This window comes from Erinaceus europaeus, chromosome 8 (genome assembly GCF_950295315.1).
Source record: "Erinaceus europaeus chromosome 8, mEriEur2.1, whole genome shotgun sequence".
Lineage (NCBI taxonomy): Eukaryota > Metazoa > Chordata > Mammalia > Eulipotyphla > Erinaceidae > Erinaceus > Erinaceus europaeus.
In genome coordinates, this window is record NC_080169.1 from 55,292,681 (window position 1) to 55,364,769 (window position 72,089).

The window sequence follows — 72,089 nt, forward strand, 5'->3', positions numbered from 1 at the left end:
AGAAGTAAGGATAAAGAAAGGATCCTAAAGGCTGCAAGAGAGAAACAAAAAGTCACATACAAGGGAAAATCCATAAGATTATCTGCAGACTTCTCCACTCAAACTCTAAAAGCCAGAAGAGAATGGCAATATATCTCTGGAGCACTGAATAAAAAAGGGTTTCAACCAAGGATAATATATCCTGCTAGACATTCATTCAAACTAGATGGAGGGATCAATACCTTCTTAGACAAAAAACAATTAAAGGAGGCAACCATCACAAAGCCGGCACTGAAAGAGGTTCTAAAAGACCTCTTATAAACAAGAACATCACTGTAAAACTTGCAATATATCAGAGCAAACAAAAAAATTTTTTTGAACAATGGCACTACAATACATTAAATCCATAATATCAATAAACATCAATGGCTTAAACTCACCCATCAAAAGGCACAAGGTGGGGGGATGGATCAGAAAACATAACCCAACCATATGCTGCTTGCAAGAATCCCATCTGTCACAACAAGATAAACACAGACTTAAAGTGAAAGGATGGAAAACTATCATACACGCTAACAGACCACAAAAAAGGGCAGGAACAGCCATTCTCATCTCAGACACAATAGATTTTAAATTCAATAAAGTAATAAAAGATAGGCAAGGACATTACATAATTATTAGAAGATCAATCAGCCAAGAAGACTTAACAATTATTAACATCTATGCACCCAATGAGGGACCATCTAAATACATTAAGCACCTACTGAAAGAATTTCAAAAATATATCAGTAGTAATACAATATAGTGGGAGACTTCAATACCCCACTCTCTCACTTAGACAGATCAACAAAGCAGAAAACCAATAAAGATACAAGAGATTTGAATGAAGAGATTGACAGACTAGACCTCTTGGACATTTTCAGACTCCTTCACCCCAAAAAACTGGAATACACCTTCTTTTCAAATCCACATACACATACTCACGGATAGACCACATGTTAGGCCACAAAGACAGCATCAATAAATTCAAGAGCATTGAAATCCTCCCAAGTGTCTTCTCAGACCACAGTGGAGTAAAACTAACATTTAACAACAAACAGAAAATTATTAAAAGTCACAGAATTTGAAAACTAAACAACATAATCCTTAAGAACCACTGAGTCAGAGTCACTCAAGCAGGAAATTCAAATGTTCCTGGAAACAAATGAAAATGAAGACACAACCTATCAAAATATTTGGGACACAGCGAAAGCAGTACTGAGAGGGAAACTTATAGCCATACAATCACATATTAAACACCAAGAAGAAGCTCAAATGAACGACCTTACTGCACACCTCAAGGACTTAGAGGAAGAGGAACAAAGGAACCCTAAAGCAAGCAGAAGGACAGTAATCACTAAAGTTAGAGCAGAAATAAACAACATCGAAAATAAGAGAACCATACAAAAGATCAATGAAGCAAATGTTGGTTCCTTGAAAGATTAAACAAAATTGACAAACCCCTAGCCAGACTCATCAAACAAAAAAGAGAGAGGACACAAATTAATAGAATTGTAAACGATGGAGGAGATATCACAACTGACACCACAGAAATCCAGAGAATCCTGCGAAACTTCTATGAAGAGCTATACGCCACCAAGCTAGAGAATCTGGAAGAAATGGAACAATTCCTAGAAGCATATGCCCTTCCAAAACTGAACCAAGAAGAACTACAAAATCCAAATGCACCAATCACAGCCAAAGAAATTGAAACCGTTATTAAGAATCTCACCAACAACAAAAGTCCTGGACCAGATGGCTTCACAAACGAATTCTACAAAACTTTCAGGAAACAGTTAGTATCCAAACTTCTTAAGCTATTCCATAAGATTGAAGAAACAGGAATACTCCCTTCCACCTTCTATGAAGCTAACATCACCCTGATACCAAAAGCTGATAGGGACAGAACAAAAAAGGAAAACTACAGACCAGTATCTCTGATGAACGTAGATGCCAAAATATTAAACAAGATCTTGGCCAACCGGATACAGCAACATATCAAAAAGATTGTTCATCACGACCAAGTGGGATTCATCCCAGGAATGCAAGGCTGGTTCAACATCTGTAAGTCAATCAATGTCATTCACCACACCAATAAAAGCAAAGCCAAAAACCACATGATTATCTCAATAGATGCAGAGAAAGCCTTTGACAAGATCCAACACCCATACATGCTCAAAACTCTACAAAAAATGGGACTAGATGGGAAATTCTTCAAGATAGTGGAGTCTATATATACCAAACCTACAGCCAACATGATACTCAATGGACAGAAGCTGAAAGCATTCCCCCTCAGATCGGGGACTAGACAGGGCTGTCCACTGTCACCGTTACTCTTCAACATAGTATTGGAAGTTCTTGCCATAGCAATCAGGCAAGAGAAAGAAATCAAAGGAATACAGATTGGAAGGGAAGAAGTCAAGCTCTCACTATTTGCAGATGATATGATAGTATACATAGAAAGACCGAAAGAATCCAGCAGAAAATTACTGGAAGTTATTAGGCAATATAGCAAGGGGTCAGGCTACAAAATCAATGTACAACAATCAGTGGCATTTCTTTATGAAAACACTAAATCTGAAGAAGAAGACATCCAGAAATCACTCCCATTTACTGTTTCAGCAAAATCAATTAAATACCTAGGAATAAAGTTGACCAAAGAAGTGAAAGACTTGTATGCTGAAAACTATGAGTCGCTACTCAAGGAAATAGAAACTGATACCAAGAAATGAAAAGATATCCCATGCCCATGGATTGGAAGGATAAATATCATCAAAATGAATATTCTCCCCAGGACCATATACACATTTATTGCAATACCCATCAAAGTTCCACCAAGCTTCTTTAAGAGAATAGAACAAACATTACAATCATTTATCTGGAAGCTGAAAATACCTAGAATTTCCAAAACCATCTTGATGAAAAGAAACAGAAATGGATTCATCACACTCACCGACCTTAAAATATATCATAAAGCCATCATCATCCAAACAGCATGGTACTAGAACAAAAATAGGCACACAGACCAGTGGAACAGAATTGAAAGCCCAGAAATAAATCCCCACACCTATGGACATCTAATCTTTGATAAGGGGGCCCAAAGCATTAAATGCAAGAAGGAGGCTCTCTTCAATAAATGGTGCTGGGAAAACTGGATTGTAACATGCAGAAGAATGAAAATGAACCACTTTATCTCACCAGAAACAAAAATCAACTCCAAATGGATCAAAGACCTAGATGTCAGACCAGAAACAATCAAATACTTAGAGGAAAACATTGGTAAAACACTTTCCCACTTACACCTCAAGGACATCTTTGATGAATCAACCCCAGTTGCAAGGAAGACTAAAGCAGAAACAAACCAATGGGACTACATCAAATTGAAAAGCTTCTGCACATCCAGAGAATCTATTAAAGAAACAGAGACCCCTCACAGAATGGGAGAAGATTTTCACAAGCCATACATCAGACAAGAAACTAATCACCAAATATATAAAGAGCTCAGCAAACTTAGCACCAAAAAAGCAAATGACCCCATCCAAAAATGGGCAGAGGATATGAACAAAACATTCACTACAGAGGAGATCCAAAAGACTAACAAACATATGAAAAACTGCTGTAGGTCACTGATTGTCAGAGAAATGCAAATTAAGACAACACTAAGATACCACCTCACTCCTGTAAGAATGGCATACATCAAAAAGGACAGCAGCAACAAATGCTGGAGAGGATGTGGGGACAGAGGAACCCTTTTACATTGCTGGTGGGAATGTAAATTGGTCCAGCCTCTGTGGAGAGCAGTCTGGAAAACTCTCAGAAGGCTAGACATGGACCTTCCATATGATCCAGTAATTCCTCTCCTTGGGTTATACCCCAAGGACTGCATAACACCCAACCAAAATGAGGTGTGTACTCCTATGTTCATAGCAGCACAATTCATAATAGTAAAATGTGAAAGCAACCCAGGTGCCCAACAACGGATGAGCGGCTGAGAAAGCTGTGGTATATATACACAATGGAATACTATACAGGTATCAAGAACTATGTAACCACCTTCTCTGACCCATCTTGGACAGAGCTAGAAGGAATTATGTTAAGTGAGCTATGTCAGAAAGATAAAGATGAGTATGGGATGATCCCACTCATCAACGGAAGTTGACTAAGAAGATCTGAATGGGAAACTAAAAGCAGGACCTGATCAAATTGTAAGTAGGGCACCAAAGTAAAAGCCCTGTGGTGAGGGGTAGACATGCAGCTTCCTGGGCCACTGGGGGGTGGGAGTGAGTGGCAGGAATGGGTCACGGTCTTTTGGTGGTGGGAATGGTGTTTATGTACACTCCTAGCAAAATGTTGACATATAAATCAGTAGTTGATTAATATGAGAGGGGCAAAATCAATTGTATGTCTCAAAATTTTTCAAAACACAAACTGAATCTTTTTAATATATAGGCTGTGTATTTGATATGCAGACTCTCAAAAGCCTAGACCAAGTAGAATAGAAGCATCCAATATCACAGTTATATAGAAGTTACTGGGTACTGTAAGCAAACCATAACAAAGGGACTTTTCAAAGTTAACCCAATTACCAAATAATGTGATGAAAACTTTAACTATCGATTGTCTTTTTGAACCCTAAGACAGCAGGAACCTCACATCTCCACTATAGAGCCCCTACTTCTCCCAGTCCTGGAACCCTTGGACAGGGCCCACTTTCCCGTATGCATCTCCCAATCCATATCAAATAATATTGCATCCGCCGATCACAACCTAACCAACGCAATGATTGCCACCTCAACATGCTTCACCTCAGACTGTGTCCAGAGACTTCACGTGTGGAATGACAACCCTTCAGCTTCATTACTCGGGTGAGACCTTTCCTTTTATAGTACACTCTAATTTCATCTCAGGTGGTTCACTTTCTAACAAAGTCCCAAAACCTAGATATACACCAGTTTCTGTGAGAGAGAGCTTATGTTCACATGTATCCATAAACTACTGCAAAATATATACCTGAAAGCAGAAGTACACTAGAGTTTGCAGTGAGTACCTCCCTAACACTCCTCTCCACGATTCCAAGCTTTGGGTCCATGATTGCTCAACAATTTGTTTGGCTTTGTATGTTAACTCTCTTTTCAGTCACCAGGTTCCAGATGCCATCAGGATGCTAGCCAGGCTTCCCTGGATTGAAGACCCCACCAATGTGTCCTGGAGCTCTGCTTCCCCAGAGACACCCTACTAGGGAAAGAGAGAGGCAGACTGGGAGCATGGACCGACCAGTCAATGCCCATGTTCAGCGGGGAAGCAATTACAGAAGCCAGACCTTCTACCTTCTGCAACCCTCAATGACCCTGGCTCCATGCTCCCAGAGGGATAGAGAATGGGAAAGCTATCGGGGGAGGGGGTGGGATATGGAGATTGGGTGGTGGGAATTGTGTGGAGTTGTACCCCTCCTACCCTATGGTTTTGTTAATTAATCCTTTCTTAAATAAAAAAAATTAAAGAAAAAATGCCAATAATATTTTACTATTTTTAATACTATTATAAGTGAATATTCTTAATTTCTTTTTCATATATGTTATTATTAATGTGTGAAAACGCATCTGATTCTTCTTCTTAATTCAGCATCCCATAGTCTTACTGAATGTATTTATTAATTTGAATAAATTTTTGGTAGAGTCTTTCTAGTTTTCTATATATAATATTTTAAAATCTGCAAACAGATATACTTTTACCTCTTCAATTTGAATGTCTTTTAGTTACTTGTCTTTCCATGTTTATGTTGTTTTACAGAAGCCTTGTAATATGGTATTGAAGAAAAGTGGCAAAAGTTACTGACCTTATGGGAACAGCTATTACCTTTTCATCATTGAATATGATTTTAACTGTTGGCTTGTCATAGATACACTTTATTAGGTTGAAATACATTCATTCTGCATTTCATTTGTTGAAAATTTTTTATCGTGAAAAGAAAGTTTTGTCAAATACTTTTTTTTCATCTACTGAACCAATGTTTTCTGTGGTGTGTCACTTTTATTGATTTGTCTATCTTGAACTAATCATCCCTTCCCAGAGATTAACCCCACTTGATCATGCTACATGACTATATTAATGTGCTCTTGAATTTTGTTTGGTAATGTTTCACTGGGGATTTTTATATTTATTTTCATCAAGGCTTATAGTTTATTGTAATGTCCTTAGACAGCTTCAGTCTTGGGTAATGCTGAATTTATAGAATAAGTTTGGAAGTGTTTCTTTTCTTCTTCTACTCCTCCTCCTCCTCCTCCTCCTCCTCCTCCTCCTCCTCCTCCTTCTTCTTTTTGCAGGAGTTTGAGAATGACTTGTATTAATTCTTTTTGTGTTGGTTGAGTTGCAAATGAGGCCATCTTGTCCTATGCTTTCGTTTATTGGAATACTTTCACTTTGATTTAATATCCTTGCTCACTGTTAATCTATTCAGACTTTTAGGACTTCATGATTCAGTCTTAAGAAAACATATGCAGGGAGTTGGGCAGTAGTGCAGCAGGTTAAGCGCAAGTGGCGCAAAGCTCAAGGACTGGAGTAAGGATCCCCGTTAGAGTCACCAGCTCCCCACCTGCGGGGGAATCACTTCACAAGCAGTGAAACAGGTCTTTACTTGTCTATCTTTCTCTCTCCCTCTTTGTCTTCCCCTCCTCTTGCCATTTCTCTCTGTCCTATTCAATAACGACTACAACAATAAAAAAACAATGGCTACAAAAGGGAATAAATAAATATTAAAAAAAGAAGATATATTCTTCTAGGAATTTGTCTGTTCTAAGTTATATAATTTGTTAACATAATTAATGACAGTAATTTTTTATAATCCTGTGTATTTCTGAAGTATCAGTTGTACTAGCTCCTCTTTTGTTTGTAATTTCATTAATCTGATTTTCTTTTTTCATCACTTAGTTAAGGTTTGTCAATTTTATGTTTTTTATTTATTTGGTTGTTTTGTTTTATTATTGCTGAGACTTCACTGCTCCAGGTTGACTTTTTTTCAGGACGAAAGACAAAAACAGACAGAGATCATAGACAGGGTAGGCTATAAGAATGCCGATGAAATCACTTAACTGTCACACCAGCAATAAAAAGAAACTAGTTGGGGGTTGGAGCACCACAACTTTCTTGAGGGTTCAGGTAAGCTAGGTAACTAGGCAAATCTTTGCTCTTTTATACTTTCCTACCATTTCTTTCCTCCATGTTCACTGCTAAGTTTGCTTTTTATCTTTTATTGTTGGCAGGGCTTCACTATTCTAGGCCAACTTTTTCAGATAGAGAGATTAGGAGGGGGAAAACAATATGATAGCACTAAAGCTTCCTCTAATCTGCTGTGGGGTGGGGGCTTGAACCTGGGTCATATACATGACACACCAGGAAACTTCCCAGGTCTTGCTCACCCTCAAGTTTGTTTCTTTATTACTTTTTTTGGTCTTTTGTTTTTCTCCTGTTCTTGCATTCTAATTTTTCAGATAATATTTTTCTTGGGCTACTATCTGCCCAACAAGAAAGCCCTTTCTCCTCCCTGTTCTCATCTCCCCTTTGATCAACTCTGTCTTAGGTACTTTTTTTTTTTTCCTTTCATCTCCCATGGCATCTGAAGTGAGGAGTTTTTTTCTCACTAGTAGGTAATGGAATACCTGCAGTTCTGGGGTCTCCTTTGTGTTGCCTTCCTTTCTCCCCAAATCTTCTTTAAACTTTCACTTGGCATCTTCAGCCTCAATCTTGACCTTATGGTCATTATTAACTTTTAGAATTGGATAATAACTGTAGTATAACAATTTTGATCTATATATATGGAGAGTTTCTATAACTGGTTTCTAGAACTCTCACTAGGTAGGCCATCTTGCTATTCCCCATTTACAGTAATGGTAACTAGAAATAATACCAACTTGATTAAGCCCAAAGTAGTGGTTCGCTAACAGATGAGATTTTCCTTCACAGAATATTTGTCAATATCTGCACATATTTTTCATTATTACACTTAGGATAGGGGAGTGGTGTTCTTTTCTAATGGGTAGAGAGCTGGGACTCTATGAAACTTCTTACAGTATAGAATTAATATCTACCCCTTCCCCACTTCTCCTAAGAAATATATAACCCTAGATGACAAGATTACTACTGAGAAGCTTTGAGATTGAGATGCTTACCTTGGAGTTTGCAACCAGGGTGAATACGTAAAAGAATTAATTAAAATTAAATTTAAATGCAACCAACTAGGAAAAACCATGGGAGTATCTGGAGATAGGTAGGTCAGCTTTCATCACAACAAAAACTTTCTTTATGCTCTATCTACTGATTTCTCCTTATAAAAATCATATTAATTATCTCTATCCACCCGTTCTACCAATCCTGTGAGTTTGGTATTAGAGATATTTTGAATATAAAGAAACTGAGACATAAAGAACAGGATGACTCTTTTATGGATCCCAGCCAAACACAGATCTAGGGATTTTTATTGAAGGCAAAACACAGGACTGCTCATAGCTTAACTGGAACTATAATGGCAGAAAATAAGGGCAGAAACCAAAGCTGCTGTCACAAAGAAAGGACTCTCCGAGTTCTCTATTTGGTATTTAAAAATAGGAGAGAAAACGGCATAGCTTGAATCTGAGATAATGCCTGCCGCTTTGTGAATGCTTTTACAGTGCATCGCCTTCGAAACAAATTGGCCCTCGTCTACAAAGGTTTCTTTTTTGTACTCTTGCAAACTCATTTTTAATGGCTTGTGTGGCATCAGTTGTGCCCCTGAGCGGTAATGAAGCTCTCTGCAAGTCACCACATGCAAGTCAGAAATGAATCTCACTGAGAGAAAAACCGCTGGAACGTTAATAGGTTTTAATCCAAGGTAAGCAAACCTATTGAGCCACTACTATGTGCTTTTTAAAATCTAAATGTCATGAAATTTTCAGCAGTTTTCTCTGTCTGCAAATCAGTTTTGGTCCAGAGACAACTAAGTAAGGATCAGAAAGGAGAAAATCTCAAATGTGCATAACTGCCCAGCAGCACACCTTGAGGAATTCATAAGCACTATCCAGGCAAAACAAAGAAATAATTGATGGAACTCAAGGGAGACTGGCAGCAGCTTCGAAGGGCAGGCAGGCGTCTGAAAAGCCTGTAAGTGCAACAGACGTCTTGCAATATATTTGATCATATCTTCATATCTTGGGTGGAGAAGAGGTGTTAAAATCTGAGAGTCTGTGTTTTATGGTTTTTTCCCCTTAGGGTTTTTTTTTTTTTAATTGGCCAAACAGTGTTTGTATACCGCAGGATTTCCCTAATATTAGCCAACTGATTGAATGAAATTTGATTGTAAAACATCCAGTTTTAAACTCCATTTTTGCAAGGTACTTGACAGTTTTTGATAGAAGCTTAACCATTCAGAATACCACAATGTCAGAATTTTACAAGAAAAAAAAAAAAAACTGGTGTATGTGAGAGTCTGGAAGCAATTTTTAATTATTTTCCCTTCTAGCTGGTGGGTAAAACAGAAATAGAGAGAAAGTTAGGGTATCACTCACTATCAGGACCTTTGGAGGCAATGACTACTGGCCCCATGGTCATCATTCTGTTTCTTCTCTTTTTCCTCCTCCTCCTCCTCCTCCTCCTCCTCCTCCTCCTCCTCCTCCTCCTCCTTCTCTTTCTCTCTCTCTCCCTCCCTCCCTCTATTTTTTTTTTTTTTTTTACCTCCAGGGTTATGGCTGGGGCTCAGTACCAGCACTATAAATTCACTGCTCCATTTTTTCGATTTTCCTAGATAGGACAAAGAGAAATTGAAAGAGAATTGGGAAATAGGGAGAGAGAAAGATAGACACTTGCAGACCTGCTTCACCACTTAAGAAGTGTCATCCTTACAGGCAGGCAGCAGGGGCTCCAACCCAGATTCTTGTGCTTAGTACTATGTATGCTTAACCAGGTGAGCCATTGCCGGGCCCCCTCATCATGAATCTCCATGCTTGGGGTGCTGATTGCTATAATATTTATAGGGATGTGTCTGACATTTGAGATAAAATCTCTCCTTTCGAATAAGGTGGAAAATGTGTACTTAGTCATTGTGTAGCAGACTCAAGCTAAATTATAGAAAAGTTGAGTATCGGCAAAAGAAAGTTAAAAAAAAAGTTAGTTATGTTTTGAAGTTTATGCTTAGATATCTTCCCAGAGCTTACTATGTGCAAGGCTTGGTTCCAAGGATATCATCATCATTATCATCATCATCATCATCATCATCATCATCATCATCATCACCCCCCCATTATAATTATTTTATTCAGTGCCAAGGATCAAACACAGGCCTCATGCATGCAGAATATAACTGACTCACATGCAGGACCTTATATTTATATAATATCTGTAATAAATACATATATTTTTTAAGAGAGATAGAGACACCGAAGTACTATTTCTTTCTTTGACTTTTTCAGTTGGTGCTGGGGATGGGATCCAGGGCTTTATTCATGGAAGGCATACAAGCCTAGCAGCTGAGTCACCTCTCAGACTCCAAGGGATTATTTCATTTAACTTTCATAAGACCTTAAATAATATTGTTATCAGAACTATTTTAAATGAGGAAATTGAGTCATAGAGAAGTTAAGTAATGTATTCTAGGTCACACAACTCTTAGGAGGCATAAGTAGAATTTAAATTTAAATTTTCTCTGGAGTCTTTGTGTGTGTCTAACAATTCTATTACACTTCTTCTGAGAGCAAGTAGCATGAATATTCCCCAATTTAAGGGGATTTCAGTGATTTTTAGTGGTCCTCTTTTCCACTTTATTATTATTACTAAAGGCTATTACTAATTTGCAGCGATTTGCAGTAAAAGCCCAATAGGTCAGAAAAACTTTGATCATTGTAGTCCATATCTCCCTAAGGAGATTTTCTAGATTTAGAAATGTGTAATGAAAATGTTTTTCCTACAAAATTTTCATAATTTTTTAAAGATTTATTTTATTTATTTATTATTGGCTAGAGACAGAGAGAAATTGAGAGGGGATGGGGAGATATAGAGGAAGAGAGACAAAGAGACACTTGCAGCTCTACTTTACCACTTGTGAAGCTTTCTCCCTGCAGGTGGGGATAAGGGGCTTGAACCCAGGTCCTTGAACACTGTAGTCTGTTCACTTAACCAGATGTGCTACTGCCTGGTCCCAACTTTTCATAAATCTAAAAGCTACAGATGAGGCTTAGACCATAACTAGTAGTTCTACTGTCCTGGAAAATAGCTGGGAGAGTTAGAATAGAGAATAAGGCAAAATTCAATGTGTCAAGATTATAATCATGATAGTCACTAGTAAAAAAACAAAATAAAATAAACTAGTATAGCCACAGGCCCTTTGGAATATAACTAAAATATGCCTACTAGCTATCTACAGAACAGAGACTCCCCCCCCCCCAACTCATCATCTGCACTACTCCAACATTTATGTTTGCAATTAGTCAACAACTTGTTTGGCTTTATATGTAAACTCTCTTTTCAGCCACAAGGCTCCAGATGCCAGCATGATGCCAACCAGACTCCCTTGGACAGACAACCCCACCAATATGTACTGGAGCACTGATTTCCCAGAGCCCTTTCTCACTAGGGAAAGAGAGAGACAGGCTGGGAGTATGGATCAACCTGTCAATGCCCATGTTCAGAGGGGAAGCAATTACTGAAGCCAGACCTTCCACCTTCAGCATCTCACAATGACCTTCAGTCCATACTCCCAGAAGGATAAAGAATAGGAAAGCTACCAGGGGAGGGGATGAGGTACAGAGAGCTGGTGGTGGGAACTGTGTGGAGTTTACCCCTCTTATCCTATGGTTTAGTGAATGTTTCCTTTTTATATATAAAAAATTTAAAAAAGAGGTAAACTTAAAAATATTAACAGTTTGAGAGTTTGAGAAAAATCCATTATGATCGAACAGCCCCAAATCAGAAATAAGTGGTTAGGACCTTCACCTATCAGAGTTTCAGTATATATATATGTGTATATGTATAATTTGTCATGTTTTACTTCCTAAAGATACACAGATACAATGGAATGGAAGGAGAGGACAAGATCCCACAGCACTGAAGCATTTCTTGAATGGTATACCTGTAATGTGGTAGCAGGCTTGAACCCAGACCATAAGCCTAACAAGGCATGTGAATTATCTCTTAACCCCTCGGGGGAAGGCTTTTTATAGGAAAAAAAAAAAGACAGACAAAACTAAAGCAGAAAATTATTGATTAACTATAGCTTAAGGCTTAGTTGGTTGTTTGTAAATCTTAGCATTTTGTTATTCTAACATTGAATAGGCTTATACTTCTGGTTTACTTATACAGTTACCTACACACAGCACCAGATCCTCTGTCCAATGATCTCTTTGTTTAGTTAACTTAACATTGTCAAGTTTTATAAAAACTCAAGTTATGGGGGCTTGTGGTGGCATACTAAATTAAGCTCACATATCACTATGCTTAAGGTCTGGGGTTCAAGTCCCCTCTTCCCACTTGAAGGGAGTAAACTTCATGAGCAGTGAAGCACTACTGCAGGTGTCTATTTGTCTCTCTCCCTTCTGTATCTCCCCTTCTCTCTTAATTTATCTTTTTCCTGTAAAATAAAAATAGAAAGAAAAAAAACTGTCTGGAGCAGAGGATTCGTAGTGCTGACACTGAGCCCTAGCGATAATCCTGGAGGCAAAAACGAAAACACAACCAAAAAAAAAAAAAACCCTCAAATTATAAACTTATGGGAGTCAGGTGGTAGAGCAGCAGGTTAAGCACAGGTGGCACAAAGCACAAGGACTGGCATAAGGATCTTGGTTTGAGCCCCCAGTTCTTTACCTGCAGGGGAGTCACTTCACAGGTGGTGAAGCAGGTCTGCAGGTGTCTATCTTTCTCTCCCCCCCTCTGTCTTCCCCTCCTCTTTCCATTTCTCTCTGTCCTATCCAACAATGATGACATCAATAACAACATTAATAACTAAAACAATAAAAACAAGGGCAACAAAAGGAAATAAATAAATATTAAAAATTATAAACTTATAATTACAGTGATAATAGTGAATTGAAATTTAATTCTATAATATCATCTCACATTTTACTAAACAAGAAGTGATTTAACAGATGTATGATTACTTAGCTAGTAATGTATTCTGTGTAGTTAGAATATTAGAATTTTGCTTTTGTTAGATCCAGCTGTTAAGATTTTATTTTATTTTTCTGTCATACTAAATTTTCATTGTTTTCAGCAGATATCTTCATAGAAAGAGTCACAGGGGCCAGGTGGTGTCACACCAGGTTGAGCACACATGTTATAATGTTCAAGAACTGGGATTCCAGCACCCTGACCCCATCTGCAGGGAAAAAGCTTTGTAAGTGATGAAACAGTGTTGCAGGTGTCTCTCTGTCTCTGTCCCTCTCTCTCACCCACTTCCCTCTTGATTTCTGGCTGTCTCTATCAAATAAAGGTAATAAAAATAATTTTTTAAAATAATATATTTTTAAAATATAAAAATAAATAAAATAAATAGTCATAAGCAAAGAGATGAAGGAGAGAGGGAAAGGATCACACAGCACTACTTTCCTCCAGTTCAAACATGGGTTGTGTGCATGACAAAGCATCATGATTCATTTGTCATAGATTGTAAGATTTTAGATGTTAATTTATATTGATCTTAGAATTTGTAACAAACCATCATAGATTTATAATTTGTAGCATTTAAAATCAATATTTACAATCACAAATGCTTATGTGAAATTATGTTAGAGCTTTAAAGCTGAAATTTTAACTTTTTTTTTTCCCAGAGTACTGTTTTGGTTTATGGTAGTGTGGTGGACCTATGACATTGGACCTCAGGCCTGAGAGACTCTTTGTATAACTATTATGTTATGTACTCTGTCCTGATGTTTTAAACTATTTTTAATTTAATTATTAATTGAAATTAAAAGATTTTATAAATCATCTTTCATTTAAAAAGGATTTATTCAACTCAAGTTGTTTTTCCTCTAGGATTTGGGTATTACACAAATACCTGAACATTCAGAATTTAGAAGAATAACAGAAATGTTTGTTTCACCCCAAGTCCTGGTTCACTTACAAATGTGCTGTTGTGCACAGTCCAGTCTGTAAATGGGTACCACCATTAGAGAGGCCATTAACTAGAAGCATCAGAGACCTTGCATTTAACACTGACTCTTTTTGTATGATTGTCCAGACCCCTTGTGGGGGCTGAGGGTGGGGTAGAATACATGTTTAATCTCCCAAAGCATGAATTTTGTGACAGAAATTGTAGGACAGTTTTGGGTAGTGCGACCAACCCTGTATTGATGATGTTGGTATCAGGGGACACGGTACAGTGGGGACTAAGAACACATCTCAGGGAGATGGAGAAATGGCAGGAGGTGGGGCTATGACTAGACTTCAAACCCTCTAAGCATGTAATGGCATAGTGAACTTTACCTAGAAAACATGAAAGAGTTAAATCATAACATTCTCAATCCAATGATCATAAAACATTAAACTCAAAGTGCAGGACCTTTCTAGGCCTGAGGTTTTGTGCAACGGAACTGGTCAAATGCAGTTGAAGTGGTTCCTGATTCTGGAAATTGCCTGGTGTTTTGTGTTTGTGGATTTATTCAGATTTGCTTGCACTAGGTCTTTCTTAAAGACTAAATACTATTTATATACATCTGATAGTCTAATCCAGTGGTTCCTCAAGCATGGGGCTGGTCTAGCACATTTGCGTTATCTGAGAATATATTAGATATTCTCAGCCACCATGCTCACATCTTCCCCATTCTAAACTGCCATTTTTAGAAGCCTTGAGGTGATTCTTTTATTATTTTATTTTATTTTTTAAATGTATTGATTTAATAATGATTGACAGGATAAGAGGGGTAGAATTCTACACAATTCCCACTGCCAGAGTTCCCTAGCCCATCACTTGAGGCGATTCTGATGCAAATAGAAGCTTAGGAACCACTGATCCAACGCTTCTGAAGCTATCTGATGAGGAAGAATCATTTTAGTATGATGTAGTTTCATACTAAGTCTTCAACATCCCATGTTTTTTTTTTTTATCCTTTAAAATATTTATTTATTTATTATTTATTTTTTTTTTTAAATTTTTTATTTAAGAAAGGATTAGTGAACAAAAGCATAAGGTAGGAGGGGTACAACTCCACACAATTCCAACCACCCAATACCCATAACCCACCCTCTCCCATGATAGCCTTCCCATTCTCTAGCCCTCTGGGAGCATGGACCCAGGGTCGTTGAGGGTTGCAGAAGGTAGAGGGTCTGGCTTCTGTAATTGCTTCCCCGCTGAACATGGGCGTTGACTGGTCGGTCCATACTCCCAGTCTGCCTCTCTCTTTCCCTAGTAAGGTGTGTCTCTGGGGAAGCTGAGCTCCAGGACACATTGGTGGGGTCTTCAATCCAGGGAAGCCTAGCCAGCATCCTGGTGGCATCTGGAACCTGGTGATTGAAAAGAGAGTTAACATACAAAGCCAAACAATTTGTTGAGCAATCATGGATCCCAAGTTTGGAATAGTGGAGAGGAAGTGTTAGGGAGGTACTCACTTTAAACTCTAGTGTAATCCTGTTTTCAGGTATATATTTTGCAGTAGTTTATGGATACGTGTGCACATACGCTCTCTCTCACAGAAACTGGTGTATGTCTAGGTTATGGGACTTTGTTAGAAAGTGAACTACCTGAGATGAAATTAGAGTGTACTATAAAAGGAAAGGTCTCACCCGAGTAATGAAGCTGAAGGGTTGTCATTCCACACGTGAAGTCTCTGGATACACTCTGAGGTGAAGCATGTTGAGATGGCAATCGTTGCTTTGGTTAGGTTGTGATCGGCGGATGCAATATTATTTGGTATGGATTGGGAGATGCATACGGGAAAGTGAGCCCTATCCAAGGGTGCCAGGACTGGGGGAAGTAGGGGCTCTATAGTGAAGATGTGAGGTTCCTGCTGTCTTAGGGTTCAAAAAGACAATCAATAGTTAATATTATCATCACATTATTTGTTAATTGGGTTAACTTTGAAAAGTCCCTTTGTTATGGTTTGCTGTACAGTACCCAGTATCTTGTATATAGCTGTGCTATTGGAAGCTTCTAATCTACTTGGTCTAGGCTTTTGAGAGAGTCCGCATATCAAATACGTAGCCTATCTATTAAAAAGATTCAGTTTGTCTTTTGAGAACCTTTGAGACATACAATTGATTTCCCCCTCTCATATTAATTAACTACTGATTTATATGTCTACATTTTGCTAGGAGTGTACATAAACACCATTCCCATCACCAAAGGACCGTGACGCATCCCTCTACCCAGTGGTGAGGGGTAGACATGTAGCTTCCTGGGCCAGTGGGGGGTGGGAATGGGCGGGAGGGATGGGTCACCATCCCATGTTTTTTAATGGTAACAACACATTTTTAAAAGATTTATTCATTAAACTCATGAGAGAGAGAGACTAGTGTTATCTGGCATATGCAGTGTCAGGGATTTAACCTGGAGCTTCACATATTCAAGTCCTGTGCTCTAATTGCTGAATAATCTCTCTGAGGAGGAATTATTTTTAAATCAAAAATAGTTTTAGAAATCTCTACAATTGTTTGAAAGTGGTAGAGACAGTGAATAGCTCTTTCTTACTCAGACATGTTTCTTCTAGTGGGAAAGATCTGTTGCAGTGACCGAGAGTGAACAAGGGATCTTAATAGTTGTTTGGAGGTAGCTTGGAAGTAAGTCAGAGTATGGATGTGTGAAAGAATCTTTAGCAGTGTGATTTTATGTTTGACTTTATGTTTTGACTGTTATCAGTTCAAATCCCATGTCTCCTCACTAACTGGTGAGATCTCAGACAAATGTACTTCCTCTGGACTGAGGTATCTCCAGCTATCATATAGCAGAAATAATAAAAGCCATAACTCTCTTCATAAGGTTCTTATGAACTTTGACTACACTAGTGAGTCGAAGTACTTGTCTTAGGTTTGGCACACAGTCAGCAGTCCACAGATGGTAGTTATTATTCAAGAATAAAATAATTGTGTACTGATCTAATCATAGAATGCTGTTACATATTTGTCAGTTTGATTTGGTGGTACTGGTTATTTGACAGGAATAAGAAACATTTAATTTCCAAAATGGTCAGTAGGATCTATTGATATACACTTAGGTATTCCTTCCATAGGAGTTCTGTTATTAGGCCCTCTTTCCTGTCTTCAAGGTCTTCATGAATTCCTCCTAATCCACTGGAGGGTTAATTCCTTTTTTCCTGAAGGATAAGCAACTCAGTTTCTCCCCCTCCTCTTTCACCCAGCAGTTTCTTATTTGTGCTGAGCATACATTATTGAAATCTCATAGGCTTTTTTTTCCTCTTAGCACCCACATATTTTCTAAATCAATGATTTGCAAAGAAAAAAGGATTCTCTTCAGTAAATATTTGCTAGACAGGGTCTATCTCCTCCTACTCTGAGCAGGGGCGAAGGCTTGCTTTAAGCCTGGTGTTGAGGTGAGTGGTGGAATATTGATTTGCTGCCTACTATTTGCTTCATCATCACATCAGCTATAGGGAGAGAGTGGAATTATTCCTGCTCAGATTTAAGTGGGCTTCTCTTTTTGTTTGGGTCTGAAGACCAACTCCAGGCTAATTGTATTCTTAATAAATAATAAATGAAGCTCAAGATCTGCTTGGCTCTGAATACAAGTTAACTTGAGTTTAAGTTAAATATTAAGGCTAACATTTTTTTTTTTCCTGAAAGCATTGCACATAGGTTAGGTAAAAGGAAAAAAAAAGCAACTGAAAAATAACTTAAACCCCAAATTGTTTCAACAGTAACAATAGTTTCTTTAGGGACTTTGGGTCCTGGGTTGTATGCCTCTGGGTGCCTCCTTAAGTGTTGTGGGACTTTTAATCCTAGGGGATGAATAGCATACCCCATCTCTGTCTAGTATCGATTTTTCTTGCACTGATTTAGTGCAGGGCCTCTTGGCATCTCAATACCAGCTTCAGCTCCAGAGGGCTTTATTTAATGAAAAATTGGTGCTTACACTCTGAGAAAGCTGCCCCTGGAACTGAAGTTGTAAGCATCTTGATGGAGAAAACATGAAGATGAGAGTCACGTGCTGGGGCTACCCAGGGGATGGAGTGACTGAGGTGTTTGTGTTAAAGACAAGAAGTCAAGTCCTGGAACATGATAGCAGAGGAGGACCTATGTGGGAAGTTAGAGTGTTATATGGAAAACTGAGAAATGTTACATATGTACCAATGACTGTGTTTTGCTGTAAACTATAAACTGTTAACCCCCTAATAAAGAAAAAAATTAAATTAAATAAAAAAATAAAATTTTGAACACTTGGACACTTAGGCTGATGTGACTATTTGAAAACAAACAAACAAAAAAGAAATAAAAACAGAAGTAGCATGTAGCAGTCTTTAAATTACCTAGTGAGCATTGAAACTTAACACAAGTACTTGTTATTGAAAGGGCTTACATGAAACATATTCAAAAGTTGCACTGGGATAGGAAAGGAAATTGAGGGGTGAGTGAGGAGTCCCACGTTTGGGGAAGCTATCTGATTATGTGACGGCTAGATACAGGCAGTGATGATCTATATGAAGAGGTAAGCAACAATCTTTTTTAAATTGTCACCAAAGTTTTGACACTATAGTTGCAACACTGACATTTTCCAGAAAGACAGATAGGTGATAGATGGGGGTGAAGATACATTATAGCACTGAGGCTTCTTCCAGTGTCGTGGAGACAGAACTTGCACCTGGGTTCCTTGCATGACAAAGCAGGCAGTCTCCCAGCTGAGCTATCTTGCTGGCCCTAAATAGTAACCATTTTTTCAGAGTCAGAACCTCATGCATTCATACTTCCACTGCTTTTGATTCATTTTTTATTGAGAGAGAGAGAAAGAGAGAGAGAGGGAGAAGGAAAGGGAGAGGGAGAAAAGGGAACACAGAAAGGGAGAGAAATTACTACAACACTGGCTATTTCTCTGGTGCCATAGCAACTCTCATGTGGTATGGGGACTTGAACATAGTAAAGCACATGCCCTGCCTCATGTGCCCTGGCGAAACATTAATACTTAGAATAAAGTTTTAATTTTAGAATGATTTTATATTTACATAGAAACTATGGCTATGATACCAAGAATCTCCCACATGCCCCACACTTACTTTCCCTTTTTAAATGACACCCTGTGTTGTTATGGTAACATAGCACAGTAAATAAACTAATAATAAAAATCATTAATTGATGTACACATTTATGCAAATTACTTTTTTGTTGAATGTTCTTTTTTGTTCTTTTAGTGATTAATAATGATTAATAAGATTTTGGAATAAGAGGCATACAATTTCATACAGTTCCCACCACCAGAGTGCCATATCCCACCCCCTCCTTTGGAAGCTTCCCTATTCTTTATCCCTCTGGGAGTGTGGACCAAAGATCTTTATGGGGTGCAGAAGGTGGAAGGTCTGGTTTCTGTAATTGCTTCTCTGCTGGACATGGCTGTTGACAGGTCAATCCATTACCCTAGCCTGTTTCTATCTTTCCCTAGTGGGATAACACTCTGGAGAGATATTCATATTACATTTCGTTATCTTATCATTTAAGGCTTCTCTGAGATGTAATAGTTTTCCAAGCTTTCCTTGTTTTTGATACTCTTGACTACTTTGAAGACTGCTTCTTAAGTACTTAGACAAAGAGTCTTGAGATGGAAAAATGATACTTGTTAAATACTATGCTTTTCCCATGAGTAGGCTGGGGCTATCTGCTTTGGGAAGGAAAACCATGGGCTGAAGTGCCATTTTCATCATGTCATTTTAAGGATGCATCATCTATCATTGTTGCTATGAGAAGGACATACTTATTTTATTTTACTAAAAAAACATTTGTATACTTGTGAAAGAGAGCAGAATATTATTCTAGTATATGTGTTTCTGGGAATTAAGAAGGAATACATTTGTATATTTATCATCAGGGCTTCTCCACTGTGATTCTTTTTTTTTTTTTAAATGTTTATTTTTTCTTCTTTTTCGTTACCCTTTTTTATTGTTTTAGTTATTAATGTTGTTGTCATTGTTGGATAGGACAGAGAGAAATCTAGAGAAGAAGGGAAGACAGAGAGGGGGAGAGAAGGACATCTGCAGACCTGCTTCACCACTTGCGAAGTGTCCCCCTGCAAGTAGGGAGCCGGGACCTCAAACTGGGATCCATATGCTGGTCCTTGTGTTTTGCACCACATGCTTAACCTGCTGCACTACTGCCTGACTCACTCAACTTTTTTTTAGCTAGAAAAAAACAGAGAAAGATAGAGGGAGAAAGGGAAATATACCACAGCAATGAAATTTCCTCTAGTGCAGTGAAGGCTGCACTCAAGCCTGGGTCTTGAGAATTATAAAGCAGGTGCACTATCCAAGTGAACTATCTTGCTTGCCCTAACAAAGGCAAAGCAATGTTTCTAATGGAAAACTCTGAATTGGAGTGGACACTGAATGTTTAGATTCAAGATTCTGCTATCCAAATGTGGTACGTGCCAGTGGAAAACAAAAGGGTACATTAATAAACTGTCAATACTAATCTCATAAATGCCACGGGACAGAAGAGGTAGCATGATATAGTTGCACAAAGAGACTGTCATGACCAGGGCTCCAAAGTTCCAGGTTCAAACCCCTTCATCACTGTAAGCCAGAGCTAAGCAGTGCTGTGGTTTAAGAAATATATATATATGTATGTATATCAATCTTCTCTCTCTCTCTCTCTCTCTCTCTCACACACACACACACACACACACACACACACACACACACACACACACACACACACACACACGTCAAAAGTCAAGTGAACAGGTGAAGAATGTAACACATTTGACCCAGTTTTAGGTGTAACTGAAAAGTTTTCACTTTCTCTAGGGGGTTTTCTTTGAGGAAGTCTAAAAAGAAAGAAAAAAAGAACTGGACTTTGCATTAGAGAAGATCTCAGAATTATAAATCTAGAACCAAGAGACTCTGCCCATTTAGAAATAAATGATTAAATAAGAGAAATTTAGGACTTCCCAAATATACTTTAGGGTACAGATATCCAGAAACTAGATGGTCTTTTTTTTTATGGTTTATCTGTTCAAGAACTGATTTATTTTACTACTAGGATCAAAGCTGGTGTTCTATACCTGCACAATTCTTCTATTCTATTCCTAGAAGACTTTTTATTTCTTTCCTTCTTTCTTTCTTTCTTTCTTTCTTTCTTTCTTTCTTTCTTTCTTTCTTTCTTTCTTTCTTTCTTCCTTTCTCTCACTTTCTCTCTCTCTCTCTCTGATAGAGAGAAAGAAATACAAAAATAAAGACACTAAAACATTACTCCAGTGCTTGAAAATCTTCCCTTGTGCAGTTGCTCTCATGTAATGGCCTGGGGGTTCAAACCCATGTTCATGTGTATGGCAGTGTATGCTTTACCAGCTGAACTATGTCCTCCTAGCTTTCAGTTATATATGATCTGGGCAATTTTTTTCTGACATGTGCAATTTCACTGCTTCTGGGACAAGCTTTTTTTTTTTTTTTTTTTTAAATTTATTTAGATAGAAAAACAGAAATAGTGAGAAAGAGACCACAGAAATAGGTGGCTGGAGTCTCATATGATGCCAGGAATTAAACCTGGTCTGTACATGGCAAGCCTATGTGGCCTTCAAGTCCCGGTGTTATGTCCAGGGACAATGGTACTCAGTGAGAAGAAAGGCCCTGAGAATGTAAAGGAGGCCAACCAGATTCCCCTTAGGGGCCACACTAATGACCTCATTTAACTTTGATCACCTCTTTGAAGGCTCTGTTTTCAGGAGCCAGGCAGTAGCCTCTGCCCTCCGGTTAAGTGCACTTAATTCTAAGCCCACCTACAAAAGGGTCACCTCACAAGTGGTGAAACAGGTCTAAGGAAGTCTATCTTTCTCTCCCTCTATCTTCGCCTCCCGGCTCAATTTCTCTCTGTCCTATCAAACAACAATAGTGACAGTAGCAACAACAATGGAAAAAAGATGGCTGTCAGGAACAGTGGATTCATAGTGCAGGTACTGAGCCCCAGTGATAACCCTGGAGGCTAAAAGAAAAAACAAAAGGCCTGTTTTCATATAGTCACATTCTGAGGTACTAGGTACTAGAGTTTCAATATAAAGTTTTTTTTTTTAATATTTATTTATTTTCCCTTTTGTTGCCCTTGTTGTTTAACATTGTTGTTGTTGTCGTCGTTGTTGGATAGGACAGAGAGAAATGGAGAGAGGAGGGGAAGACAGAGAGGGGGAGAGAAAGACAGACACCTGCAGACCTGCTTCACTGCTTGTGAAGCGACTCCCCTGCAGGTGGGGAACCGGGGCTGGAACCAGGATCCTTACGTCGGTCCTTGTGTGTTTAACCAATTGAGCCACCGCCCGACTCCCCAATATAAAGTTTTTTTGAGGTATACAACTCAATCCTATAATTTTAAGGGTAAAATGGATCCTGCCTATCCTCTAGGCCTGGGTTTCTTGGAGTCCGAGATGATTGACATTTGATGCTTACTTTTTGCTAGGCTATTTCAGAGGATTATAACAATAGAGGGAAAATGTAAGAGGGAGAACTTCATGTGGGGAGAAAACATGCTGTGTAATTTGGCTTTGTCAGGAGTGCATTCCCGGAAGTTACCTGTGGTGTTTGCACAGCTGTTCAGTCATTGTCCACATTAGCAGCCGGAAGGCTGATTTCCTGGTGAATTTTCACCTAATTTCCTTTGCATCTGCCTTGCAAGTGATAGTTTCACTCCAGAACTTAAAAAAAAAAAAAAGCATCAGCTAGAATGCTGATTTATTAATTTACTGTGAAAAATATAATCATCTGGTGGGCTGGATATTTCAGCTTCCTGACCAGCATGTGCTTTCCCCACAGGCAAATCTAAGTGGGAAGCCAAATTATCATCAGAAGGTGGCTCGGTGAGCATGGAATCAGGCCAGGGAGTTAGTTATGAAATTTGGCATTCCTGTGCTTTTTTATTCTTTAGTCCAAGAAGCACTGAGCAGCACAGACTCACCCTATGGAGCTGGCTTCCTCTGTCTTTACTATTTTTTCTGACTTGCCATTCCCTCAGGTGACTTCTTGTCAAACAAGATAGAAGTCAACCATTCCCATCTTGGACAGGCCTTGGTTTTCCTCTCTTCATTGTTACTTTTGTAACATTTTGTATTATTTGTATATTTTGCATCCTGTATAGTTGTGGTTATTTATTTATTTATTTGTCATCTCATTAGTTCTAAAAGGGATTTTTAAATTATGTATAGTGCATGGCAAATGATCAATTTCAATATGCAACTGATTAAAAGAAATACGTGTCATCCTTTTGAGAATATATATATGTATACTTTGTAGTTTTATAATATTTTCTGGTATGTTGATCACAAGGCATGATCTTGTATTATCCTAATACTTGTGAGTTAAGATAATTAGGTAGGCAACTGCATCAGATGAAAATACGCTTAGTGAGTAAGTGATTGATCTAATTCCCAGTTGAAACATTTTTCACCGAGCCTATTTCCTCCAAGTTGAGACTAAGTCTTGCTTTTTCCTTTCCTAGCACTTGCCTCATGGACAAGGATTCTTATGCTTGGGCCTCCTTTCTATATCCTTAGTTTGTTTCTCCACTTTCCCTTCGGAGCCCATGCCCTCTGAACACATGGTGTTGATATTCTGAAGGGACTGTTTACTGTGAAAGAGTTCTGTACTACCAAAGCTCTTTCCTTCCTGAGCATCATTCTCTCCTCACACATCTTTTCAATTTCCAGATCCAACTCTCATTCCCTCAGAAATCTAGTCTTAAGAAAAAAAAGCAGTGTGTGATTAAATTTCATTTATAGGAGGATATTAATAGTCTCCTAGGGATATTTGCATTTTAGGATTTTAAAAATGAATCCCTTATAGCACAATTCTGAAAGCTGGTTATATCTTACCATATTGGTATCTCTCTGTCTCTCTGTTTTGTCTGCCTTTTTCTCTGTCTTTGTTTTTCTATTCCTCTGTCTGTCCTTTTTAAAATTTCTTTATAGGGGGATTAATGTTTTACAGTTGACAGTAAATACAGTAGTTTGTACATGCATAATATTTCCTAGTTTTCCACATAACAATACAACCCCCACTAGGTCCTCCTCTGCCATCATGCTCCAAGGCCTGAAACCCCCCACCCCACCCAAAATCTTTTACACACACAACACACACACACACACACACACACACACACACACACACACACACACACACTGTTAGCTTTATGTTAGATAAAATTTTCGGGGTCTTTCAAAGCCATTTCTTTTATTCTAAAAACAAAAACAAAAACCTCTATACTTGAAGCCCAGATGCTACCATCAATGAATTTTTCAAATGATCAGCAACTTGTCCTTGTCACCTTTGGGGAGACATAGTGCTTTATGGATGAGTCATTAGTTCTAGGACCAGAGAACAAATCTGAAGGACCTTTTCATATCTTATAATTAAATACATTCTGCAGCTTGAAGATAAACATGCTGATCTGACAGTGAGTTAAAGAGGTTTATCAGCATTTGTGCACCTGCAGTGTTACACTAAAAGACATGACTTCATTAAAACTCACTGTGCTTGTGAGAACAATGAAGAATGGTCGTAGGTGTAGAAAAGAAAGACACTACTAGACAGCGGATTTAAGCTCATCTTTGAAGGGATGAACTCATTTTATCCGACATGTCCAGCTGTGCAAACAGCAGCACCAAGTGAGCTGCAGTTAGCTGTACTAATACACACGATTGGAACAGAGGCAGGACCACATATAAATGATGAGAATGCTTAATATACTTGAGTGCTATGAAGGCCACACAGAGGGAGAATGAGAGCCCCAGAAGTGACAGAAGACATTTTGCTAACTGTCATGAAAGGAAAGTACGTTTTCAAGGTTTTCTAGGAACATTTCTTTTGACAGTGACTTTTTGCCATTTGAGGACAATATTTCCTAGGATGAACAAATACAAACCATCAATCTCTCCTAAAAAAATATCCACAGAGAGATAACAAGTGTTGCCACAGTTACTATTGTTCTCTCATAAAATCTCAGAATATGAAAACACTTGCTCTCTCTCCCTCTTCTTCCCCCTCCCCCCGTACTTCATGTGATATCACCCCAGGATACAGTAGGATACAGAGTAAGTAGGTAGGGTAATTGAGGCAGGCAGTAGCAGTGAGTTCAAGCAACAGGACTAGGAATTGTGCTAGAAAACCCAGTTATGAAAGTTTTATAAAGTAGGTTGAAGGTAAGAGAATTCAGGTTCTGGAAATTTTGGCAGTAGATACTGGAGTTCAGAAGGAAGGCAGACTTTGAAACGTCACTACTATCTGAGGAAGGGTTGGTGGGAGTGAATAAAGTCTTTATGTGCTTTCTTATATTTGAAGGAGCTGTGGTTGTTTGAGCTGAACTGAGTCCCTTTAAGAAGCAGTTGAAAGGGAGAATACAACAGAGAGAAGCCATAACATAGCTCTTAGCCAACTCACTTGCGTTTATATTCAGGTTTGTTCATTTCAAGCATCACAAGAAATATAGTTCAGGATATATTGGCATATTGGTCGATAAGTTACCGATGTTAATCTTCACTTAATAAACATCAGCAAGGGAGATACACACATGGCAAGTGTTCAATTTTTAGAAATCTCTTGCCCAATCTGTCTTTCTTCTTTCAGCCTTCTTAATTATTGATTTAACATGTGATCTCTTCCTCCCGGTTCTTCAGCCAGCACCCTTGGGACTTGAACCTTTTAAAGATGTTCTCATTAGAGTCAATAATTCACCATGGCATATTATATAGTGCTCTGAATATCTATGAAACTCATTCTTTCATGTTGTACATCCTGGGGTGCTCAAATAATTAATTTGACTAGTTATAATGAACAATACCTTCTATTGTGAATGGTATTACTATTCTCCCTATAGAGAGAGATACTTTTATAGACAGAACTGGGACACAGACTCTAATGGAAAGTTACTCAAGAGGATTTTAGTGTTGAAGTCAGGCATCTTATATGGAAAGATAAAATGAAATACATCTACGACTTGAAACTCTTCAATTGCCAGTTGACTTTCTTTGTAAATTTTCACTATTCTTTAAAAAAAAATTTAGAGCAAAAGAATTCTTTTTAAAAAAAATTTTTCTTTTATTTGTAAAATAAAAAATATCAACAAAACCATCGAATAAGAGGGGTGAAATTCCACACAATTCCCACCACCAGAGTTCCATATTTCATTCCCTCCATTGGAAGCTTTCCTATTCTATATCTCTCTGGGAGCATGGACCCAGGATCATTATGGGATGCAGAAGGTGGGAGGTTTGGTTTCTGTAATTGCTTCTCCAATGGACGTGGGCATTGACAGGTTGATCCTTACTCCCAGCCTGTTCCTATCTTTCCCTACTAGGGCAAGGCTCTGGAGAGGTGGAGTTTCAGGGTACATTGGTGAAGTTTATTTCCTTTTGTTGCCCTTGTTTTTTATTGTTGTTGTTGGGTAGGAAAGAGAGAAATGGAGAGGGGAGGGGAAGACAGAGAGGGGGAGAGAAAGCTAGACATCTGCAGACCTGCTTCACTGCTTGTGAACTGACACCCCTTCAGGTGGGGAGCTGGGGCTTGAACCAAGATTTTTGTGTGGTCCTTGTGCTACTGCCCAACCCCACATGTATTCCTTTCTTGTGGGACTTAGTTCAGTAGTTCTTGTAAGGTGGGGTTAATTGTGGTAAATTCCTTTAGTTCTTGAATATTTGAGAAAACCTTTATTTCTCCCTCATGTTTGAAGGATAATTTTGTAGGATACAATATTCATGGCTGGAATTCCCTCTCTTTTAGAACTTTGAATATGTCATTCCACTCTCTCCTTGCCTCTAGAGTTCATAAAGAGAAATCTGATGAAATCTTATAGCTCTGCCTTTGTATGTAACTTCTTTCCCTAGCAGTCAGCATTTTTTTTTCCTTGTCATTGACTTTTGATAGTTTTATAATAATGTGCCTTGGTATTGGTCTTTTTGTATTTATAAATCTGGGTGATCGTTCTGCCTCTTGGATGAGGATGCTCTGATGGTTTCCTAAGTGAGGGAAGTTCTCAGCTAAAATTGCTCTGTAAATGGACTTTGGGTCTTTGGCCTTGCCCTCCTCTCCAGATATACCTATCACTCTTGTATTTGATCTTTTGATCAAGTCTACAATTTCTAAACCATTCCTTTCCCTCATCTTTGAATTGAAAGAGTGGCCTGGCTGTATCTACTGGACTGGAGATTATTTCTTCTGACTGTGTGGATCTATTTGCTAAGCCTTTTACCTGGGCATGGGTTGTAGTCAGGGTGTTTCTTTTTATTTAATATTTATTTATTTATTTTCCCTTTTGTTGCCCTTGTTGTTTAACATTGCTGTGGTTATTGATATCATTGTTGTTGGATAGGACAGAGAGAAATGGAGAGGAGGGGAAGACAGAGAAGGGGAGAGAAAGACACCTGCAGACCTGCTTCACCGCCTGTGAAGTGACTCCCCTACAGGTGGGGAGCCGGGGGCTCGAACCGGGATCCTTAAACTGGTTTTTGCGCTTTGCACCACGTGTGCTTAACCAGCTGTGCCACCACCTGACTCCCAGTTAGGGTGTTCTTACTCCCTGGAGTTCTGACTGAAGTTCTTCTTTCAAGAAATTAATGAACTCTGTTATAAGTTCGTCTCTCATGCGTTTTAAGTCCATTAAATAACATGCTCTTTTAATTCTTGCTTCAATTTTTGGAGAGCTCTTCTAATGAGCTCTGTGTAGTCTATTTCTGAGAGTCTCTCTAAACCTGTAATTCCTTCGATTTCCTCTGTTTTATTTCTGTCTGGCTGATATAACATAGTTGGCTGTTTAGTTCCGTTTCTCTGTGCATTTTTTTGTGCTGGTTATTGATGGACAGCAGGTGGTGCTGCTGTGAGCTCTAGGTTTTTCTTGCTTGTATGATCTACAGTGTGTGGGATGGGGTAGGGGTGGGAGTGGTTGCTTTGGGCTGTCATGTGGTCACAAATGTCCTGTTTTATGTTGTGTCCTTGCTTTGAATTCAGAAGGCTAAAGCCCCCCTGAGTCAAAGACGGAGAGGTTTTAAGCCCCTGTCTCTTTTCTTCCAGCACTAGGAACAATGTCACTTGCTTGCTGGGCTTAAAATGAAATAATCAAAATGGCGCAGCTCAGAGTCTGTGTCACCCAGAACTCTGATTTGACTTTGCTTTTCTTCAACCCACGCCTGCACCCTTTTCACTCCAAGCACACTCAAGCACCCACCTGAGGCTGCAGAACTTTCAGCTGTAGATTATGACTTCAGTTGGGTCTCTTGTATTTATTTGTTGTTTTGGGAGGAGAAGTGCTTTGGTCCCAGTTATTCCATGGCCATGCCTCCCAGAAGTCTCAAGCAAAAGAATTCTTTAAAATAATTTATTTGAAACCTCTTGCTTGAAACCTCTTGCTTGCATTACAAACACAAAATAATTATAGCCAGGAGAAAATCTAAGTGCTATAGCTCTCATATTGATTCAGAACTATTTAATTTATTTATTTTTAAATTTTTTATTAGTGATTTAATATTCATTTACAAAATTGTAAGATAATATGGCTATAATTCCATATGGTTCCTCCACCAGAGTTCTGTGTCCCCTTTCTCTCCATTGGAAACTGCAGTAGTTCTCCCAAGGTCACTGATATGAACTGATTCTATATCTAGCATATATCTATCCATCCATCTATCTAATTATCATCTATCTATCTGTCTATCTATCATCTATCTATCTATTATCTATCATCTATCTAACAATCATCTATCATCTGTCTATCTATGTATTATATCTCTATCTCATCTTTCTATCTATCTGTCAATCATCTATGTGTTTTTTTTCCCATTTTATTTCAGTGGTCCTGCTTTCAATTCCTTTCTAAGTCACCATTACACCTATTATTACTTCTGGGTGCCTTTCCTTTTTTTCCTTTTCTCTCTTAGATAAGACAAACAGTGCTTGGCTTTCTCTGTTGTTTTCCAGAATCACTTCCCTTTCATTGAAGCTATCAAAACAAAAGCTCAGTGACGAACACTTTGAGTCATGGTGGAGTGGGTATACAGAGTCGTCTGGTTTACTTCCCTTATCATTTACCCTCTGGGAGTGTGGACCAAGGTTCTTTTTGGGGTGCAGAAGGTGGGAGTTCTGGCTTTTGTAATTGCTTCTCTGCTGGACATGGGTATTGACAGGTCAATCTATACTCCCCAGCATGTTTCTACTTTTCCTAATGGGGTAGGAATCTTAAACAAAAAATTCCATGTTTCAGTATTGTGAAGTAGCTCACCTGGTAGAGTACACACTTTACATGTGTGAGGACTCAGGTTTGAGCCCTCAGCCACCACATGGGAGCACCTTCACAAGTAGTAGAGCAGTGCTATGGTGTCTCTCCTCTGTCTCTCTTTCCCTCTCTGTCTTTTACTCTCTATTTAGAAAAATAATGTCACTGGGAGTGGATGATTTGCACAGACATGGAACCACAAGAAAAGCCTACTGGCAAATATGTCGTGCTGCGCCGCAGAGGAGAGAGAGAGGAGATCCGAAGTGGAGAGGGAACACAAATCTTTATTTGCGAAGGCATCTCAGAGTTGGGTGAGAGTGCAGTGGTTCAGGCCATGTGGAGCTAGCCAAAATGGCCGCCTCATGCAGCAACCTTCCCTGCGTCTAATCACCGAAGTGAAAAGTGGGCAAGAGAGAGAGGGGCGGAAGAAGAAGGGCTTTATAGGGCAAAAACCAGGAGTGACGAGCCGGGAAAGGATTGGATGGGAAGGGCACTTCGAGAATATCGTATTAATTCTCACGGGAACTGGCATTAGCCTACGGGACAACATGGCGGAACAGGTGCTCCAAGAATGACCCAACTCTAGCGGGAACTGGCACTAGCCTGAGGGGACATCTGCACAGCACAAATAAATAAAAAAAAATAAGTAAATGAAAGGAAAAAATTAAGTCCAGGCTTTTTGAGATGTAATTGACAGTATTTTGTAAGTCTAAGGGTATGTATAGCATATCAATTGACACACCTTAACATTGCAAAACCATTACTGCCATTGCATTAGCTAACACCTCCATCATGCCACATTATTACCTTTTTTCTTTTTCTTTATTTTAGTAGAACATTTAAAAATCTATCCTAATTGCATTTTTCAATTGTATAATATAGTATTATTTAATATAATCACCATATTGTGCGTTAGATTTCCAGAAAATACTTACTTTATAATTGGAAGTCTGTGACCTTTGACCAACACTTCCCACTTCCCCATCTTCCCAAATCCTGGCAATCACCCTTTTACTCTTTTCCTGAGTTTAGCTTTTATAGCTTGCACATTTAAGTGGTAACATACAGTCTGTCTTTCTCTGCCCGAGTTTTTCACTCAGTATAAATGACAAGATTTCCTTCTTTCTCATGACTAAATAATATTCCAGTATGTGTGTACCACATCTTTCTTGTCCATGCAACTGCAGGTTGACATTTAGGTTTTTATTTTATTTTATTTTAATTTATTTATAAAAAGGAAACACTGACAAAACCATAGGATAATAGGGGTACAACTTCACACAGTTCCCACCACCAGTACTCTGTAACCCATGCCCTCCCTTGATAACTTTCCTACTCTTTCACCCAAGGTATGGACCCAAGGTCATTGTGGAATGCAGTAGGTGGAAGGTCTGGCTTCTGTAATTGCTTCCCTGCTGAACATGGGTGTTGACAGGCCTATCCATACTCCCATCCTGCCTCTCTCTTTCCTTAGTGGGGCTGGTTATTGGGAATCGAAGCTCCAGGACACACTGGTGAGGTTGTCTGTCCAGGGAAGTCTGGTTGTCACCATGTTAGCATCTGGAACCTGGTGGCTGAAAGAGAGTTAACATATAAAGCCACACAAGTTGTTGACTAATCATGAATCTAAAGGCTGGAGTAGTGCAGATGAAGAGTTGGGGGGGGTTCCTCCATTTTGTAGATAGCTTGTAGGCATATTTTAGTTATATTCCAAAGGGCCTTTGACTATACTAGTTTTTTTTTCCCCCTGAAAATCTGATATGCCAGTGGATCCAAGTTATTGTCTGGGGAGATGATGTCATGGCTGGAAAAAGGACCAGAAAGCTGTATCAGGGAAGAGAGTAGCTCCCAAATATGGGAAATGTGTTTAAATATTGTTGGGTCCATACTCCCAGAAGGTTAAAGAATAGGAAAGCTATCAGGGGAAGGGATGGGATACAGAGTTCTAGTGGTGGGAATTGTGTGAAGTTGTACCCCTCTTATACTATGGTTTTGTCAATGTCTCCTTTTTATAAATAAAAAAATAAAAAAACTCTGCATTATTGACAACACTTATTAAAGTGCCCCTTCACCAGCCTTATGTCGCATGTGGAATCTCTTCATCCAATAAAGAGCTTTCTTTTTTAAAAAATTTCTTTATTGGGGAATTAATGTTTTACATTTGACAGTAAATACAATAGTTTGTAAATGCATGTCATTTCCCAGTTTTCCATATAACGATACAGCCACCACTAGGTCCTCTGTCATCTTTCTTGGATCTGTATTCTCCCCACTCATGCACCCCAGAATCTTTTACTTTGGTGCAATACGCCAGTTCCAGTTCAGGTTCTACTTGTGATTTCTTTTCTCATTTTGTTTTTCAAATTCTGCCTGAGAGATCATCCCATATTCATCCTTCTGTTTCTGATTTATTTCACTTAACATGAATTTTTCAAGGTCCATTCAAGATTGGCTGAAAACATTGAAGTTACCATTTTTTATAGCTGAGTAATATTCATATATATATATATATATATATATATACCACAACTTGCTCAGCCACTCATCTGTTGTTGGACACCTGGGTTGCTTCCAGGTTTTGGCTCTTACAAATTGTGCTGCCAAGAACATATGTGTGCACATATCTTTTTGGATGGGTTTGTTGGGTTCCTTAGGATATATCCCCAGGAGAGGAATTGCAGGATCATAGGGTAGGTCCATTTCTAGCCTTCTGAGAGTTCTCCAGACTATTCTCCACAGAGGTTGGACCAATTGACATTCCGACCAGCAGTGCAGGAGGGTTCCTTTGACCCCACAACCTCTCCAGCATTTGCTGCTGTTATGTTTTCTGATGTATAACATTCTGAAGTGATATCTCATTGTTGTCTTTATTTGCATTTCTCTGACAATCAGAGACTTGGAGCATTTTTTTCATGTGTTTCTCAACCTTTTGGATCTCTTCTGTGGTGAATATTCTGTGCATGTGCTCCCACAATTTTTGGATAGGGTTATCTATTTTCTTGTTGAGATTTGCAAGTTCTTTGTATATTCTGGTTATTAATCTCTTATCTGATGTATGGCATGTAAAGATCTTCTCCCATTCTGTGAGGGGTCACTTGGTTTGGGTAGTGGTTTCTTTTGCTGTGCAGAAGCTTTTAATTTGATGTAGTCCCATAGGTTTATGCGTGCCTTAGTCTTCTTTGTAATTGGATCATTTCACTGAAGATGTCTTTAAAATTTATGTGGAAAATAGTTCTGCCAATATTTTCTTCTAAGTATCTGATAGTTTGTGGTCTAACATCCAAGTCCTTGATCCACTTGGAATTTATTTTTGTATTTGGTGAAATATAGTGGTTCAGTGTCATTCTTCAGCATATTTTAACCCATTTTTTCCAACACCATTTGGTGAAGAGACTCTGCTTTCCCTACTTAATAGTCTGGGCAACTATGTCAAAGATTAGATGCCCATACGAGTGGGGGCTTACTTTTGGACTCCCAATTCTAGTGCACTGGTCAGTATGTCTATTCATGTTCCAGTACCAAGCAATTTTGATGACAATGGCCCTATAATACAATTTGAGATCTGGGCGTGTGATGCCTCTGGTTCTGTTCTTTCTTTTTAAGATAGTTTTGGCAATTCTAGGTCTTTTCTGGTTCCAGAGAAACATTTGTACCATTTTTTCTGTTCTCCTAAAAAATGTGGCTGAGATCTTGATGGGGATAGCATTAAATCTGTAGATGGCTCTGGCTAGTATACTCGTTTTGATTATGTTAATTCTTCCAACCCATGAACATGGAGTATCTTTTCACTTCTTTGTGTCTTTTTCAATTTCCTTGAGTAGTGACTCATAATTTTCAGTACACAAGTTTTTCACTTCTTAGGTTAGGTTTATTTCTAAATATTTTATTGTTTTTGTTGCTATAGTAAAAGGAATTGACTTATGAATTTCAACTTCTTCTAACTTAGTGTTTGCATAGAGGAATGCCACCCACTTTTGAATGTTAAGTTTATAGCCTGGCACCTTACTGTATTGCCTGATGATATCCAAAATATATGCTGGATTCCTTTAGTTTTTCTATGTGTACTATCATGTCATCTGCAAATAGGGAGAGTTTGACTTCTTCTCTTCCAATCTGTAAGCATTTACTTCTTTGCTCCTGCCTGATTACTATGGCAAGAACTTCCAACACTATGTTGAATAATAATGGTGATAGAGGGCAGCCCTGTCTAGTACCTGATCTGAGGGGAAATGCTTCCAGTTTTTCACCATTGAGTATGATGTTGGCTGTAGGTTTGCTATATAGAGACCCCACTATTTTCAGGAATTTTCCACCTATTCCCATTTTTGTAGTGTTTTGATTATAAAGGGATGTCGTATTTTGTCAGACTTTCTCTGCATCTACTGATATGACCATGTGGTTTTTGGTCTTGCTATTATTGATGTGGTGGATCATGTTGATTGATTTACATATATTAAACCAGCCTTGCACCCCTGGGATAAACCCTACTTGGTCATGATGAACAATATTTTTAATATACTGCTGTATCTGGTTGGCTAGAATTTTGTTTAATATTTTAGCATCTATGTTTATTGGTCTGTAGTTTTCTTTTTTGGTTGTTTCCCTGTCTGCTTTTGGTATTAAAGTGATGTTGGCTTCATAGAAGCTGGAAGGAAGTATTCCATTGTCTTCAAACTACTGGAAGAGCTTTAAAAGTAGAGGTATTAGTTCTTCTTTGAAGGTTTTGTAGAATTCATTTCTAAAACCATCTGGTTCAGGACTTTTTTTTGGGGGGGGGAAGATTTTTAATAACTCTTTAAAATTTTATTAGCTGTGATGGGCATGTTCATGTTATCCACTTCCTCTTTACTTAGTTTTGGAAGTTGGTAGTTATCTAGGAAATAGTCCATTTCTTCCAGGTTCTCTAGCTTGGTGGCAGATATTTGTTCATAGAAGCCTCGCATAATATGTTGAATTTCTGTGGTGTCTGCTATGATATCTGCTCTTTCATTTACTAACCGATTTATTTGGGTCTTCTTCCTTTTTTTGTTTTGTGAGACTGGCTAAAGGTTTGTCGATTTTGTTCACTCTTTCAAAGAACCAACATTTACTTTCTTTGATCTTTTGTATGGTTTTTCTTATTTTCAGTGTTATTGCTTTCTGCCATAACTTTAATGATTTCTGTCCCTCTGGTTGCTTTAGGGTTCCTTTGTTCTTCTTCTTCTAGCTCTTTAAGATGTGCAACCAGGCTGTTTATTTGTGATTTTTCTTGTTTTCTAATGTGTGCTTGTATGGCTATGATCTTCCCTCTCAGTACTGCCTTAGCTCTGTCCCAAATATTTTGATAGCTTGTGTCTTAATTTTCATTGAACTCTCAAAACATTTTGATTTTTTTCTTTATTTCTTCTTTGACCCAATAGTTGTTAAGGAGTGTACTGTTGAACTTCCACATTTTGGGACTATTACTAATCTTTTGTTGATTGTTAAGTGTTAGCTTAATTACACTGTGGTGTGAGAAGATGCTTGGGATGATTTCAATGTTCTTGAATTTGCTGATGCTATCTTTGTGGTGTATCATATGGTCTTTCCTTGAGAATGACCCATGTGGACTTGAGTAAAATGAGTATGCCAGTTTCTTGTGGTGAATGACTCTGAAAATGTCCAATACTTCTAGTTTATCTATCTCCTCCTTTAGCTCCCTTATGTCTTTATTTATTTTCTGCATGGATAATCTGTAAAGTTGAGAGAGTTGGGTTTTGAAGTCCCCTACTATGACTGTGTTGCTGTTAATATATTGCTGTAGTGCTTTCAGTAGATGTTTGATGTATTTCGATTACTTCTGATTGGCCGCATAGATGTTAGTAATTGTTAAATCCTCTTGATTGACTGATTCTCTGAGCATTAGTGTCCATTCCTATCTTTTTAAATCTTATCTATTTAAAGTCTATTGTGTCAGATATGAGAATAGCTGTTCCTGCCCTTTTTTGTGGGCCATTGGCCTGTATGATAGTTTTCATTCCTTTCTCTTTGAGTCTGTGTTTGTCTTGTTGGGTTAGGTGGGTTTTCTGTAGATAGCATATTTTGGGTTGTGTTTTCTGATCCATCTTCCTTCTCTGTGCCTTTTAATAGGTGAATTAAGGCCATTTTCACTTATTAACATCAAAGATTGAAGATATCTTAACTCCATTCTTGTAGAGTTTTAGAGCGTTCTGATATATGGCCTATTTTTTTTCCCTCCAGTGTTATTGCTGGGCTCAGTGCCTACACCATGAATCCACCACTCCTGGAGGCCATTTTCCCCCCTTTTGTTGCCCTTGTTGTTGTAACCTCATTGTTATTATTATTATTGCCATTGTTGATGTTGTTCATTGTTGGATAGGACAGAGAGAAATGGAGAGAGAAGGGAAGAAAGAGAGGGGGAGAGAAAGATAGACACCTGCAGACCAGCTTCACTGCCTGTGAAGCGACTCCCCTGCAGGTGGGGAGTCGGGTGCTCGAACTGGGATCCTTATGCTGGTCCTTGTGCTTTGTGCCACATGTGCTTAACCCATGGTGCCACTGCCCAACCCCTGATATATGGCATATTTATGGTGGTCTGACTGTTTATAGGAGGAGACCTTTCAGAACTTCTTTTAGGGCAGGCTTCATGGTAGTTGATATCTTCAAATGTTGTTTGTCTGAGAAGGTTTTGATTCCTCTATCTAGTCTGAATGACAGTCTAGCAGGATACAGTAGTCTTGGTTGAAAGCCTTTCTCGTTTAGTACTCGATAGATATCTTACCATTCTCTTCTGGCCTGTGGTGTTTGTGGAATAAGTCTGCTGGTAATCTTATGGGTTTTCCTCTATAGGTGACTCTTTGTTTTTCTCTTGCAGCCTTCAGGATCCTTTCTTTATCCTTATCCCTTTCCATTCTAAATATGATGTGTCTTGGTGTCTTTAAGTCTGGGTTAATTCTGTTTGGGACCCTCTGGGCTTCTTGAAGCTTTATGTCTTTGATGTTGTCTAGACTAGTGAAGTTCTCAGCTATTATGTCCTGAAGAATTCTTTCTTCCTCTCCCTTTATTTCTTCCTTTGGTAAGCCAATAATGCATATTGTCATACCATAGGTCTCTGTTGTTGTTTTCAGTATCTCTTAATCTCTTTTTGAGATCTCTTACTGCTTTTTTAGTTGTCTAGTTTGTCCTCGATCTTGCTAATTCTGTCTTCATCCTCATTGATTTTATTCTCTCTCCCCTCTACTGTTTTCTGGAGTTCATCTATTTTGTTACCTTGTTCTGATACTGTTTTAGCTTGTTCAGCTAGATGTATTCTTAGCTCAACTATTTCAGCTTTCAGCTCTCTAATAACATTAAAATAATTAGTTTTTTCTTCCAGAGTCTCATTTGTTGTTTCTCATTTCTTATGACAATTCTTTCAAACTCTCTACTCACTCTGTGATTATTTACTTAACTAGTGTCTGGATGTTGACCTCATTACTTTGTGCTTCACCCTTTGGGGGGCTTTTAGCTGGACTGTTGTCCTGGTTCACTTCTCCAATATTTCTTCTTGTTGGTTTAACAATTCTATGCTATGAGGTCCCTCTCTCAGTACTTTTCAAATTACTGATCACTCTTGCCTGGATTGACTTGTGATTATTAAGGTACTTAAAGGGTTCACAGTTGTGGAAATTGAGATTAGTTTCAATATTATTTTAATCCCTGATTTGTTCTTTTACTTCTCTGTAGGATACGGGAGCCTGAGGGTTTTTAAACTATAAGTAGGTTTCTTAGATTAATCACTGAATCCTGACCAAGAGATAAAGCAGGGTGGGGCATAGATAATCCAGTGGTTATGCAAAGAGACTTTCACAGCCCTACCTCTATGCCGCTGAGGTATAGGTCTTCTCCAGAGTTTCCCGATTAGTTCTCTGTCCCCTGGTGTCAGCACAGGGCCTCCCTGCCACTGCTTCAGATTCTGAGGGCGGTAGCAATGGAGACTCAGAGTTGCACGAGTCTCAGGGGAGTTCTATCCTCCCTTCAGCTGTCCCTTGTTAATGGAACAGACTGGAGATGGTGTCTCAACTGATAATGTGCTGTACTGTGACCAGTCACTTAATCTATCCCTAGGCTCTTCTCTACCAGCCACACGTATGCACTCACTGGTGATTTGTTGGGTTCCTGAAGTCATTGTAGTACTGTCTTGTTTTGGTCCCAGGTGGACTCCTTTGGTATTTGTAGTTGATCTGGGAGAGTAGAGGAGAGGAGAGTAACACATCTGCTGCTGCTCCAAAAAAGTAGCTTTCTGTGAACAAAAATAAATAAATAAATATTAATGACTCCAAACCCCATCAATTTGATGTGATGTGGAGCCCATATTCAGCTTAGGAGCCTATGTGTCCTCTGTATCCCTGTAGATCTGAGCTCACATTCTTTGTCCATGAGCAGGAAAATTCCAAGCTGCCCCAATATCAGGACCCATCTTCCTCAGGTACTGAGTATGATGTCCAGCTTCTCTTTAGAGGATGGAACATTCTCTACCGTGGTTGATCCAAGTTGAGGGCAAGGTCATATGGGGGCCCACAAAGGGGTCTGTTTTGTTGTTCTTGATAGAGATGACTGATAACAACGGAGACAGGGATTTATTTGAGGTCTAGGCATATTATGTCTGTTTTGGAATCTCAGGACTCCCATAATGGGGCCCCAGCTCATGGTGTGGCCTGATAGAGACTAAAGAGTCATAGTTAAAGTATGCCAGTCTTTTGCCCTTATTCAGCTTTTGCAGTCCTTGCCTTGATAAGGATAGCTTGGGAGTGAGTGAGGAAAGTATAATAGGAAGTAGGTCAGGAGGGTATCTAAGTCTAAGTAGACACTGTTTCATTATTAACTTCATACTGACTCACTGAAGACTACTGTGTACTTTTGCTTTAAGGTATATATTTTGCCCTAATTTATGGATACATGTGAACTATCTCATGGGACCTGGTCCATATCTAGGTTTTGATACTTTGTTAGGAAGTGAACCACCTGGAATGGAATTAGAAAATCCTATGAAAGGAAAGTTCTCAGATGAGTAATGAGGCTGAAGGGTTGACATTACATGCCTAACATCTCTGGACACAGTCTGAAGTGAAGCATGCTGAGGTAGTACTCACTGCATTGATTATGGTGGGATCAGCAGATGCTGTATTATTTGGTTTGGATTGAGAGAAGCATGCTGGAAAGTGAGCCCCACTCTAGAGGTTCCAGGGCTGAGGGAAATATAGGCTCTATAGAGGAAGCAGGATGTTCCTGCTGTCTTAGGGCTTTAGAAGGCAATAGATAGTTTTTGCTATAATCACATTATTTGGCAATTGGGTTAACTTTGAAAAATCCCTTTGTTAGTATTTGCTGTATCATAGACAACATCACCATAATTTATATCCTTTGACATTATTTGTATATAGCTGTGCCACTGGTTGCTTCTGTTCTCCCTGGTCTAAGCTTTTAAGAGAGTCAACATATCAAAGACTCAGCCTATGATGTGTGCATTAAAAAGTTTGAGACATTCAATCAATTTTCCCCTCTCATATAAATTAAATAGTGGTTTATTTGACTAAAAATTAAAAGGAGTGTACATAAACAACATTCCCATCACCAAAAGACTGTGTCCCATCCCATCCTGCATGCCCACTCCCTTCACACCAGTTAAGCCAAACATCCACCCTCACCCTCAACCAAGGGATTTTACTTTGGTGCCCTACTCCAAATTCAGTCAAATCCTTCTTTGAGTTTCCCTTTCTGTTCTTCTTTCTCAACTTCTGTTTATGTGTGGGATCATCGCATACTCGTTTTTACCTTTCTGACTTAGCTCACTTAACATAATTCCTTCTAGCTCCATCCAAGATGGGTTAGTGAAGGTGGATTCATTGTTCTGAAGAGCTGCATAGCATTCCATTGTGTATATATATACCACAGCTTTCTCAGTCTCCCACTATTATTGTATTACTATTGATATATCTTTGTAGTTTTTTCAGTATGTGTTTGATGTATTTAGATGGTCCCTCATTGGGTGCATAGACGTTAATAATTGTTAAATCTTCTTGGCTGATTGACCCTCTAATCATTATGTAATGGTCTTGCCTATCTTTTATTAATTTAATTTAAATTCTATTGTGTCAGTGATGAGAATGGCTGTTACTGCCCTTTTTTGGGGTCCATTAGATTGTATGATTGCTTTCCATCCTTTTACTTTAAGTCTGTGTTTGTCTTGTTGAGTTAGGTGGGATTCTTGCAAGCAGCATATGGATGGGTTGTGTTTTCTGATCCATCCTCCCACTCTGTGCCTTTTAATGAGTGAGTTTAAACCATTAACATTTATTGATATTATAGATTGAATGTATTGTAGTACCATTATTCCATAATTTTTATTTGCTCTGATATATGCCAAGTAGTATGGTGATGTTCTTGTTTATAAGAGATCTTTTAGAACCTCTTTCAGGAAAGGCTTAGTGATGGTTGCCTCCTTTAACTATTGCCTGTCTGAGAAGGTTTTGATGCCTCCATCTCGTTTGAATGAAAGTCTAGCAAGATATATTATCCTTGGTCGAAATCCTTTTACATTGAGGGCTCGATAGATATCTTTCCATTCTCTTCTGGCTTTTAGAGTCTGAGTGGAGAAGTATGCTGATAGTCTTATGGGTTTTCCCCTGTATGTGACTATTTATTTTTCTCTTGCAGCCTTTAGGATCCTTTCTTTATCCTTACTTCTTTTCATTGTAACTATGATGTGTCTTGGTGTCTGTCTTCAGGACTGGGCTGATTCTGTTTGGGACTCTGTGGGCCTCTTGAATCTTAAAGTCCTTTCTGTTGTATAGAGTTGGAAGTTTTCTTCTATAATTTCCTCTAGAATATTTACTTCCCCTTCCTCTCTTTCTTCCTCTGGTAGGCCAATGATATGAATGTTACTTCTTTTGAGATCATCCCACATGTATCTGTTGTTACTTTCAGTGTCTCTCAATCTCTTTTTGAGCTCTTTAACCTCTTTCTTAGTTTTCTCTAGCTTATCCTCTGACTAATTCTGTTTTCTGCTTCTGTTAGTCTGCTTTCCCTTCCCCTATCTTCTTTCTTCAGTTCAGTTATAGTATTAGCTTGCTCTTCTGGTTGGCCTTTTATCTCAGCTATTTCAGCTCTAAGTTCTCTAATTAGCTTGTATGTTTCTTGAGGGTCTCATCTGTTGTTTCCCTAATTGTGATAGCTCTTTCCTCCATAGTTGTCTTTATTTCTGTGATTAATAGGCTTATTATTGCTTGCATACATTTCTTATCTATGGTTACTTCTGACTGATTTGGAGTTTCTTCTGGGCTTCTGTCCTACTTCATTGTAGTGGCAGTTTTATTTGCTCTTGATTTAACTATATTTTTTATTGATGTGTTTTTTATTTTTCTGTTCTGTCATTCTTCAGCTGTTGTGTTTTGAGTACAAGTCATGCTATACTAAAGCCCTTTCACAAATGTTGTCACTAACCACGGAATTTACAGCAATAGCAACTGACCAAAGGATAGATACAGTTCAACCAATACCAGTTAGCCAAAGAGCACCACTAGTCCAAGAAAAAGTAGCAACCAAAACTATAAGAAAAAGAAAGAAAAAAGGGAGAGCAAGAATAGACAATTATCTAAATATACTGTCCACTGTAAATTCTCAGGATAACAAGAGGTTACAGGGAAGTGGAAAAGAGAGGCATGCACACACACACAAAGAGTACACTGCACAGAATAATTCTCAAACAAGAATCAGTGAATTCGGAAAGCAAAAGAAGGAAGAAAAGAAAAAGAGAGAGAAAAAAAGAACAGTGAAAGTAAAGAGGTTTTTCTTTCTTTCTTTTTTAATTAGCTAGGAGGAGAGAAAAAGGAAAGTGGAGGGAAGAGGGAGAGAGAAACAGATTCATCTCACAATGGATAGACATCCAGTCAAGTATCAATTGAAAAAACAACAACAACAACAACAGTTAATTTTGGTCAACCTGAAGAAGGAGGTAAAAGGGACACATGTATATAATAATAGTAATAATAATAAAATAAAATAGAGTAAAAAACCTAACAGTCAGTCTGCTGCTTGGACTGCTCAGGATTGGCTGCAGGTAGTCTGAGCAAAGACAGACAATTATAAGAAGTATCAAAAAAAAAAAAAAATCCAGGTAGCGTTTCCCAGACAGGACTGAGGCTATGATTGGTGAGGTTATTTTGTTTTTTTATTTTACTTTATTTTATTTATTTAAGAAAGGATTAATTAACAAAACCATAGGGTAGGAGGGGTACAATTCCACACAATTCCCACCACCCAATCTCCATATCCCACCCCCACCCCTGATAGCTTTCCCATTCTCTATCCCTCTGGGAGCATGGACCCAGGGTCATTGAGGGTTGCAGAAGGTAGAAGGTCTGGCTTCTGTAACTGCTTCCCCGCTGAACATGGGCGTTGACTGGTCAGTCCATATTCCCAGTCTGCCTCTCTCTTTCCCTAGTAGGGTGGGTCTCTGGGGAAGCGGAGCTCCAGGACACATTGGTGGGGTCTTCAGTCTAGGGAAGCCTGGCCAGCATCCTGATGACATCTGGAACCTGGTGACTGAAAAGAGAGTTAACATACAAAGCCAAACAAATTATTGAGCAATCATGGACGCAAAGCTTGGAATAGTGGAGAGGAAGTGTTAGGGGGTTACTCACTGCAAACTCTAGTGTACTTCTGCTTTCAGGAATATATATTGAGCAGTAGTTTACGGATACGTGTGAACATATGCTCTCTCTCACAGAAACTGGTGTATATCTAGGTTTTGGGACTTTTTAGAAAGTGAACCACCTGAGATAGAATTAGAGTATACTATGAAAGTACAGGTTTCACCCGAGTAATGAAGCTGAAGGGTTATCATTCCACACGTGAAGTCTCTGCACACAGTCTGAAGTGAAGCATGTTTAGGTGGCAATCATTGTGTTGGTTAGGTTATGATCGGCAGATGCAATATTATTTGATATGGATTGGGAGAGGCATATGGGAAAGTAGGCCCTATCCAAGGGTTCCAGGACTGGGGGAAGTAGAGGCTCTATAATGGAGATGTGAGGTTCCTGCTGTCTTAGGGTTCACAAAGACAATCGATAGTTAATGTTATCATCACATTATTTGGCAATTGGGTTAACATTGAAAAGTCCTTTTGTTAGGGTTTGCTGTACAGTACCCAGTATCTTGTATATAGCTGTGCTATTGGTTGCTTCTGATCTAATTGGTCTAGGCTTTTGAGACTCTGCATATCAGTTACACAGCCTATATATTGAAAAGATTCAGTTTGTGTTCTGAAAAACTTCGAGACATACAGTTAAGTTTCCCCCTCGTATTAATTAACTAGTAATTTATATGACTACATTTTACTAGGAGTGTACATAAACACCATTCCCACCACCAAAAAACTGTGACCCATCCCTTCCACTCACTCCCACCCCCCACTGTCCCAGGAAGCTGCATGTCTACCCCTCACCACAGGGTTTTTACTTTGATGCCCTACTTACAATTTGATCAGGTCCTGCTTTTAGTTTCCCTTTCAGATCTTCTTACTCAACTTCCGTTGATAAGTGGGATCATCCCATACTCATCTTTATCTTTCTGACTTAGCTCACTTAACATAATTCCTTCTAGATCTGTCCAAGATGGGTCAGAGACGGTGGGTTCATTGTTCTTGATAGCTGCATAGTATTCCATTGTGTATATATACCACAGCTTTCTCAGCCACTCATCTGTTGTTGGGCACCTGGGTTGCTTCCAGGTTTTAGCTAGTATGAATTGTGCTGCTATGAACATAGGAGTACACACCTCTTTTTGGTTGAGTGTTATGGAGTCCTTGGGGTATAACCCCAGGAGAGGAATTACTGAATCATATGGAAGGTCCATGTCTAGCCTTGTGAGAGTTTTCCAGACTGCTCTCCACCGAGGCTGTATCAATTTACATTCCCACCAGCAATGTAAAAGGGTTCCTCTGTTCCCACAACATCTCCACCATTTGTTGCTGCTGTCCTTTTTGATGTATGCCATTCTTACAGGAGTGAGGTGGTATCTTAGTGTTGTCTTGATTTGCATTTCTCTGACAATCAGTGACCTACAGCAGTTTTTCATATGTTTGTTAGTCTTTCGGATCTCCTCTGTAGTGAATGTTTTGTTCATATCCTCTGCACATTTTTGGATGGGGTCATTTGCTTTTTTGGTGCTAAGTTTGCTGAGCTCTTTATATATTTTGGTGATTAGTTTCTTGTCTGATGTATGGCATGTGAAGATCTCCCATTCTGTGAGGTGTCTCTTTGTTTATTTAATAGTTTCTTTGGATGTGCAGAAGCTTTTCAATTTGATGTAGTCCCATTGGTTTGTTTCTGCTTTAGTCTTACTTGCAATTGGGTTTATTTCATCAAAGATGTCCTTGAGGTGTAGGTGGGAAAGTGTTTTACCAATGTTTTCCTCTAAGTATTTGATTGTTTCTGGTCTGACATCTAGGTCTTTGATCCATTTGGAGTTGATTTTTGTTTCTGGTGAGATAAAGTGGTTCATTTTCATTCTTCTGCATGTTACAACCCAGTTTTCCCAGCACCATTTATTGAAGAGAGCCTCCTTTTTCCATTTAATCCTTTGGGCCCCCTTATCAAAGATTAGATGTCCATAGGTGTGGGGATTTATTTCTGTTCCACTGCTCTGTGTGCCTATTTTTGTTCCAATACCATGCTGTTTTGATGATGATGGCTTTATAATATAGTTTAAGGTCTGGAAGTGTGATGCCTTCTTTTCTGTTTCTTTTCCTTAAGTGGTTTTGGCAATTCTAGGTGTTTTCGTGTTCCAGATAAATGAATGTAGTGTTTGTTCTATTCTCTTAAAAAAGCTTGGTGGAACTTTGATGGGTATTGCATTAAATTTGTATATGGCTCTGGGGAGAATATTCATTTTGATGATATATATTCTTCCAATCCATGGGCATGGGATATCTTTCCATTTCTTTGTATCAGTTTCTATTTCCTTGAGTAGCGACTCATAGTTTTCAGCATATAAGTCTTTCACTTCTTTGGTCAACTTTATTACTACTTATTTGATTGTTTTTGCTGAAACAGTAAATGGAGTGATTTCTGTATGTCTTCTTCTTCAGATTTAGTGTTTGCATAAAGAAATGCCACTGATTTGTTCCATTTCTTCCGGATTCTCTAGCTTGGTGGTGTATAGTTCTTCATAGAAGTTTCACATGATTTTCTGGATTTCTGTGGTGTTAGTTGTGATATCTCCTCCATTGTTTACAATTCTATTAATTTCTGTCTTCTCCATTTTTTGTTTGGTGAGTCTGGCTAGGGGTTTGTCAATTTTGTTTAATCTTTCAAAGAACCAACATTTGGCTTCATTGATCTTTTGTATGGTTCTTTTATTTTTGATGTTGTTTATTTCTGCTCTAACTTTAGTGATTTCTGTCCTTCTGGTTGCTTTAGGGTTCCTTTGTTCCTCTTCCTCTGTGTCCTTGAGGTGTGCAGTAAGGTCGTTCATTTGAGCTTCTTCTTGGTGTTTAATATGTGATTGTATGGCTATAAGTTTCCCTCTCAGTACTGCTTTAGCAGTGTCCCAAATATTTTGATAGGTTGTGTCTTCATTTTCATTTGTTTCCAGGAACATTTAAATTTCCTGCTTGAGTGACTCTCTGACCCAGTGGTGATTAAGCAGTATGTTGTTTAGTTTCCAAATTGTGTGACTTTTAGTAATTGTTTGTTGTTAAATTTTAGTTTTACTCCACTGTGGTCTGAGAAGATACTTGGGATGATTTCAGTGTGCTTGAATTTATTGATGCTATCTTTGTGGCCTAAGATGTGGTCTATCCTTGAGTATGTGTTATGTGGATTTGAAAAGAAGGTGTATTCCAGTTTTTTGGGGTGAAGGAGTCTGAAAATGTCCAAGAGGTCTAGTCTGTCAATCTCTTCATTCAATTCTCTTGTATTTGTTGGTTCTCTGCTTTGTTGATGTCTAAGTGAGAGAGTGGGGTATTGAAGTCTCCCAGTATTATTGTATTACTATTGATGTATTTTTGAAATTCTTTCAGTAAGTGCTTGACGTATTTTGATGGTCCCTCATTGGGTGCATAGATGTTAATGATTGTTAATTCTTCTTGGCTGATTTATCCTCTAATCATTATGTAATGTCCTTGCCTATCTTTTATTACTTTATTTAATTTAAAATCTATCATGTCTTAGATGAGAATGGCTGTTCCTGCCCTTTTTTGTGGTCCGTTAGCCTGTATGATAGTTTTCCATCCTTTCACTTTAAGTCTGTGTTTATCTTGTTGTGACAGATGGGAATCTTGCAAGTAGCATATGGTTGGATTATGTTTTCTGATCCATTTCCCAACTCAGTGCATTTTGATGGGTGAGTTTAAGCCATTGACATTTATTGATATTATGGATTTAATGTATTGTAGAGCCATTGTTCAAAAAAATTTTTTTTGTTGTTTGCTCTGATATATTGCCAGTATTACAGTGATGTTCTTGTTTATAAGAGGTCTTTTAGAACCTCTTTCAGGGCTGGTTTGGTGATGGTTGCCTCCTTTAACTGTTGTTTGTCTAAGAAGGTTTTGATCCCTCCATCTAGTTTGAATGAAAGTCTAGCAGGATATATTATCCTTGGTTGAAACCCTTGTTCTTTCAGGGCTCAATAGATATCTTGCCATTCTCTTCTGGCTTTTAGAGTTTGAGTGGTGAAGTCTGCAGATAATATTATGGGTTTTTCCTTGTATGTGACTTTTTGTTTCTCTCTTGCAGCTTTTAGGGTCCTTTCTTTATCCTTACTTTTTCTCATTGTGACTATGATGTGTCTTGGTGTCTTCAGGTCTGGGTTGATTCTGTTTGGGACTCTCTGGGCCTCTTGAATCTTGATGTCCTTTCTGTTATTCAGGTCTGGGAAGTTTTCTTCTATTATTTCCTCTAGAATGTTTGCTTCCCCTTCTTCTCTTTTTCCGCTGGCAGGCCAATTATACGAATGTTACTTCTTTTGAGATCATCCCATATGTCTCTGTTGTTGTTTTCAGTGTCTCTCAATCTCTTTTTAAGCTCTTTCACCTCTTTCTTCATTTTCTCTAACTCATCATCTGTCTGACTAATTCTGTTTTCTGCTTCTGTCAGTCTGCTTTCCCTTGCCTCAGCTTCTTTCTTCATTACAGCTATTTCAGCTTTCAGTTCTCTAATTGCCTCAAGATAATCAGTATTTTCCTTGGGGGTCTCAACTGTTGTTTCCCTAATACTGCCATTCCTTTCCTCCAGTGTTGTTTTCATTTCTGTGATTAATAAGTTTATTATTGCTTGCATACTTTTCTTATCTATGGTTACTTCTGGCTGATTTGTAGTTTCTTCTGGGGTCTTGTCTTCATTCATTGGAGTAGCAGTTTTATTTGTTTTTTATCTACCCATTTTTTTGATTTATGTGTTTCTTTTTTTATGCTCTGTTGTTCCTCAGCTGTTGTGTCTTGAGTACAAGTAACACTGTACTAAATACCTTTATGACAATTGCAGTCACCAACCTCAGGAATTACAGTAGCAACTGATGCAAGTATTGAAGCAATTTAATCACTGCCAGTTAGCCAAACAATTTCTCTAGTCCATGAAAAAATAGTAACCAAATCTCAGTGAAGAAGAAAAAGAAAAGAAAGAAGGGATAGCAAGAATAGACAGTTATGCAAATCTACTATCCACTGTATATTCTAGGGGTAACAAGAGGGGAAAGGGAACTAGAGCAGGGATACACACATAAAGACTCCACTCTGAGTCAGATTTCTTCCCCAAAATAATTTATAAATTCAGAAAGGTAAAGAAGAAGAAAGGAAGACGTGTATGACAAGATAAAAAAAATAAATAAAAAAATGAAAAAGAGACAAGTGAGAGAAAAGGGAAAAGATAAAAAAAAGAGCTATAATTAAAGAGCCATGAAAGGAAAGGTATTTTTTTGATTACTTTATTTTTAATTTAATTTAATTTATTTTTTTTAATTAGCTAGTAGGAGGAGGGAGGGGAGAGTCTGTAGAGGAGGTAGGAGTAAGGAGACAAGTTCCTCCCACAATAGATAAGATGCCCACAACCCTAGCAATGAAAGATACCCTAAGAGTTAATTCTGATCAACCTAAAGGGGGGGAAGATATATGCCTTTATATAATATTAATAATAAAATAGAGCAGGGTAAAAAAATAAACCCTGTCCCAGATTACTTCAGACCTCGTGATCAGTGGCAGCTGATTGTTAAGAATGAGAAAAAAAAAAAAAAAACCTCAGGACTAGACAAGCATAGCTGAAATAGACAGTTATGCAAATCTACTATCCACTGTTTATTCTAGGGGTGGCTAAAGGAGGAAGGCAAGTTGAGCAGATACACTCGCAGTGAAAGTCCACACTGAGTCAGAATTCTTCCCCCAAACAATTCCCAAATGTGTATCAGTGAGTTCCAAAAAGCACACTGTTTGGTGGTGTGGGGGCTGGGGGTTGTGGCTTTGGAAGCTGTAGCATTAAGGAAGAAAGGATGACAAGAATGAGAAAAAGAAAAAAAAAGAAAGAGAGAGAAAAATGAAAAAGATAAGAAAAAGAACAGTCATAAAAGAGCGGTGATTGGAAAGAATTTTATTATTTATTTATTTATTTATAATTATTTAATTAGCTATGTGGTGTGAGGTGGGGGTGTTGGCTACTTAGAAAGAAAAAAGGCCAGAGGTTTCAGAAGGGTATAGACTTAGAATGAATGATACTTCCTGATGGGATAGGAATTTGGTAAAGACAGAATCTCAGCAGGGGAGCCTGCTAGGAGCTGGTCCCCAGGGACTGGTTATGGAGGGGAGTGGGGGAGGGGTGTGCTTAATAGTTAAAAGGAAAAAAAATTATTTTCCCTTTTTTTCTACTCTATTTCTTAACCCAAATTAAGTTATAGTCACCTCCTTGGTGTCACCACTAGGACCCCTTATTGACTGGCCTACTAAAGGCAGAAAATCCTACCGTTTCCAGAAGATGTGGTCAGAGCTCAAGCCACTAGCAGCTTCTCAGTCCGTCATCTTCCGGGAACCCTTGGTGAGGTTATTTTGTTACTCAAATAGAGCTCCAGCCACCTACAAAAATAAGAAATAAATAAATAAAAAAGGAGAAGAAAAACAAAAAGAAAAAGGCTTGGAATGGCATCCCTGGTGAGCCAGGAATCTTGGTAAAAAAAATTTCTCAGCAGAAAGCCTGCTAGGAGCTGCTGCCGAGTCCTTGTGGGCTGTTTCAGGGTGGGGGGGGGGAAGGTAAGTTAAATAATTATCAAGCCAAAAAGTTTTTCCTTTCTTAATTCTTTTGGCCTCTGTTTGCCAACCCAAGAGTGGGTTATAGGACTATTTTTTGGTGTCACCCTAACCACCCCTTGTTCACACTCCTAAAGAAGGTCCAGTATCCTAACCTATCTAGAGAATCCCAGGTTGTAAGCTGTTTCTGTTTGGAGCTCATGCCAGCTGTTTTTTTACAAGTCGCCATCATGGCTCCGCACCCTTTGTTTTGTTTTTTTGCGGAATCTCCATATTGCTTTCCATAGTGACTGTGATAACTTACATTTCCACCAACAGTGCACAAGTATTCCCAGGAATTGTTCTTATATGAAAGAACAAATTTTGAAGGCTGGGGAGGTGACTTGATGGGCAGAACACATGCTGTATAGATGTGAGGCCACATATTCAGTCCCTGGCACTGTATATGACATAGTGCGGGCACTGACCTTTCTCTCCTTCTCTCATTAAAATATATTAATTAATTAATTAAAAGTCTCAAATTATAGTAGACACAGAACCATGAGGGTAGTGTCACACATATCATCAGGATAGTCACTAAGTTGGTACAAAAAAACTACTGTCCCAGAGGTGCCAAAGTATACTACATCCAATGACTTGAGGACATCTTCACTTGGTGACTCAGGCCACACTCCTTTGCTCCATCCTTGGATACCACCTTGAATGAAAGCAATGAACTGAAAGACTGATAAATATGAATCTGAGTTTTCTCTCCTGAAAATGACTAAACATTATTTTAACAAGATTGGACATTCTTTTATTTTTCATTTTCACCACCCAGTAGGGGGTAAAGATCTATTTAGTTGTAGACAAAATGAAAGAGATTGCACTTCTGAAAAACAAACAAACAAAAAACATCCTTTTGCCATCCAAATGCATTAAATTTGTGTCACTGCCAAACATGATTCCCTGGTGTGGCACAGTAGATAATATAATGACTGTATAGTAAACATAGTCGCCACACATTTAACATTGCATTCTTAAGCAAATAAAGAGTTTTTCACTTTTTTTTCTTCAGATTTTTCCATCAAAGTCCTTTGTCTCTAGACATATCAATTCAGGGACTATTCCTAAGAACCCAATTTGTACAACTTTTTGGAGTTAATAAAATTGTGTTCCCACTGGTTTCCATTGCTGTTTTGTATACAATTCCCTACTGAGTATTTGATGAATTTCTACTCGTTGGGGGTCCTGACTTTTTTGTGAGTATGTTGAGGATCTATAAGTCTTGTCACAGGAAGGAAGATGATTTCTTCTGATAACTTTCTCCTGGCACCTGAGGAGCTTATCACAGCCCTTTATTTGGCTGTTTCTATTATGTTGGCATGGGTCCAGAGTACTGGGAAAGAAAAGGTTGTGTTTTTACAGGGAACATTTTATTCCCTCTTGGGAAACATGAGCATGACTCAATGTCAGGAAGGGAAATTCTTCATATAGATAAAGAGGATAAACATCAGCCTACTTCTTTTAATAGTTAAAACATATTTAATTGTTCTTTTGTATTTTGTTTTCTTGAAAAACTTACACCATTTTAGAAAATCTGATTTTTCAAAGCCAAAGCTGTTCCAACCTTTGTAAAGAGGAGCTAAAAGTCTAATATTTCCATCCCTTAATACCTATATGGTGAGGAGTAGGGGTTGGGGGGGGGCTCAAAACAGATCTTGCTGGTATATGCTGATAGGAGGATGACTTCAGATGTCATTGTCTTGAGTTGGGCTGCAAACTGAGCTTCCTCTGTGTTAAGAATTCAAAAGAGAAATAGCAATAATCAATGTTTGAGAAAGTAGTTATGAATTTATTTCTAGGTCTTGTTGTTAAATAATCATAAAACCCACATCCTCATATGGAAGGTAATGGAGTAAATTTAGCCTTCGGTTTACCTTAGTTATTATGTTGCTATTCCTCACCTGAAAAATCCTCATTCTTCTATGGAGTCTCCTATAGAGTCTCTAGAGAGTAGGTAGTGTATTTTACTCTTTAAATGTTTTAAATTACTTTTCTTTTTCTTTTTTTTCACTCTTCTAAGTATCTAGCTTAACTCTGTGGAAAAGCTAATAACATTGATCTCTATGCTATGTAACTTGTGCTTGATTCATTGTAGATGTTCCACAATTTTTTTTAATTGGCTGTTGTATTGAGTATGTATATGTTACATTTGTTTTGACTATTCATCTATCAATGAATACTGAGATTGTTTTTGTAACTTGACAACTATAGATAATTCTGCAATGAGAGAGGAGGCACATGCATCTTTTGGGACTAGTGTTAGTACAATTTTTAATATGCAACACAGTATTACTTACTATAGTCATATGCTGTACATTACATTCCCAAGATTTGTTTGTTTTATTATGGGAAGTTTTCACTTTTTGACCACTTGTATTCATTTTTGCCTTCTTCACTTTCCTTGTTTACAGCTTCTTTGGTGGAAGGGGTCATATATCCAGAAATAGAATTATTGGCTCAATGGTAATTTTATGTTTATATCTTTTTCTGTTAAATATTTTATTTTTATTTTATTATTTATTTGGTAGAGAGACAGAAATTGAGAGAGAAGGGGAGATGGGGATGGAGAGAGACAAAGAGACACCTACAGCCCTGCTCTACCACTTGTGAAGCTTTTCCCTTACAGGTGGGGACTGGAGGCTTGAACATGGGTTCTTTTGCATTGTAACTTGTGTGCTCAACCAGGTGCACCACTGCCCAGCCTCATTTTATGTTTATTTCTTTGAGGAACTGTCATACCATTTTCCATAGTGATAGCACTACCTTACATTCCCACCATCAGTGCAAAAGGCTTTCAATTGCTCTACATCCTTGCCAACACTTGTTATTTTCCTTTTTATTGATAGCAAACATCCCAGTGGGTATGAAGGAATGTCTCATTGTGGTTTTCAATACTATCTTTGAAAGTCTATCTTATGTATGTTATTTCAAAATATAAAGTTAATTTGAGAACTATAGTCTATTCACTAAGCACTGAATCATCATCTGCGGTAGCTGTGTAATTGTACTGTTTTAGTCAGCTAGTACAATAGAATACCATAAACTGATAGCTTACAAGCAAAAGAAGTGTATTCCTATAGTTTTGGATATTGGGGAAACTGAAATGAAAGTGGTGAAAGATTTGGTATCTGATGGAGGTCCACTTCCTGATTGTCTTCTTGTGTTTTCATATGGTACAATGGATGAGAAATACCTTACAAGAACACTAGTCCCATCCATCTGTGAGGTACCTTTCATGATCTAATAATCTCCTAAAGGCCCTATATTCCAGTGCATAACTTTGAATTTTGGTTTTGATATATGAATTTTGGGAAAAGAGCACTTTATAGCAAGTTCCCCAAGATATCCACATCCTAATAAATACAACTTGTAAATGTTTCTATAATGGCATAAACAAACAGGGTTTATATATGTAATTAAAGATCAAAAGGTGAGATTATTTTGAATTACCTGAGAGGACCCCTAAATACAATCACATGGGTTCCTATAAAAAGGAGTCAAAGGAGATTTCAGACAGAAGAAGAGGAACAACATGACTAAAGAGACCAATATTAGAGTGACGTGGCCACAAGCCAAGGATTGTCACAGCTAGCAGAAGCTGGAATAGATGAAGAGCAGAGCTCTCCTGCAAGAGTGTTATATCTTAATTTTAATCCAGTAACATGACTTTAGACTTCTGACTTCCAGAGCTGTGAGAATAAAATTTATGTTATTTTAAGCTATTAAACTTGTGATAATTTATTGATAGGAAAATTATAACAATGGTGTGCTTTTATTCTGTCTTAAGCTAACATGTACCATCTTAACTTACACTACTTAATTTCTACACTTGTTATAATACTATTAAAATATTTACTCTGACTGAAAAATGATAACTAGTTGGAAAGAATTTATAAAATATGCAATCATAATTAAATATCACCCAAAAATTAAATATCCAGATTTGGTAATATTTAGATAATCTTCAAGCCTCCCTTTTTAAAAAAATTCTTTATTGAAGAATTAATGTTTTACAGTCGACAGTAAATTCACTAGTTTGTACATACATAACATACAACCCCCTCTAGGTCCTCTGCCATCACATTCCAGGACCTGAACCTTCCAAACCTCCCTTTCGACTTACAATGATATTTAAATTAATAATGCAATTTTAGTTAACATAAGCAATATTTGAGTAATTTTAAATTTATAAATAAAACATCATCTTATGTGCAAAATTATTGTCCATGAACAAGTATGCAAATTATGAACGTGATCATCTGAATTATGTGTACTATTACTAAACAAAAATGATAAAGAATAAGGCTTAATGACTCAGTATTTTCTGGAAATGACATCTTTATTTTTTGAAAGAATTCTGATCAAGTTGTATATGATTACATTCTATTTTTTTCCACATAGCATAATCATTTTCCAGATTATCAGTAATTTCTTCTAAAAATAATTTTAATGGGTTACAGTTATTCAATAAATAGATAAACCTATGTATACATATAAATAATTAAGATACTTCAGTCTATGTCAACAATTTCTTATATTTTAATTTTTTTGTCAAGGCATTGTTAAATTTTGTGATTAATAGCATTTTACAAGATTGTAAGATTATAGTGTATGATTCTATACTACACCCACTAGCAAAGTTTTGTGCCCTCAGCCTCCCAAGGATGACTATGAAAGTTTTCACAAAGTCTTAGAGGCAAATTAATCCTGTTATTTTATTTCAAGTTCCTACATTTTAGTTTTCAAGGTTGCACATATGAGTGAGACCATCCAGTCTTTCATGTCTTTACTTACTTCTTTAAGCATAAGCACCTCTAGTTCTGTCTATTTGGCCTTAGAGGACACATGATTTTTTTTTTATTGCAAAGTAGTTTTCCATGGAATTTATATCCCATAATTTCTTCTATATATCCATCCATCTGCCAATGGGCATTTAGGCTGTTTCCACTCATTGGCTATTATGAATAATGAAGCTATGAACATAGGGATGCATATTTCCTATTAAACCAGTGCTTTCATATCATCTGCATAAATACCTAAAAGTGGTATTTTTTGATCATAAAATATTTTCATTTTTATTTTGTATGGACTCTTCAGTCTTCCAAAGGGGCTGCACAAATTTATGTTCTCACCAAAAGTGTAATAAGCCCCTTTTTGTCCACGACCTCAGCAGCACCTGTCATTTTTTGTTTTGTTCATGGAAGCCATTCTCACAAGTGCATAGTGTAATCTAAGTATAGTTTTAATTTGTATTCCTCTAATCATAAAGAAGACAATTTATTCATATTTCTAAAGGCAATGTGTTATCACTTCTTTACAAAACTATTTACTTCTTTTACCTGATTTTTCATTGGGTTATTTTTTTCTTCTATTGAACTGTATGGTTTCTCTATAAATGTTTGAGAGCAATTCCTTGTCAGATCTGTAATGTGCAAATATATCCTTCAAATGACTGGGACTGCCTGTTTATCATTGTGTAGTTTGTTTTCAGTGGATAGAAACTTTTTAGTCTGATGTAGATGCATTGCTTTCATTTCACATGCCTGTGGGGTTGAGTCTCCAAATATATCTTTGATGTTTAGGCCATGCAGTGTTTCACTAATATTTTCTTCTATATGTTTTATAGTTTTAAGACAAATATCAAGGCCTTTTGTTCATTTTGAGCTAATTTTGGTGCAGATTTGGTGCTGATTATGTGGTGGTCTTGTTTTCCCCAGCACTATTTGTTTGTTGAAGAGATTCTCCCTATTGAGTGAATTTGGCCCCTTTGTCAAATATTAGGTGGTTGTATATGTGAAAGTTTATCTCTGAACTCTCAGTTCTGTTTCATTAGTCCAACTGTTCATTTTTATGCCAGTCCTACACTTTTTTAAAATTATTATCAATTTTTAGTGTAAGCTGAAGTCAGGGAGTGTGATACATCCATTCCCACCCCCCCCCCCCGATTTCTTCCTTTTTTTTTGTGGTTTCACACAAGTATTTGGATAAATCATTCAATTTTCTTGAAGAATGTCATTGGTATTTTGATTGAGATTGCACTGAAACTGTAGATTGCTTTTTAGAGGAATGACTATTTCAATAATGTTTATTCTTCCAATTCAGGAACAGGAATATTCCATTACTTTGTGTCTTTTAACAATGTCATGTAGTTTTCACTGTAAAGATCATTCACTTCCTTTATGAGTTTCACTCCAAAGTATTTTATGTTTTTGGGTTTGACTGTAAATGGGATTGATTCCTCTAATTCTCTTTCCTATGGCTCATCATTTGTGAAATGCCAAAAGTGCCAAAAGGTTTATGTATATTGCTTTTGTATCCTGCTTCTTTATTGAATTTATTCATTGTTTTCAGTATTATTTTTGGAGGAGTCTTTCAGGTTTTCAAGGTATAGTATTATGTCATTATCAAATAGTGATCATTTGATTTCTTCCTTTCCAGTATATTCATTTGATAAATGAAAATTCTTTCTTGACTGATTAGACTGTTCAGGGCCTCCAGGACTGTGAAAAATAATGGTGGTGATAGTATACCTTGAAGTAGTTCCAGATTTTAGAGTGATTACATTTTAATTTCATATTCAAATAACTTGCTAGTTTCTCTCATATGACCAACACTATGGTGAGAACTTTTGTGTACAATAATTTTGGATCCATTCTGCATTATTTGTGAACTATTTGTTCCATGTTCATTTTTATTTATCTCATGTGATTTTATTTTTAGTTTATATAGTAAAGACATAAATCCTTTAAGGTAGTAAAACAGGGGGCCAGTTAGTGGTACACCCAGTTGAGCACATAAATTTCCAGATGCAAGGATCTGAGATCAAGTCCCAACTCCCCACGTACAGCAGGGAAGCTTCACAAATGGGAGCAGTGGATTTGTAGTGACATCACTGAATCCCAGAAATAACCCTGGTGGGGGGAAAAAAGCAAAAAAAAAAAAAAGAAATTTTGTTATTTGTGCTTACATAAGTGTAAATGTACTCTGAACTAAAAAGACATTGAGTTATAATAAGCCAACCCCATGATTATCTCAGTAGATAACCAATTTTTGCCTTATGTATATAAGATAAACTCTATTGAGTATTTTTTTTTATTGATTTAATAATGATCAACAAGACCATAGGATAAGAGGGGTATAATTTCGTACAAATCCTACCACCAGAGTTCTGCATCCTATCTCCTCCACTGGAAGCTTTCTTATTCTTTCTCTTTCTGGGATCATGGACCCAAGATCATTATGGAGTACAGAGGGGGGAAGGTCTGGCTTCTGTAACTGCTTCTCCACTGGACATAGGCACTGGCAGGTCAGTCCATGTCAGGCAACTCCTCCCTGCCCTGCTCCATCCTTCATTGCTGATACTATGATCTATTTACATAATCATTGTTTTGTATGCAGGGTATTAATTAATCACACATGTTAAAACCTTCGCAACAGTTGATAAGGGAGTTTCTCCCTAGTCCACTCTTTTCTTTTCTCCATCCCCTTTCCTAGCCAATTCCTTTTCCGACTTGCCTCTTCAGGTTAAAAACATATAAATGCATTGTCTCTGATCAATAAAGACACATTGCGTTCCTGCTCCACCACAAGTTCCTGGTCTCTCTCCCATGTTACTGAGTAAGCAGCAGGCCAGGTTGGCTCCGGTAGAGTTCTCTTCAACCCAGAGAGCACGTGCCCAGGAAGAAACACCCTCATGCTAGCCTGGCAAGTCCATACTTCCAGCTTCTTTCTATCTTTCCCTAGTGGGGCTGGACTCTGGTGAGGTGGGGTTCTAGGGTACATCGGTGAAATCATCTGCCCAGGGAAGTCAGATTGGCATCATGGTAGCATCTGCAACTTTGTGGCTGAAAAAGCATTAAGATATAAAGAAGAACAAACTGTATAATAATCAAGAACCTAAAGGCAAGAATATAGCAGATGAGATTTGGGGTCTCCATTTTGGAAAAGGCTAATAGGTCTACTTTAGGTGTATTCCAAGGGGCCCATGACTTTACTAGTTTTTGCCTGAGCCTGGAGGCTAACATGCAGGTGGACCAAAGGTATTGTCTGGGGAGATGATGTCAAGGTTGGAAAAAGAACTAGAAAGCTGCATCAGGGAATAGAGTAGTTCCCAAATATGTGGAATGTAAGTAAATATTGTTAACTGTATTCACCATTGATTTAATCTGGGGTCCATATTCAGCACAGGAGCCCGTGTAACCTCTGAATCCCTGTAGGTCTGAGATCACATTCTGTGGTCATGGCAAGGAACATTCTAGACTGCACTCACTGCAGGACCAGTCTTCCTAGAGAGGCAGACAGAGTATGTTGACCCAACCTTCCTTTGGAGAATGGGCCAGTTTCTACTGATGCTGATCTACATTGAGGGCAAGGTCTTATAGAGGCCCATAAGAGGGTTCACTATTGTTCCTGATGGAGATGAACAGTGACAGTGGAGAGAGGACTCTGTTAGAGGTCTATGCCTATCATGTATATGTGGGAATACAGGATTCCATGACTATGGTTCTGGATGAGAGGTAGCCTGGTAGTAACCAAAAGAGCCATCATTGAAGTATTCTGGTCTCTTGCTCTATTCCAAATTTTGTATTCTTTATTTTGTCTGACAAGGTTAGCTTTGAAGTAATTGAGGGAAGTGAAATAGGAAGTAGGGAAGAGGGTATCTATATCTAAGTAGAAACTATTTGATTAAGTACTTTACATTGTCTCTTAGGTATTTCTACTTGCTTGCTTCACTTAACTGAGTCACTGCAAACTATCATGCACTTTTAATTTAAGGTGTACATTTTCCCCTAACTTGTGGATACGTGTACAGATTTGCTCTCTCATGGGCTCTGATTTATATCTAGGTTCTGATCTTTGTTAGGAAGTGCACCATCTGCGATGGAATTGAGGATTCCTATGAGCTGGAATGATCTCTCCAGAGTACTGGAGCTAAAGGGTTGACATCCTACGCCTGGCATCTCTGGACACCATTCAAAGTGAAACATGTTGAGGTGGTACTGGTTGCACTGATTTGGTTGAGATCAGCTTATGTAGTATCAAATGATATGGACTGAGAGAAGCATGAAGGAAAATGAGTCATGACCCAGAGTTTCCAGGACTGGGAGAAATATGGGTTTTTTAGAGAATTGGGAAGGTTTCTGCTTTCTTAGAGTTTAAGAAGGCAATAGTCATTATTATAGCCAAGTTATTTGGGAATTTGTTTGACTTTGAAAATCCCATGGTTAGGGTTTGCTGTATCATACAACATCTCACGATGATTTATGCCATTTAATTCTATTTACATATAGCTGTATATTATATAGTGACACAAGCAGTTGATTCTGGTTTTCCTAGTCTAAGATTATAGGTAATTTAATATTTCAAAAAAGTCATTATTAGAAATGTGTTAAGAACTTATGCCCACTGTTAAAATTCAATCAAGTTACCAATTTGAAACCTTAAGGGTGTAAATTAAAGGAATATATACTCAGAACTGAAGTCTATGCATCAAAAGTTTGAGACATTCAATATATTTTTCCCCATTCACATTGATTAGATAGTGATTTATAAGACTATCAGTTAACAGGTGTGTATATTGACACTATTCCCGCCATCAAAGGTCTGTGTCCCTACTTCCATGCCCCTCCCTTTTTTAAAGAAATAATTAAAAAAAATTATTAGTGATTTAATATTTATTTGCAAAATTTGATTTACTTTGAAAATCCCCTGTTTAGGATTTGCTGTATGATACAAAACCTTACCATGATTTATGTCATAATGCTATTTATATATAGCTGTGTCTTATATAGTGACACAAGCAGATGCTTCTGGTCTCCCTGGTCTCAGGTTATAGATGATTTAATAGTCATTACTATAAATGTAATAACAATTTAATCCCACTGTTAAAATTATTTTTATTTAAAGAAACAGCTGATAATGTTAAATAGCAGTTTTAGCATTTTAGAAAAAAAAAAAAGAGTGTTAACCATTATATTTACCTTTCTTAGCCAAGACCTTTTTTTTTTTTCCTATCAAGGTGAGCATTTTTGGAAATTAGAAGTGAGAACTCTCCAACCTGGAAGCAATTATTCTTAAATCTTAAATAGAGCATTTAAAATCATTCTATTTTTCAATTGAAAAGAGAAATATAAGGGGGGAAAAGCATAAAATTCTTTGTTCTTGAGCCTTTTAAACTGACATTTTCTATTGAAAAACATTTTTTTTCTTTAGATGTGTGCACCACAAATAAGCAAAACAAAGGGCTTTTGAGTGGAATCAGGTTTTTCAAAATCAATGGAATGTTGAAGAGTTAAGGCAACTGTTAAACATTTCCCCAAATGGAGGTTTAGAAGAACAATTGCGGAACTAATAATTTACATGTGGAGGGGGATGGGGGGATAGGGACTAATGGCTATTTCTCTCAAAACCAGACTGGGGATTGTAGCTGTATCTCCAGACAAGTTTTTCCAGAGAAGACTAACTCCAGATGCTGCAAGATAGTAAACTATATGGTGACTGATAATTTCAATGTGGCAATTTCTATTTTTTATTTATATTCAAATTTTAATTATGAGTACTGCTACAAGAATGTTTACTGATATTGAATCTATTATTTTCTCCTTTTTTACAAAGTAGAAAGCTCTGGGGAGAACATCATCTCCATATCTCTAATTTTTTTATTCCAAATACCTGGAACAGTTTTTGGATTCAAAGATGCCATTTTATTTTTATTTTTTAAAAATTTGTTGTTGTCACTGGGGCTTCACTACCCTGAACTGACTTAAAAAAAACCTATTTATAAAATGGAAATATTGACAAGATCATAGGATAAGTGGGGTACAATTCCACACAATTGCCACCACCAGAGCTCCATATCCCATCCCCTCCCCTGATAGTTTTCCTATTTATCCCTCTGGGAGCATGGACCTAGGATCACTATGGGATGCAAGAAGGTGGAAGGTCTGGCTTCTGTAACAGCTTCTCCACCAAACATGGGTATTGACAGGTCAGTCTATACCCCCAGCCTGTCTCTCTCTTTCCCTAGTGAGGCAGGACTCTAGAGAGGTGGTGGTGGGGGTTCCAGAGTACATTGGTGAAGTCCTCTGTCCAGGTAAGTCAGGTTGGTGTCATGATAGCATCTGCAACTTGGTGGCTGAAAAAACATTAAGATATAAAGAAGAACAAACTGTTTAATAATCAGGAACCTAAAGGCAAGAATATAACAGATGAGATTTGAGGTCTCCACTTTGGAAAAAGCTAGTAGGTCTATTTTAGGTATATTCCAAGGGGCCCATGACTTTACTAGTTTTTGCCTGATCCTGGAAGCTAACATGCAGGTGGACCAAAGGTATTGTCTGGGGAAATGGTGTCATAGTTGAAAAAGAGTAGATCTCAAATATGGGAAAAGTATGTAAATGTTGTTAACTATATACACCACTGATTTGATTTGGGTTCCATATTCAGTGCAGGAGCCTGTGTAACCTCTGAATCCCTGTAGGTCTGAGCTCACGTTCTGTGGTCATGGCTAAGAACATTCTAGGCTGCACCAATTTGATGGCTCTTTGTTCAATATGAGGCCACCCCATCACCCGGGGCCCTAGTCAGGGAGTCCTGGAATTCACACACAGACATGATAGGCCTAGACCTGTAACAGATCCTCCTCTCCACTGTCATTGGTCAGGAACAACATAATGTACACCTTTGTGGGCTCCTATAGCACCTTTCCCTCAATGTGGTTCAGCAATGGTAAGGACTGCCCTATTCTTCAAAGGGAGGTTGGGCAGCATATACTGAGCTGACTTTTTCTGATAAAGACAGAGATGGAAAGGCAGAGGGAGAAAGAGAAGCTTAGCACCAGAACTTCCTCCAATGTGTTGAGAGTCCAGACTTAAATCTGGGTTCCATGCCTGGCAAAGCAGGTACTTTATACAGATGATCTACTTTTGCCAACCATGTATACCATTTTAGAGCTGCAAAATGATATTAAAATCTTAAAATACACTAAAAAGTTTTAAGAAATATGCAATAAATACTTTTGTAATCAAGCACTAGTATTAGCTTAGAAGAGAACCTTATAAAAATGTTCTTCAGCACAATAGACTTCTCATCAGGACAAGAATTTCAGGAAGCCAGCGGTAGCAAGTCACCAAAGATAATACTAATAGAGCCTTTTAAAAAAGTAGGTGAATAAGGGAGTCGGGCAGTAGCTCAGCAGGTTAAGCACAGGTGGCGCAAAGTGCAAGGACCAGCTTAAGGATCCTGGTTCGAGCCCCCGGCTCCCCACCTGCAGGGGAGTCACTTCACAGGCTGTGAAGCAGGTCTGCAGGTGTCTATCTTTCTCTCCCCATTGCTGTCTTCCCCTCCTCTCTCCATTTCTCTCTGTCTTATTAAGCAACAACAACATCAATAATAACAACAGTAATAACTACAACAATAAAACAACAAGGGCAACAAAAGGTAACAAATAAATAAATATTTTTTAAAAATTAGGTGAATAAAATAGATATTTCAGTAAAGTCTCCTTTTGGAATAATTAGAAACTTCCAAAATATATATGGATATATGCTTGATGTATGCAGTGAACAAAACTATTATTTAAAGTTAATTTCAGAAATAAGAATGAATATAACATAAGATGATAAAATATTAAGTCTGAAACTCATAATTTCTAGAGTCAATAATTTCACCACAAATCACTCAATTATCAAATACACTTAAAAGTCATTTAGACAATAAAATGTATTAAACTTGTTTATGTGACATTGAAATGTTTCACATAAGGAACATCAGCTAATCAAGGAAACAGACACCAACAGAGTTAATTACATAACAATACAGTAAATACATTTCATCCATTTATTATGTATTAACTGGGTGAGTTCCAGATATATGGAGATTAGAAACAAAGCACAACAAAATTCTTGCCTGATTCTATTCTCTATGGAGCCAAGAATGTGAAAAGAGAGATGTTAAATTAATAACCATATAATTAAGAACTGTGATCACTTTTGTGAATGAATAAAGCTAGTACTATCAATGAGCAAGATTAGGAATGTGAAAAGCTTCTTTGAGAAAATAGTATTTATTCTGAGATCTCATGGTTGAGTAGGATTTAGACACAGGGCAAAATGATGAATAGCAAGTACAAAAAGAGTGACTTGTCCCAAAAGCCTGGGTCAGGAATGAGATTGCTGGCTTAAGAATCCTATAGTTGGCACTTGAAGAGTGAAGGTGAGCATAATGGAAGTGTGGTAGGATGTGGGGCAGCGTGTGTGCACTACAGTGAGGTGGCTTTGCTGACTAATGAAGTAAGGGAGAAAGATGAAATGAGTTCAGAGAGTGGGCCTTCAGGGGTGGTATGAGAACTTACTGAATCAGTTTAGTGACCTCATTCAATCTATAATTTATACTGAGAATTGCCATTTTGACAGAGGCTACAGTAAATAAGACTTCATTTGGGGTAGGGCACCACAGATGGTCAGGAGAAAACACTTAAGAATTGTTAAGGTAAAAGGGAAAGCAGATGGATTTGGGTGATCTGTCAGATATGGCAGGTGGCAAAAATAAGAAGCTAGGATTTAAGCTAAGGTTTCTAGTTTGAGTGACTGGGTAGAAAATACAAGTTTGTTTGTGTGTGTGTGTGTGTGTGTGTGTGTGTGTGTGTGTGTATGTGTGTGTGTGTGTTATGGGATTTGGAATAAAGATATGAATTCAGCATCTTTATTCCTAGCACAGTGCTAGCAACCATACTGTATACCTACATCAGAAAATCAACCAAATCATTCTTAAATATCTAATTTGTGTAAGATCTTAAAAATGTTGTGAAACCTATAATCTTAAACCAGGGAGACCAGAAGCAACTGACTTGTCAGTATATAAGATACAGCTAGCTATATGTAAATAGCATTAAATGGCATAAATCATGGAGAGGTCTTGTATGATACAGCAAACCCTAACCATGGGATTTTCAAGGTCAAACAAATCACCAAATAACTTGGCTATAATAATGACTAACTATTGCCTTCTTACACTCTAAGAAAGCAGGAATCTTCCCCATTGTCTATAAAACCCATATTTCTGTGGTCCGGGAGTTGGCGCAGTGGATAAAGCTCTGGACTCTGAAGCATGAGGTCCTGAATTCGAGCCCCAAACCAGAATGATGTCTGGTTCTTTCTCTCCTCCTATCTTTCTCATCAATCAATAAATAAAATCTTAAAAAAAAAAGCATTTCTCCCAGTCCTGGAAACTCTGGGGCATAGCTCATTTTCCTTTATGCTTCTTTCAATTCATTCCATTTGATATTGCATCTGTTGATGTCAGCCAAATCAATGCAACCAGTACCACCTCTACATGTTTCACTTTGAATGGTGTCCTGAGATGCCAGGCATGGGATGTCAACCCTTTAGCTCCAGTACTCTGGTGAGAACGTTCCTAGTTCATAGGATTGCTTAATTCTATTTCAGGTGGTGCACTTCCTAACAAAACCCCAGAATCTAGACATAGACCAGGGCCCATGAGATAGAGCACATGAGCACATATATCCACAAGTTAGGGGGAAATATCCACTTTAAAGTAAAAGTGAACGATGGTTTACAGTGACTCAATAAGTGTAGCAAGCAAGTAGAAGGACCTAAAAAAGACACTTTTAAAAAAGTTCTATAAAGTATTTAATCAAATAGTTTCTACTGAGACCTAGATACTCTCATCCCTACTTACTATTTCACTTTCTTCAATCACTCTAAGGCTATCCTTGTCAGATAAAGTAAGGACTACAAAAGCTGAATCCTGGGATTCCCACATAAATATGGTGGGCTTAGACCTCTAACAGATCCCTCTCTAAATCATCACTGGTCATGTTCATCAGGAACATCATACCCTCTTGTGGGACTCTATAGGACATTTTCTTCAATGAAGAACAGCAATGATAGAAACTGCCCTACTCTCTGAAGGGAGACTGTGTCAACATACTCTGTCACTAGAGGAAGACTGGTCCTCAAAAAGAGGTCAGCCTAGATTGTTCTAGCCATTACTATAGAAAGTGATCTCAGATTGACAAGGATGCAGGTATTACACAGGTTCTTGTGCCATATATGAATAGACATGAGCCCTGGGTCAGATTGATGGGGTTTATAGTTAACAGTAAAAAAAAAAAAGTATTTCTATACTTTTCCTATATTTGGGAGCTACTCAGCTCTGACACCATCTCCCTAGACAATACCTTTAGCCTACCTGTATGTTAGCTGTCAGACTCGGGCAAAAATTAATTAAGTCAAGGTCTCCTTAGAACTTACCTATAATATACTTCCTAGCTTCTTCCAAAATAAAAACTCCAAATTTCATCTGCTATATTTTTACCTTTAGGTTCCTGATTATTAAACAATTTGTTTTGCTTTATGTCTTCTTCAGTCTAACACTCTGCCAACTGAGCTATTTTGACATGTTTTGCTTTATATCTTAATGCTTTTCAGCCACCAAGTTGCAGATGCTACCATGACAACAACCTGACTTTACTGAACAGATGACCTTACCAAATAGTCCTGGAATCCCACCTCATCAGACTCCTATACCAGTTGGGAAAGATATAAACAGGCTGGATTGACCTGTCAGTGCCAATGTCCAGTGGAGAAGCAATTATAGAAGCCAGACCTCCCACTTTCTGCACCCCATAAAAACCTTTGGTCCATACTCCCAGAGGGATAAAGACTAGTGACCCTTCCAGGGGAGGGGAGGGTATATGCAACTTTGGTGGTGGGAATTGTATGGAATTGTACCCCTCTTATCCCACAACCTTGTTGATCATTATTAAATCATTAATAAAAAGAAAAAAAGAAACTGAAGCTCCAAAGTTGCTTCCAGTGTGGTAGGGCTTGTGCTTAAACCTAGGTTGACACATGACTATCAGTGTACCATTCAAATAAGTTATTTTGCTGGCCCAGGACATTACCTCTGTAATAAAAGGATGGATAGGAGTATTTAGGAAATGATGCGGTATATGTGGTGCTATTACTGAGAACTTTAAGGATATTGCAAATGGCAAAGGTGGATTTATAGTTTATATGTCAGGGTTATATAATGTTTTAAACTTTGTCAAATGTGTTATAACTGTCAACATCCATAAACAGAATTTGGGATTTTTATTCTTAGTTCTTTTTGCTTTCTTGTACCTATTCTAGGCAAATAATTAATTGTTCATTTTCTTTTTTTAATATTGTATTTATTTATTTATTCATTTATTGGGTAGAGATAGAAAGTGAGATGGGAAGGCAGATAGGGGTACACACACACACACACACACACACACAGCATTGCTTCAACACTCATTAAGCTCCCCTCCCCCCCCCCCCCCCGTAGCTTGGGACCAGGGCCTTGAACACAGACCTTTGCACATGTTGATATGTACATTCAACAGAGTGTACTACCACCCATCCCAGCTGTGCATATTCATTTGAGAGAAGGCTTAGTTCCTTTAGCATGCCTTATAGGTTATTTTAATAGTTTTAATCATTCTCAGGAAGGTATATATTGTGGATAGAAACTGATCAGAATATGACCAGCCAGGAGAAATCACAGAATCAAGCAATATAGTTTCTTAAACTGGAAAAGTCCATGTAATAATGTCAGAACTTAGCAGTAGCTTATACACAATACTCCAAATTTACTGACTGTGGGACAAGTTCCTGAAGATCTTTTTTGGTGATATTTTTTTCCCAAAATGAGTAAGAGAGCTAACCATCCTAATAACAATTTCTATCATAATTCATTACACATTTCATCAGCAGAACTTTTACAGTTGACAATGACTAGAAGCCTTCAATTGGCTAAGATCTCATTGAGGTGAAGTATCTTGGCACCAAGAACAAGACTGAAGGCATTACACTTGCTTACCTCAAACTTTACTGCAGAGATAATATAATAAAAAATGCTTGGTACTAGAACCAAACTAGACACACTGACCTGTAGACTAGAATTGAAAGCCCAGAAATAAGCCCCACCCACGCCAAACAACACCTACACACCTATGTACAACTAATTTTTGACAAGGGGTTGTATAAAACAAAAAATGGAGAAAATCTCTTCAGTAAGTGGTTCTGGGAAAACAGAATTGAAAAATGCAGATGAATGAGATTGGATCACCACGTATCACTGTGCATAAAAGTCAATCTAAGTGGATCAAAGTCATGAACATAGACCAGAAACTATCAAATACATAGAAGAAAACACTGGCAGAACACTTCAAAACCTATGCTTCAAAAATATCTTCAAAAACTCAAGTCCAACAGCAAACAAAACAAAAACAAAAGTAAATAAAACTGCTTCAAATGGAAAAGCTTCTGCATAGCAAAACGTATCTTCACCCTAAAAGAAAGACACTCTCCAGAATGGGAGATTTTTGTGTTCTTTATATAAAGGTCTAATGACAATAATACATAAAGAACACATCAAGTTTAAAACAAAAGAGAAAACCTACAAACATAAACACTCACACATACATAAAAACAAAGCAATACAAAACAAAAAAAAGCAACCCCAATAGAAAATGGGTTGAGGACATGAACAGAAACTTCATCAAGAAAGAGATCCAGGGAATCGACAGACATATGTGAAAAATGCTCAGTTAGTATCAGCGAAATGCAAATATAGACAACAATGCAATACCACTTTACACATGTGAGATTGCTATACATCAGAAAGGACAATAATAACAAATAATGGAGAGGGTGTGAGGGAAAAGGGATATTATTTTAATGCTGGTGGAAGTGTAAGTTAGTCCAACCTCGAATAAATCCCTCTCTCCATTGTTACCAGTTATTTCTTTCTTTTTTTTTGATTATTTATTTTTATTTTTATTTATTTTTATTTTTTAAATAATTTATTTCTTTATTGGGGAATTAATGTTTTACATTCAACAGTAAATACAATAGTTTGTATATGCATAACATTCCCCAGATTCCCATTTAACAATACAACCCCCACTATGTCATTCATCATCTTTCATGGACCTGTATTCTCCCCACCCACCCACCCACCCCAGAGTCTTTTACTTCGGTGTAATACTCCAATTCCATTTCAGGTTCAACTTGTGTTTTCTTTTCTAATCTTGTTTTTCAACTTCGACCTGAGAGTGAGATCATCCCATATTCATCCTTCAGTTTCTGACTTATTTCACTCGACATGATTTTTTCAAGGTCCATCCAAGATTGGCTGAAAACGGTGAAGTCACCATTTTTTACAGCTGAGTAGTATTCCATTGTGTATATGTACCACAACTTGCTCAGCCACTCATCTGTTGTTGGACACCTGGGTTGCTTCCAGATTTTGGCTATTACAAATTGTGCTGCCAAGAACATATGTGTACACAGCTCTTTTTGGATGGATGTGTTGGGTTCCTTAGGATATATCCCCAGGAGGGGAATTGCAGGGTCATAGGGTAGGTCCATTTCTAGCCTTCTGAGAGTTCTACAGACTGTTCTCCACAGAGGTTGAACCAACTAACATTCCCACCAGCAGTGCAGAAGGGTTCCTTTGACCCCACACCCTCTCCAGCATTTGCTGCTGTTACCTTTTCTGATGTATGACATTCTCACAGGAGTGAAGTGATATCTCATTGTTGTCTTGATTTGCATTTCTCTGACAGTCAGAGACTTGGAGCATTTTTTCATGTGTTTCTCGGCCTTTTGGATCTCTTCTGTGGTGAATATTTTGTCCAATTTCTCCCCCCATTTTTGTCAATGGCCTGAATTCACCTATTAAAAGACACAGAGTAGGAAGATGGATCAGAAAACACAACCCAACAATATGTTGTCTACAGGAAACTCACCTAACCCAACAAGACAAACACAGACTTAAAGTGAAAGGATGGAAAACTATCATACAAGCCAATGGCCCACAAAAAAGGGCTGGAACAGCTATTCTCATATCAGACATGATAGACTTTAAAATAGATAAGATTAAAAAAGATAGGAATGGACACTACTTAATGCTCAGAGGATCAGTCAATCAAGAGGACTTAACAATTATTAATATCTATGTACCCAATGAGAAGCCATCTAAATACATCAAACTTCTACTGAAAGAGCTACAGCAATATATTAACAGTAACACAATCATAGTAGGGGACTACAACACCCCACTATCTCAACTTGACAGATCATCCAGGAAGAAAATCAGTAAAGACATAAGGGAGCTAAATTAAGAGATAGATAAACTAGAACTATTGGACATTTTCAGAGTCATTCATCCCAAGAAACTGGAATACACATTTTACTCAAATCCACATGGATCATTCTCAAGGACAGACCATATATTAGGCCACAAAGACAGCATCAGCCAATTCAAGAGCACTGAAATCATCCCAAGCATCTTCTCAGACCACAGTGGAATTAAACTAACACTTAACAATCAACAAAAGATTAGTAACAGTCCCAAAATGTGGAAATTCAACAGTACACTTCTTAACAACTTCTGGGTCAAAGAGGAAATCAAGGAAGAAATCAAAATGTTTCGAGAGTTCAATGAAAATGAAGACACAAGCTATCAAAATATTTGGGACACAGCTAAAGCAGTCCTAAGAGGGAAGTTCATAGCTATACAAGCATACATTAGGAAACAAGAAACGGCACAAATAAATAGCCTGATTGCACATCTTAAAGACCTAGAAGAAGAACAACAAAGGAATACTAAAGCAACCAGAAGGACAGAAATCACTAAAGTTAGGGCAGAAATAAATAACATTGAGAATAGGAAAACCATACAAAAGATCAATGAAAGTAAATGTTGGTTCTTCGAAAGAGTAAACAAAATCGACAAGCCTTTAGCCAGACTCACAAAACAAAAAAGGGAGAAGACCCAAATAAATCGGATAGTAAATGAAAGAGGAGATATCACAACAGACACTGCAGAAATTCAACATATCATGCGAGGCTTCTATGAACAACTATATGCTACCAAGCTAGAGAACCTGGAAGAAATGAATGATTTCCTAGATACCTACCAACTTCCAAAACTAAGTAAAGAGGAAGTGGATAACATGAACAGGCCCATCACAGCTAATGAAATTGAAACAGTTATCAAAAATCTTACCAAAAATAAAAGTCCTGGACCAGATGGTTTTACAAATGAATTCTACAAAACTTTCAAAGAAGAACTAATACCTCTACTTTTAAAAGTCTTCCAGAAGATTGAAGACACTGGAATACTCCCTGCCAGCTTCTATGAAGCCAACATCACCCTGATACCAAAAGCAGACAGAGACACAACCAAAAAAGAAAACTACAGACCAATATCTCTGATGAACATAGATGCGAAAATATTGAACAAAATTCTAGCTAACCGGATACAGCAGTATATCAAAAATATTGTTCATCATGACCAAGTGGGGTTTATCCCAGACATGCAAGGTTGGTTTAATATATGTAAATAAATCAATGTGATCCACCACATCAATAAAAGCAAGACCAAAAACCACATGGTCATATCAATAGATGCAGAGAAAGTCTTTGACAAAATACAACATCCCTTTATGATCAAAACACTACAAAAAATGGGAATAGATGGAAAATTCCTGAAGATAGTGGAGTCTATATATAGCAAACCTACAGCCAACATCATACTCAGTGGTGAAAAACTGGAAGCATTTCCCCTCAGATCAGGTACTAGACAGGGCTGCCCACTATCACCATTACTATTCAACATAGTGTTGGAAGTTCTTGCCATAGCAATCAGGCAGGAGCAAGGAATTAAAGGCATACAGATTGGAAGAGAAGAAGTCAAACTCTCCTTATTTACAGATGACATGATAGTATACATGGAAAAACCTCAGGAATCCAGCAAGAAGCTTTTGGAAATCATCAGGCAATACAGTAATGTTTCAGGCTATAAAATTAACATTCAAAAGTCAGTGGCATTCCTCTATGCAAACACTAAGTTAGAAGAAATTGAAATCCAGAAATCAATTCCTTTTTCTATAGCAACAAAAACAATAAAATATCTAGAAGTAAACTTACCCAAAGAAGTGAAAGACTTGTATACTGAAAATTATGAATCATTACTCAAAGAAATTGAAAAAGACACAAAGAAGTGGAAAGATATTCCATGTTCATGGGTTGGAAGAATTAACATCATCAAAATGAATATATTACCCAGAGCCATCTACAAATTTAATGCAATCCCCATCAAGATACCAAGCACATTTTTTTAAAATAATTTATTTCTTTATTGGGGAATTAATGCTTTACATTCAACAGTAAATACAATAGTTTGTACATGCATAACATTCCCCAGATTCCCATTTAACAATACAACCCCCACTATTTCATTCATCATTTTTCATGGACCTGTATTCTCCCCACCCACCCACCCACCCCAGAGTCTTTTACTTTGGTTTAATACACCAATTCCATTTCAGGTTCAACTTGTGTTTTCTTTTCTAATCTTGTTTTTCAACTTCGGCCTGAGAGTGAGATCATCCCATATTCATCCTTCTGTTTCTGACTTATTTCACTCAACATGATTTTTTCAAGGTCCATCCAAGATCGGCTGAAAACGGTGAAGTCACCATTTTTTACAGCTGAGTAGTATTCCATTGTGTATATATACCACAACTTGCTCAGCCACTCATCTGTTGTTGAACACCTGGGTTGCTTCCAGGTTTTGGCTATTACAAATTGTGCTGCCAAGAACATATGTGTACACAGCTCTTTTTGGATGGATGTGTTGGGTTCCTTAGGATATATCCCCAGGAGGGGAATTGCAGGGTCATAGGGTAGGTCCATTTCTAGCCTTCTGAGAGTTCTACAGACTGTTCTCCACAGAGGTTGGACCAATTGACATTCCCACCAGCAGTGCAGGAGGGTTCCTTTGACCCCACACCCTCTCCAGCATTTGCTGCTGTTACCTTTTCTGATGCATGACATTCTCACAGGAGTGAAGTGATATCTCATTGTTGTCTTGATTTGCATTTCTTTGACAATCAGAGACTTGGAGCATTTTTTCATGTGTTTCTCGGCCTTTTGGATCTCTTCTGTGGTGAATATTCTGTCCAAGTCCTCCCCCTATTTTTGGATGGGGTTATTTGTTGTCTTGTTGTTGAGTCTGGCAAGCTCTTTATATATATTGGTTATTAAACTCTTATCTGATGTATGGCATGTAAAGATCTTCTCCCATTCTGTGAGGGGTCTCTTGGTTTGGGTAGTGGTTTCTTTTGCTGTGAAGAAGCTTTTTAATTTGATGTAGTCCCATAGGTTTATACTTGCCTTAGTCTTCCTTGTAATTGGATTCGTTTCATTGAAAATGTCTTTAAAATTTATGCGGAAAAAAGTTCTGCCAATATTTTCCTCTAAGTATCTGATAGTTTCTGTGCTTGGGATCTTGATGGGGATAGCATTAAATTTGTAGATGGCTCTGGGTAATATATTCATTTTGATGATGTTAATTCTTCCAACCCATGAACATGGAGTATCTTTCCGCTTCTTTGTGTCTTTTTCAATTTCTTTGAGTAGTGACTCATAATTTTCAGTATACAAGTCTTTCACTTCTTTGGTTAGGTTTACTCCTAGATATTTTATTGTTTTTGTTGCTATAGAAAAAGGAACTGATTTCTGGATTTCAATTTCTTCTAACTTAGTGTTTACATAGAGGAATGCCACTGACTTTTGAATGTTAATTTTATAGCCTGACACCTTACCGTATTGCCTGATGATTTCCAAAAGCTTCTTGCTGGATTCCTTAGTTTTTTCCATGTATACTATCATGTCATCTGCAAATAAGGAGAGTTTGACTTCTTCTCTTCCAATCTGTATGCCTTTAATTCCTTGCTCCTGCCTGATTGCTATGGCAAGAACTTCCAACACTATGTTGAATAGTAATGGTGATAGTGGGCAGCCCTGTCTAGTACCTGATCTGAGGGGAAATGCTTCCAGTTTTTCACCATTGAGTATGATGTTGGCTGTAGGTTTGCTATATATAGACTCCACTATCTTCAGGAATTTTCCATCTATTCCCATTTTTTGTAGTGTTTTGATCCAAGCACATTTTTTAGGATAATAGAAAAAATGCTACAAATGTTTATCTGGAACCAGAAAAGACCTAGAATTGCCAAAACAATCTTGAGAAAAAAGAACAGAACCGGAGGCATCACACTCCCAGATCTCAAACTGTATTATAGGGCCATTGTCATCAAAACTGCTTGGTACTGGAACATGAACAGACACACTGACCAGTGGAATAGAATTGAGAGCCCAGAAATGAGCCCCCACACCTACGGACATCTAATCTTTGACAAAGGGGCCCAGACTATTACATGGGGAAAGCAGAGTCTCTTCAACAAATGGTGTTGGAAACAATGGGTTGAAACATGCAGAAGAATGAAACTGAATCACTGTATTTCACCAAATACAAAAGTAAATTCCAAGTGGATCAAGGACTTGGATGTTACCAGTCATTTCTATCAGGA